The following is a 71,761-nucleotide window of genomic DNA, read 5'->3' as shown; positions in this document are numbered from 1 at the left end:
TGCACGCACCTAATTAAATGCTAAATTATGTGGTCCAATCAAATGCTGAGGAGATCCACAGATACACAAGAGACTCCAAGTGCTCGAAAAAAGTTCAAAATTCCTCCTAGAACGGGGACTGCAGGAAGGGGAGGCTTTGGATGAACAAACCAAGCGCCTTTGGGTCAGGTGAATGATTGGAGGAAAAGGCAAACAAATCACATCCAAGACAACTTTCATTTCTATTGAACTTTAAAAGTTTTCAAGGAAACATCACAGCCCTGATCTTTTTTCATGTTCCCAGCAGCCTTGAGCATTTGGCAGAAGTGAGAGTCCCACAACAAGGAAAGTGAGAACTAAGAATATCTGCTGATTTTATTTGTTCAACATGGCTTCCCCTTCCTTCTGCAACAGCATCCTAGTTTTCCCTGGGAAATTATCTCTTCTCTCAGACCAATCAGGGGTCTGACACCATCCTGAGTCCAGGAGAGACAGAACCAGGCCTGGCTTACCCCTGGATCCGGAGATGAACCTAGGTAGGTCAGTGAGAGTCGCACCCAGAACCTTTACTGGAATAGTTGAAGAAGAAAAGAAATCAGAGCCAAGAGACCATTCTTGCCCAGTGCAGTGACATACACCTGTGATCTCAGCAACTAAGGAGGATAAGGCAGGAAGATCATAAGTTCAAAGGCAGCCTCAGCAATTCAGTGAGGCCCTAAGCAACTTAGCAGGACCTGTCTCAAAAAAAAAAAAGGGGGGGGGGCTGGGGATGTGGCTCAGTGATTAAGTGCCCCTGGGTTCAATCCCTGATACAAAAAGAGAGAAAGATGGGGGGCACGGGGGGGGGGGAGAGAGAGACCATGCCTGGTAACACTGTTTAGGTATTAGATCCAGCTGTGCTTGAAGCTGGACTTATCCTCAGAATTTTCTAAGGTGAGCCATTACATTTCTTTCTTTATTGAGCCAGTTTGAATTTGTTTTCCATTATTTGCCACCAAAAGAGTCTTGACAATTTCAGAAAGTTTAAATAATCTAGTTAAGTGATTGAGAGGGGACTGGAACATAGGCCTTATATTTTTGATCCTGTGCTGTTAAATGGAGTACAACAACAGAGTGAGGCAGTGTGGAAGATGGTGAAGCTGGCCTGAAAGATGTGGCGGGGGAATTATAATAGGAAACAGGGCGTCTCAGAAGGTTCTAGAACAACTTTTTTTCCCCTGGTACTGGGGATTGAACCCAGGGGTGCTCTATGACAGAGCCACATCTTGAGGAGTCCTTTTTATTTTTTTATTTTGAGACACAGTTTCACTAAGTTTCAGAGGCTAGCTCCTGAGTTGCTGGCATTACAGGTGATTACCACCAAGTCCTGCTCGTGGACAATTTAGATGAGGCATTTAAGGAAAATAATGGGTGACTGACATGGTGGTGCATGCCTGTAATCCCAGCGACTCAGGAGGCTGAGGCAGGAGGATCAGAATTGCTACCCTCAGCAACATAGCAAGACCTAATTTCAAAATTAAAAAAAAAAATTAAAAAGGGGTTGGGATGTAGCTTAGTGGTAAAGTGCCCCTGGATTCAGTCCTCAATACCAAAAAAAAAAAAAGAAAGAAAAAGAAAAAGATGATGATGATGATGGTGATCATGATGAGTTCTGGTAATGCAGATGACCCTAATTTACAATGTTTCAAATTAAAAATTTTCAACTTTATTATGATGATGCAAAAGCAACATGCATTTAACAGGTATCATAATTCCAATTTTGAGAGCCTGATGTGGTGGTGCACACCTGGAATTTCAGTGATATAGTGATACAGTAAGCTGAGGCAGAATTGTAAGTTCAAAGCCAACCTCTGCCATTTAGTGAGAATCTCTGCCAGTTAGCAACACCCTGTCTCAAGATAATAAAAAGGACTGGGGGTGTAATTCAGTGTAAAAGTACCCCTGCATTCAATTTCCAGGTCAAATGATAATAATAGTAATTCCGATTTTGAATGGTGATCTTTTCCCAGGCTGGCAATAGGTGGTATGATCCCATCTCCTGAGGCTGGGCAGGAGCAGTGAGCTGCCACTCCTAATCAACCTCACCTTCACCAAGGAAAATGTCCTCTACAGCAAGCTGTGTTGCTAATCTAGGATGTTTCAGAACTTAAGGGTATTAAATGTATTTTCAATTCACAATCTTTTCAAATTAGGGTGAGTTTATTGGGAATATGACTGGGTCATAAGTCAAGGAGCATGAGCACTATGCTTCTTAACAGGAGAAATATTTATAGCACCCACCCTGCATTCATTCTTGTGTTTGTATACTTTCCTGGATTCATGAAATGATTCATAATTTTAAAAAATGGAAAATAGTTAACATAGATGATGATGGTTATCTGCAAAACAGGGGAGAGAAGGTCTCGAATAATAGGAAATAGGGAGTCTCAGAAGGTTCTAGAACAACTTTTTTTTCCTGGTACTGGGGATTGAACCCAGGGGTGCTCTATGACTGAGCCACATCTTGAGGAGTCCTTTTTATTTTTTATTTTGAGACACAGTCTAAGTTTCCCTGTACCAGTTGCCTTTCCATAACTGTGCTTCTAGGGCCTTTCTTTTGCGACTGAATCAGTCAGGGTCACTCCAGGTGAATTGGGCTGGTTACTAAATAACCACACAGAGACAGAAAATACCTTTTTTGGGGTTCAGTGAGCCCCTCGACCTCAGCTCCTACAAGGGAAGCCAGAAAGGCAGGCAAAAGAGAGAAAGAGCATGTCTGAAACCCTATTTATTGGGGGGAAGACATTGGAGAAAGTTCCACCCAAATAAGGCAAGGGATTGGGTTTCAGGGGTGATATCCTGTGGTCAGCAGATTGACATCTTGGAAAGCCACACCAATCTCAAGTGCTGTGTGGGGATCATAGGCAGAGCGAGAGAAAAAGACATACACGTCACAAGTCACACAGCCCAGTCAGAGCAGCAGCATCAGTCCAGTCTCTCACGTACTGAAATGCACATGCACACACACAGCCCCTGGCTGGCTTGCGACACATGGGGGCATGGGCTAAGGAACGGATGGAGTAGGCGGTGGGAATTAGGGTGCAGGGGATGGAAGGTAAGAAGAGTGAAAGAGGCTATGAGAAAAAGGCCACTCTCCAAATAATGGACATGAGAGGGACACATGGCTAAGGGTTCTTCGGGTGGGCTCTGGTTACATTTTGAGTTCTGTTCAAGTGGGAACATGCAGGCTCTGTTTCTGCAGCATCGGTCATTTGGTTGGGTTGAACCAGAAACGGACTTAAGCTCGCTGGCGGTGGGGAAATGGAAAACCAGGCGTGGGGCTCCTCCTTCTGTAACTTCAGGGCACTTGCTTCTTTCCTCCTTTCTCTCCTTCTGCTTCTTTGGCTTCCTGGTCAGGAGGGCAGAGCTGGCAGAAACTGGGGTGCCCTGGGAGTCCTACAGGGCGGGCAGGTCACTAGTGAAGCTGCTGAGCAGGGTGTACCAGCTGGACAGGTGTCACAAATGCCCAGAAGTGATGAGCTGGGTGGGTAGGACCTGCGTCGCCACAGGTCCTGGTTGGGGCAAGGTGTAGTCTCAGTGTCAAAAGAAACAAGAGAGAGATTGACTTGAGTTTGAGAAGGGGAAGCAGCAAGGTCATGATCTGAGAAAGACAATGCTCATGTGGACAAGGATGTGAGGGGGCCTGTTGGCCAGTGATTTCTCTATGGGACTGTCCCTGTCAGTCTCAAACAGGCTGTCCAATCCCCATCCCGCCTGGCCCCCCACCCCGCCTGGCCCCCCACCCCACCCTCACTTGTCCTGTTCTCCTCCCTCACTGCCTCCTGTCCTTCACTCCAAACCCTGGCTCCCTGCCTCCCCTCCCACACACAGCCGGCCGGCCCTGCCTGCACTCCTTAGACATGTTCTAGAAAGGTGATCAAGGACTCTCTTGTTGCTATATCCAGACAACAGACACTCTTCAGTTGCAGCCTTGTTTCATTCAGTCAGTCATTTATCTTACCCTTTGCTTCAGGAGCCAACTGCTCGCCCCGTGCTGGTGATACAATATTGAGCAAGACCAGTGGGCAGAGGTTTCTCTTAAGACAGTGTGTTCTTCTTCCTCCAAGCCACCACACGCTCATGCACATGCACACTGGCAGGCAGATGCCCTTGCGTTTTCTGTTGACATCCTTCCCAAAACCTCTGACTTGGGACCCAGCTGCCAGGCATGCAATCTATGGGGACATTGACACATGGGAAGGAAGTTGGGCAGGTGGCCTAAAGAAGCTGGGGAGTCAGAGGGGGCAGACAGCCTGGAGGGGGCACCCCAGGCTGTGCTCATCAGCTGCCTGGCCATTTGCTCCTGGGCCCAGGAGTGCGTAACTCTGAATGGCAAGCACCCAGTGGGGAAGGGCGCACTGCCAGGACCTCAGGCTCTGGGCCTCTGAGGCGATGCCTCTCAAAATGAGGCCAGGGGACTGGCTTCAGCCCTTCTGTAGACAAGCAGCCCCAGGCACGTGTCTGCCACTTCATACTCCTTTATCAAGTCCTGGCTTTGTCCCTGGAACTTGCTGCTCCCAGAACTGCCCCTGGTGAGGTGAGTCCCTGGGAAGGGTCCTGGATCCTGGGCAGGACACTAGCTTCCAGCAGTGTAAGGAGCCAGCTGGTCAGCGCTGCAGCTGACTGAACGTCCAAGGGTTCTGGTGATAGAAAGTCCTGAGGTTCCTTTCTTTCTCTTTCCTAGGGAATTATATAATATAAATGAAGAATAAAGAGGAGAAGGAGATGGGCTGGGGCTGTTGCTCGGTGGTAGAGCACTTGCCCTGCACGCATGAGGCACTGCATTTGATCCTCAGCACCACATAAAAATAAATTAATAAAGATATTGTGTCCATCAACAACTAAGAAAGGGCTGGGGATGTGGCTCAAATGCTCACCTGGCATGCGTGCAGCCCGGGTTCGATCCTCAGCACCACATACAAACAAAGATGTTGTGTATGCCGAAAACTAAAAAATAAATATTAAAAAATTCTCTCTCTCTTTTTTTAAAAAAAAAACAACTAAGAAAATATTTAGGAAATAAAAAGAGGAGAAGGAGAAAGAATAGGGGAAAAGGAGAAGGCAAGAGGAGAACAGAAAAGGAACGAGGAGGTGGACGAGAACATTTAAGCAAAACCACAGCCCTGATTGTATTATTTCTCTGCTTCAAATTTTGAATGACTTCCAGTTGACTTCCAGTTAGATAACCACACTCCCTTCTTACTCGTCTTTCCCTCCTTCCCTGCTGTTCCAGCCATACTGAGTTTCTGGGGTCTGCTAGGCTGTTTCCACAGGTCTTGTAGGAAATTGCCCCAGAAGGTTGCAGAAACTAAAAAAGAGGCAATATCACAGTGAGTTCATGATGAGGACCAAAGAGAACTACAAAAAGGGGGTGCGGGGGATGGGGTTGTGGCTCAGCGGTAAAGTTTGCCTAGCTCCTGTGAGGCCCTGAGTTCGGTCTTCAGCACCACATAAAACATAAATAATATAAAGGCATTGTGTCCATCTTCAACTACAAAAAATTTTTTAAAGGGGGTGGGGTTTGCTGGGTGTGGTGGTACATGCCTGTAACACCAGCTATTCAGCAGGCTGAGCAAGAGAATTGCAAGTTCGAGGCTAGCCTGGGCAACTTAGCTAGACCCAGTGTCAAATTTTTTAAAAAACGACTGGTGATGTAGCTCAGTGGTGGAGTGCCCCTGGATTTAATTCCAGGTTTGAAAAAAAAAAAAAAGAAAGAAAGAAAAAGTGGAGTAGAGGGGTTGGTATGTGGACTTTGTTTACAGATCTGTGACCACAGAACCATGGAGAATCATGTCCCCTCTCTAAGCCTCCTTCCCCTCACCTGTAGGAAAATACACAAGCATGGTGCCACATGCCTATAAACCCAGAGACTTGGGAGGCTGAGGAAAGAGGATCTCAAGTTGGAGGCCAGCCTTAACATCTTAGTGAGATGTTAAACAACTTAGCAAGATTCTATCTAAAAATAAAATGGGGATGTGGCTCAGTGGTAGAGAGCTCCTGGGTTCAATTCCCAGGCGTAAATAAATAAATTAATTAAGTAATCATCCTGCCCTGCCTATCTCCTGGGCTATTGCAAGGTTCCAGGCTCCAGTGAGATAAAGAACCCAGGAATCCTTTCTTATCAGGTACTGAACAAATACTATAGGGATTGTTCCTACTACTTAGTAAATTTCCTTGAAAAATGCTAGAGACCTGCTCCTTTCATCTCTCAGGGCCTCTCTTTCTAATAACCTTTCACGTCATTAGAGCACTTTAAGCTTTTCAAAGTACTTTTTTTTATATATTGTGTCATTTGCTCCTGACCATCTCTGCGCAGGTGGCTGGGCAGGGCTGCCCCTTGCTGGGCATATAAGGGCACAGGCTCAGGCAGGGTGAAGTCACCAGGAGGCCCAGGGTCACATTGTGACAGAGCCAGATCTGAGCTCAGGTTTCAGGACTCCAACTTGGGGCCTGCTCTCAGCTCCTGGGGCCGCTCCCTCCCAGCACGTACCAGCTGCTGTTCTGTTTAGATTCTAAACCTTCCCAGTGTACACACGGGATCTTCTCAGGGGAATTGTAACTTCCCTGTAGCAGTTAGTTGTGGCCTTTGGGTGCTGATGTGTCAGGAGGTACTTGAGCCTTTGCCAGTGGGACAAGCTTAGGTTTTGAAAATCAACCCCGTCTAATCAGGTGGGAGTGTGCACAGGCTTTTTTGCCACTTCTTTGATGGTGCTCAGTGAATCGCCAGGACTCAGGTGTTTATGTCAGACCCTTTTAGAAGACTTCTTCCAAGTATGAGTCTTTATTTATTTATTTATTTTGGTACCTGCGATTGAACCTAGGGGTGCTTAACCACTGAGTCATATCTCCACCCTTTAACATTTTATTTTGAGACAAGGTATCACTAAGTTGCTTAGGGCTTCACTAAGTTACTGAGAGGCTGGCCTTGAACTTGTGATTCTTCTGCTTCGGCCTATCTAGTCACTGAGATTACAGGTGTGAACCACTGTGCCTGGCCAATTTTGTTGTTAAGTTAAAAAAAAAAATTTTTTTTTTTTGAGAGAGAGACAGGAATCCGCTGTGTTACCGAGGCTGGTCTCTGCCTCAGCCTCTGGAGTAACTGGAAATGCAGGCGGGTGCCAGTACACCCAGTCTTCCCCCTCCCCTCCCCCCTCCCCCCCCCCCCCCCCTCTTTCCTCCTCTTCTGTTCTTTCCTTTCCTTTCTTCTTTCAATAAGGAAAAGACATTTATTTTGGCTCATGGTTCTGGTGATGTGGTGCCATACCCAGTGCTGATCTTGCTGGCAGAGACCCAGGTAAGGAATCACATGGAAATAAGACACCCTCCAGGTGTGATTTTTTTTTTCTTGTGGTACTGGGAATTATACCCAGGGCCTAACACATGCCAGCAAGCACTCTATCACTGAGCTAGATCCTTGACCCTTTTTTAATTTTTATTTTGAGAGTGGGTTTTGCTAACTGACACAGGCTAACCTCAAACTTGGTATCCTTCTGTCTCAGCCTCCCGAATAGCTGGGAGAACAGGTGCACACCAGCATGCCCAGCTTTCCAGGTAGATTCTAATCACATCATGTGGCCTAAGCACTCCACAGACACGGAGGGATGGCTGGCTCGGTGTCACAGCACTGAAAGTTATCTGGTATCCAGCATCCCTGGTTAGAGCCGGGCAAAGAAACACACATGTTCCCTGGCCCGGAGTTGAAGAAATGGCGTCAATCCTAAAAATAACAGCAAAGATGGTGAGTAAGCTCTTGGAATGAGAGATACTTTAGGTTCAGAAAGGCAGAGATCTCTGCAGGCTGGGAGGTTCTGAGGGAGCTTCCTGGCTGAGGGTATCCCTAACCTCCCAATTTCATTTCAGTGTCAGACTGAAACATTCTTGCTGTTTATGAACCACACCAGGAAACCATCCCTGAAATACCAGGATGCAAGATCCAGGATGTGTTAGTCAATTTTTCGTCACTGAGACAAAATACCTGAGAAAAACAACTTAAAGGAGGAAAGTTTTATTTTGGTTCACAGTTTCAGAAGTTTCAGCCCATGGTCAGCTGGCTCCATCGGCGAGGGCCTGTGGTGATGCAGAACATCATGGCAGAAGCTTCTTACCTCTTGGCAGCCAGGAAGCAGAGAGAGGAAGGGGCTGGAGACAAGACGTGGTCCCCAAGGCACACTTGTACAGTTTTGTCACTTCCAAAAATCTCTTCAGGTTGGGCATGATAATACACGCCTGTAATCCTCCGGCTGAGGCCGGAGGACACAAGTATAAGAGCAACCTGGGCAAGTTAGTGAGAACCTGTCTTAAAATGAAAACTAAGAAGAGCTGGAAGTGTTGCTTAATGGTTAAGCACCCTGGGTTCCATCCCCACTAAAACAAAACAAAACCCCCAAAACAAAACAAAACAAAAAATACATTCAGCTATGAATCTCTCAGTGGATGAATGCATTGATGACATGACAGCCCTCATGATCCAATCACTCCCCTAAATTCCCACTTTTGAACATTGCTGCGTTGAGGATTAAGTCTTCAACACATGAGCCTTTGGGAGACACTTCATATCCAAGCCATACCAAGACATTGGTCTGACAGCTGATTGATGGTGAGTCAGGGGGCAGGGCACTGGACAGGCAGTCAAGAGGTGCAAGACCCTGCCCTTTTCTGCACAGGAGCCAAATGAAGCAGAGATGCAGGTGCTTTTCTTGTCAAGGTCAAATGCTTCAGAGATCGGAGTTTGGCGCCAACCTAGGTCTTCTGACTTTCTGCTGTAGCTGCTCTCTCTTTCAAGTTGGTAATCATGGTTGAAATTTGGTATTATTTGAATGTTTCTGTCCCCCCCCCAATTAATATTAAAATTATAGCCCCAGGGCTGGGGCCAGAACCCAGTTGGTAGAGTGCTTGCCTTAAATGCACAAGGCCCTGGGTTCAGTCCCCAACATCACAAAAAAAAAAAAAAAAAAAAGAGAGAGAGAGAGAAAAGAAAAAGAAAAAAGAAAGAAAGAAAGAAAGGAAATTCTAGTCCCCAAGAAGTCAGGCTGGGGCTGGAGTTGTGGCTCAGAGGTAGAACGCTCCCCTAGCATGCATGAGGCACTGGGTTCAATCCTCAGCACCACATACAAATAAAGATATTGTTTCCACCTATAACTAAAAAATAAATATTAAAAAAAAGTCAGTCTGGCTGATATGGTGCATGATTGTAGTTGCAGCTACTCTGGAGACTGAGGAAGAGGATGGCTTGAGTCCAGAAATTTGAGGTCAGCATGTGCAACATAGTGATACCCTGTCTCAAAAAAAAGAAAAGAAAAGAAAAATAAAAAAGATAATTGGGGGGGCTGGGGATGTGGCTCAAGTGGTAGCGCGCTTGCCTGGCATGCGTGCGGCCCGGGTTCGATCCTCAGCACCACATACAAACAAAGATGTTGTGTCCACCGAAAAATAAATAAATATTTAAAAAAAAAAGATAATTGGGGGTGTAGCTCAGTAAAGAGCACTTGCTATCATGTTCAAGGACCTAGATTTGATCCCAGCACCAAAAGGAAGAAAAAAAAAGGAGAAAAAGGAAGGGGGCTTTAGGAAGGTGATCGCATCATGAGGTCAGGGTCTTCATGAATGGTATTAGGATCCTTAAAAGACAGTCCAAGGGAGCTTGTTTGTCCTCTCTATTATGTAAGGATGCAGTGAGAAAGTGTAGTCTGTAAGGGTAGCTGGCCCTTATTAGCCCTAGAATCTGCCAGCATCTTGATCTTGAATTTTCCAGCCTGCGGAACTGTGAGGAAATGTCTACTGTTTATAAGTTATCCAGACTTATTAAAGCAGCCCAGACTGACTAAAACAATACCCAACAGAAAGGTGTTCAATGTGCACAAGAGAATATTGCTTACAGCATCATGATTTCCAATCTGGAAACCATACATGTGTCTAGCAGGAGTAGATCATGTACAGTAAGCTCATATGAAGAAATCTTATGTAGTAATAATGATGGAGTGCAGCTCAACACAACAGCATGGAAGAATCTTTCAAAAGAAATGGGAAGGGGGGCTAGGGATGTAGCTCAGTTGGTGGAGTGCTTGCATGGCATGCATAAAGCCCTGGGTTCAATCCCCAGCACCACCATAAAAAAAAATAAAATAAAATAAAAGGAAAAAAATTGTGCACAAAGGAATGCATACTGAGTTTATATAGAATTTAAAAATAGCCAGGTGCAAGCCAGCTACAGTTGTGTATACCTATTAAAATCCCAGCCATTTGGGAGACTGAGATAGGAGGATCACAAGTTCTGGGCTAGCTTGGGCAATTTCGTGAGACCCTACAAAATATCAATTCATGTGATTCAATTTGATGTTTCACAACAAAAAATACATCAAGTTAAGTGGCCATTCAAAATGAGGGTTGTGAAGCCTGCTAATAGCTTCATCCTCCATTTATTCATTATTCATTTGTCATTCATTCCTATTTCCTGGGAGCTTATTAACCAATCATATTTCTAGGCACTGGGATACAGACTGAAATTCTCTCATGGTGTTTGCAATCTTTTTTTTTTTAAGTATTATTATTTTTAGTTTTTTATTTTTTAGGTGTAGATGGACACAACACAATGCCTTTATTTTTATGTGGTGCTGAGGATCGAACTCGTGTCCTACCCAGGCTAGGCCAGCGCTCTACCGCTGAGCCACAATCCCAGCCCCCCCTTTTTTTTTCCCTAGTACTAGAGGTTCTAGTTGAACCCAGAGGTGCTCTACCACTGAGCTACACACCTAGTCCCTTCTAAGGTGCCCCATCTGCCCTCAAACTTTGAATACTCCTGCCTCAGCCTCCTGAGTATCTGGGTTTCTAGGTGAGTGTCCCCATGGTGCTTGGAATCTAATGGGTAGATAACCCACAAACAGGTATAGAAATATCTAGATGTCATATTGTGGTTAAGTGTTGGAAGAGAAAACAAAAACAGATTTAGGATATAGTATGATGAAGGGATTAAAGTGTGGGCTCGGGATGTGGCTCAAGTGGTAGCGCGCTCCGTCTGGCATGCGTGCACCCCAGGTTCGAGCCTCATCACCATATACAAACAAAGATGTTGTGTCCGCCGAAAAACTAAAAAAAAAAAAAAAGAATCGATAAATATTTTTTAAAAAAAAAGTTTTTTTTTTTTTTTTTTAAAGAGAGATAAAAGTGTGATAGCAAGTGTGGCGATAAGAGTTTCTGTGAGGCGGTGACATCTGGAAACAGAGTGGAAAGGAGTGAGGGAAGGACGCCAGGTATAGTAATGAAGGAAAAGCTCACCGGCAGAAATAAGAGCAAGCGCCCAGGCCCCGCGCTGGAGTGTACTCCACAGGATTGAGAAACAAGGTTCCTGTCACTGGAGCAAGGTGAGGTAAGGAGAGAACATGGAGAGGTGAAATAGGAGAAGTAACCAGGGACTTGATCACAGAAGGCCTGTGTGCCCTCCCAGAAAGGACTTTGGACTTCATTTGGAGAGTTATAAGATGTCACTGGAGGACTGAGAGCAGGAAGTGGGGTGATCTGACTTATAGTTTTGAAAGAAGGCACTGGCTGTTCTGTGGCAGAGGGAGATAGGGGAGTGAGGAGGATTCCTGTTAGAATTTTCTTCCAGTGTCCAAGTGAGAGATGAAGGTGACATGGACTAAGGAAGGTAGGTGGCACAAAATACTTTGGAGTCAAGGGGCTGGGGTTGTGGCTCAGTGGTAGAGCGCTCGCCTAGCATGTGTGAGGCACTGGGTTTGATCCTCAACACCACATAAAAATAAATAAAGATGCTGTGTCCATCTACGACTAAAAAAAAAAAAAATTAAAAAATACTTTGGAGTCAAAATCAATAGATTTTGTAGGTAGAACCCAGTAGGATTTGTTGATGGGTTGTGTGCAAGCTAAGAGAAGACAATAATGTGTAGCATGCTAAAAAAAGAAAGAAAGAAATAGGCCAGGGGTGGCGGTGCACACCTGTAATCCCAGTGACTCAGGAGACTGAGGTAGGAGAATCACAAGTTTGAGGCCCTCCTTGGCAACTTAGTGAGACTCTGCCTCAATTTAAAAAAAAAAAAAAAAAGATCCAGCGATGTAGCTCAGTGATAAAGCATCCAGGGTTCAATCCCCAGTACAAATAAAATAAAATAAAATAAAATTCTATAGGCTGGCCCTAGTCCCCCTCCTCTCCAGGCCACTTCCATCCCTGGGTTCCCATTTGGCAGTGGCCCAACTGGCCAAGCCTGCTGTCTCCTCTTCACCCACTACCTGAAATCTCAATTGCCACTGCTTTCTACCTTGTTTGGAACCATTAACCCCAAAACTACAAATTTAAAAAAAAAAATCTATTTGTAGTATGATCAGCACGCTTTAAAAAAATGTTCTTAAATTATTTTGGTTATAAGAAACTTAAATGTGGCAAAGTAGAAGAAATCTTTTTTTTTTTTGGGGGGGGGGTGCTGCTGGGGATGGAACCCAGGGCTTCGTGCCTACCTCTCTACCACTGGCACAATCTGCCATAAAGGTAAGGAGAGTAGACAAGCACATTTAACTGAGGAAGCAAGAGTAGGAATGGATGATTAAAGGAAGAAGAGGGAGTTAGTCCAGGCAGCGGGTAGATTGAGAACCAAGCCTCAGGGCTCAGTCCAGGATCCTGGGGGAAAAAATGCTGCTGTCTTTGGAGTGGGAGAAACTAAGCTCAAGTTCCAGAGCCTCCACTTACCAGCTGAGTGAATGTGAAGATCAAATAAAGCATCTGAAATCCACCTGTTAGATTCACAATAAAGGGTAGCTTCTATGAACCACTCTTTTATTTTATTTTTTTAATTTATTTTTTAGTTTTCGGTGGACACAACATCTTTATTATATTTTTATGTGGTGCTGAGGCTCGAACCCAGCACCCCACGCGTGCAAGGCGAGCACACTACCGCTTGAGCCACATCCCCAGCCCTTAAAATTTTTTAAAACACTTTTTTAGATGTTGATGGATCTTTATTCATTTATTTATACGCAGTGCTGAGAATCGAACCTGGTGCCTCTCACATGCTAGGCAAGCGCTCTACCACTAAGCCACAACCCCAGCCCTGAACCACTCCTTTTTAATATTTTGATTTAGAAAAAATTTTCAGGTTTAAATTTCTTTTATGTTATTTATGTACTTATTGACGTACTGGGGATTGAACACAAGGGCACTCTACCACAGAGCTATATCCCCAACCCTTTCTTATTTTGAAATAGAGTCTTGCTAAATTACTAAGGCTGGCCTCAAACTTGCAATCCTCCTGACTCAGTCTCCTGAGTCACTGGGATTACAGATGTGCACTTTACCTGGCTTCTGTGTGTGTGTGTGTGTGTGTGTGTGTGTGTTGCTGGAGATTGAACCCACGACCTTGTGTATGCAAGGGCAAGCACTGTACCAACTAAGCTATATCCCCAGCCCTTTACCTGGATTTAAAAAAAATTTTTTTTTTGATTGACAAATTCCATTCACCAGATATTACAATAGAGATCATAGAAAATAAACTGTTCATTTCCCCAGCAACAGGTTTAATTCTCAGTACAGACAAGCAAACAAAACAAAACAAAAATCCCTAGCACCACATATATACATACATACATACACACATAATTTTAAAATATAGTCTTGGACACATTGGAAAGTCTATTATTAGATAACCTTTTAGCAATTGACAGTGTAGAAATAGAGCTCATCCAGTAATTTTGTCACATGGTCATATCTCCCTCTGGTGGCATCACTTAGTTTTGCAGGGTAAATCCAAATCCTAAATTATTAATTGCATTTGAACATCAATTTGTGGGCCCCAGGATTATTAAAGAGTGACTTCTGTCTTCCTGGGCTGGGGATGTGGCTCAAGCGGTAGTGCGCCCGCCTGGCATGTGTGCAGCCCGGGTTCAATCCCCAGCACCACATACCAACAAAGATGTTGTATCCGCCGATAACTAGAAAATAGATATTGAAATTCTCTCTCTCTCTCTCAAAAAAAAAAAAAAAAAATTAAAAAAAATTCTGTCTTCCTGGTAGAATTGTATAGTCATACTCTGGCTGTCACGGGGACCAAGAGATGCTGGTATGGGAATCCCATTGGAGGAAAAAGAAATTTGTTATCAAAGAAAATGAAGCAAAGGTTCTTCCTCCTCCCACTGAGTCAAGGATGGGCCTGTGCCCCAGGAAGCTACCAGTCAAACCAGGACTAAGAAGCAACTGAACTGGAACTTGCCCCCTCAGTGAGTTTACCCCATAGAAAGACTACCAGGTTGGAGTCCTAATAGCTGGGTTTTCTTCCCTAGTCACTTCATCAATCTGAAGAGATATTCATATTTTCCCTTTTTTGGAGATTAATATGAGGGCCAAGTAGATAATAAAAACAATGATACTTTATGAACTACAGATCATTCTGTGCACTTAAGGGCCTATTATTGTCACTGTTTGGTCTCATTTCATCATTTTCTTGCTCCAGATTTCTTTGACCATCCATTCGCTTGTTTAATACCCAATATTGATTACCTAAAGTATATACAATCATGAACAGTGTGTAGCTACATGTTGGGTATGGGGAAAGAAGACACAAATACCAAATTCACAGCCCCTGTCTGCAGAGGGCATACATTATGGTGATGGAGACAGAATCAGTTAACCACAGTATAGGTCTAACTATAGTGACTATAATACTAGTTAGAAGACCTGGGTTTGGTCTCTAGCACTGGAAAAAAAGGCAAAGCTATAGAATCATAAGGTGAGGAAAGATTAATTCTGATGGTAGAGTCAGGAGTGTCAAAGGAATCTCTCAGAAGAGTGATGGTCATACAAGGCTTTAATTTATTTTAAAAATACTCATTGAGGACTGGGGTTGTGGCTCAGTTGTTGAGCACTTGCCTTAAATGTATGAGGCACTGTGTTCAATTCTCAGCACCACATAAAAAATAAATAATTAAAATAAAGATATTGTGTCCATCTACAACTTTTTTTTTTTTTAAATACTCATTGAGCCAGGTGTGGTGGTGCACATCTGTAATCCCAGAAACTTGGGAGGCTGAGGCAGGAGGATTGCAAGTTCAAAGCTATTCTCAGCAATTTAGCCAGGCTCTGAAGAAATTAGCGAGATCCTGTATCTAAATAAAATGTAAAAAAAAGGGGGTGGGGATGTGGCTCAGTGGTTAAGTGCTCGGGTTCAATCCCTGGTACCAAAAAACAAAACAGACATGCTACATCTTTATTGTTTTCATTGAGCAACAGGGAGGTGGACAAGTAATTAATGATAATTATGCTTAGTTCTTCGAAGGAAAGAACAGGGAAGGATGAGAACAAGAATTCCTTTAGAAAGTGACATTCAGGTGGAGACCTGAAGCACGAAGAGGAGGAATTTGAATACAGATGGTGAAGATAAGTATCCCAGTAGCAGAAACAGAGCATATGAAAGCCTTGTGGCAGTAAGTAGGTGGCGCTGCGGGCTGCATTAATGATTTGGACCTTACCTTAAGAGCTATGAGGACAGGCATGGTGGCTCATGCCTGTAATCCCAGTGACTCAGGAGGCTGAAGCAAGAGGATGGAAAGTTCAAGACCAGTCTCAGCAACTGAGTGAGGCCATAAGCAATTAGCTATACCCTGCCTCAAAATAAAGGGCTAGGAGGGCTGGGGCTATATGGTTGAGTGCTTGCCTCATATGTGTGAGGCACTGGATTCGATCCTCAGCACCATATAAAAATAAATAAATAAAGATATTGTGTCCATCTATAAATAAAAAAATATAAATAAATAAATAAATAAATAGTGCTAGGGATGTGGCACCCCTGAGTTCAATTCCCAATACCAAAAAAAAAAAAAAAGCAATGAAAAGCTTTGGAAGGTTTTCCACCTAGAGTGACATGATCAGACATATGTCTATAAAAGATTAATTTGTAGAGAATAGATGAGTAGGGATCAAGGGAGACCAGATTGGAAGATAATGTGGGAGACCAGACCAGAGAAGATGATGGGTTGGCCATGATAATGGCTATGGAAGTTGGAGAAGAAGTCGATGGATTTGAGAAATACTTAGGAAGTTGAGTTGACAGTATTTGGGGTTTGAATGGATACATTAGGGGTGAGGGATGTGCTGTTTATAGGGCTAACGACCATATTTAGAGGAGCTAGTTTAGAGGGAAAAATGATGAATTCAATGTCAACAATAGAATTTCAAGCTCTTGGAGAACCAATCAAGTGGCTTTATCCATTAGAGAAATGGGTAGATAGGTCTGGAACTCAGAAGGGAAGTCTGGACTGGTTTCAATCTTCCATATAGAAGGATATGGCTGGTGCCTTGCCAGGTGGTAACATCAGGTGGTGAGAACAGGGTGAGGATCCATTTTACTAAAAAAAAAAAAAACACAACAAACAAACAAACAAACAAACCCAACCATGGAATGTTTAGGGGACCTCAAGCAAGTCAGAGTGGCTAGAGACTCAAGAATATAAGAGGGAGGAAGAATGGTTGAAACCAGTACTGAAAGGGAAACTCATAACATGAATAGCTTTGAATGCAAAGGACAAACGGAAAGAAAACTATGATTTCTTGAGTTCTTTTTATAGCCTTCAAGTTTTTACATATGTTATCTGACTTAATTTTATGTAAGCCCTGTGAGTAAGGTAAGCATTCTTATCTTTACTTATCCCACTGAGAAAATAATTGTTCAGAGAAGTTAAATAATTTCCTGGGGGGTCACACATCTTGTAAGCAAAGGCGTTTCAATCTTCCATACAGAAGGATCTGGGTTGGTGCCTTGCCAGGTGGTAACATCAGGTGGTGAGAACAGGGTAAAGATCCATTTTATCCAGCACTTTAGTGGCAGATGTGTTAGCCAAAATAGAGAAAGGGTGTTCAAAAACCAAAGCCAAGGGGCTGGGGATGTGGCTCAAGGGGTAGCGCGCTCGCCTGGCATGCGTGTAGCCCGGGTTCGATCCTCAGCACTACATACAAACAAAGATGTTGTGCCGTCCGAAAACTAAAAAATAAATATTAAAAAAAAATTAAAAAAAAAAACCAAAGCCAAGTTAAACAAGAATATAGTTTAAGAAACAAATGGTGCATCCAAAAGTCTGTTGCTTGAGCCAAGAGATGTTAGTTTATAAGGTCAAAATCTCACCCAGTAATTGACCCCAAAGCCAAGATCATCACAAGCAGTGGAGCTTAATCATGAGAAGGGAGAGGAAGGCCCAGAAACTTCAGAAGTGTGCAAACCAAGCCTCTATCCTAGTTGACATTCAAGTCCTAGAGACTTTGAAATGGGGAAGAAGTCAGGAGATAAGTTCTTCAGATTTGAAGAACTCAACAATTTGGCATCTACAGAATAGCATTATTGCAAATGGAAGAAGGACTTTGAAGTTTCAGGTAATAGCCTATCCTTCATCTGAATCTCATATGGAGAAAAATAAGGACAGCTCAGTCCATGATTCACCTCCCCTTGCAGAGTGGAACATTGATCCGTGGACTTGTGGAACTACACTAATTACACTTCCTTTGTATTCTAGAGGCATAAAATATGAAGACCTCAAAGAGGAACACCAAGCACCCACTTGGTCTATCTAGGAGACTCAAGGAAGAAGATACTGTCAGACAATTGAAGCCAGACCATGTACCCATATTAAGGGTTTCTCATTGGTAAGATACCTCATGATCCATTGTTTCATTTGAGTATTCCATCCACTCTGGGATACAGATATTATTTCTCTCCATCTCCAATTCTTTTGAGCAGATGAGGAAACTTTGAGCAAAGTAAGTAATTGCTCAAAGGCACACTGTTGGATGGAGATCAGATTGGAACTGGAATCAGGTTTTGCTTTATGCAAATTCTCTCTTTCAGGGGAGGGGGGAACTGGTTAGGGAAGGCTTCATGAAGGAGGAAGTACTCCTTCTGCCCAAGTGGCACGGAACCACGTGCAGAAGAGTGATTGGATCTCTGGGTAAAGGTACAAGGGTGCAACAAAGAGCCAGTTAAGGAAACAAAACATGGTTCCTAGAATCTGTGCTCCTTGAGGATGAGAATAACGCAGCTCCTCCAATGGGCCGGTGCTCAGCAAGTGCTAGATAAAATGTTTGGAGGCAGATACTCCAGAGGAGAGTATTGGAGATGAGGCTGGGAGGTCAGAAGAGGGATAGGCTCTTGTAGCATGTGGAAAGAGTTGGAGGAGTTGCAGAAGGAGCTAGGGTGCCTTCGTGGACCTGAGGTGAGGAATCATCGGTTCCAGCAGAGATAAAAGGAAGGCCAGAAGTAAACCAGGTTAGAGAGCGGAAAGGATAACTTCCAGAAACATTTAGGAGTTAGGCTCCTTGAGGCCTGGCGACACCCAGAAGGGAAACTGGTGGCATGTACCCATCTGCGGACAGAAAGGCAGGAGCAGCGGGAGACGCAGGGAGGTACCTGCGGAGGGAACAAGCGTGGATGGTGCAACCTCAGCAGTCACTCGAGGTTTTCACGCGGCAAAGGGAGGGGCTCCGGGACTGGAGGACTGGAGAAGACATTAGCAACCTGCCAGAACCCGGTTAACAAAGGCAGGACTACATCTCCCAGCATGCTCGAGCTCGGTGGGGTGACGGCGGGCGGTGGCTGCGCTGCATCCGACTGGTGGGCTCAGGACCTGGATCGGCACCCGAGCTTGTCATCCGGGAGGGGTCGGCGGGGTGCAGGCGGCAATGCACCCGGGTCCCCCGCCTACGGGCCGCGCCCAGCTTGCGGCCCCCGCCCCACGGCCCCGCCCCTTGCCCCACCCCAGCCGGGAGACTTAGCTGGGGCCGCAGCGCGGCGGCGGCAACATCACTCTCGCCGCCGCTGCTCCGCCCCATCCCCTTCTGTTTTTCTCTCATTCTCTGGTGGCGGCGGTGGGGAAGGCGGAGGCAGAGGCAGCAGCAGCCGCGCTGGCTGCAATGAATGATCCCCCAGCTGGGGGGCAGGACTCCAGGTGAGCCTCTGCCCTCGGGAGGGCCGGGACCCCCGGCCGCCCCGCACGGCAGCCCCCGCCATGGATCCCTAGAGGGAGGAGGAGGAGGAGGCGAAGACAGCCCTGCCACCCACCCCCATCCCATTTTCCTCTTCCTTTATCTCATTGTTGCCGGAGCTGTTTACAGCAGCGCTCCCTCTGCCCCAGCATGGGGCGGGCTCCCGGCACTGCCCTTCGGCAGGCGCTGCTCCCGCGGCTGCCCGGAGATTCTGCCTAATTCTACCTCCCCGGCCGGTACACCGAGGATCTGAAAGCAGTGGAGGCCCGGACTGCAGCAGCGGCGGGGCCACTTCCCAGCATCCCCACCCTAGGAGGCTGCATGCGGATTGAAGAGCGGCGCCTGGGGGCTGGGCCGGCCCCGCCGATCCCGACCTAAGGAACAGGACAGCAGGACCGCCAAGGCTGCCGAGGGGAGCAGAGGAAAGGACAGAGCAGCAAGATGGCCAGTAAGACCAAGACCAGTGAGGCCCTGAAGGTGGTGGCCCGGTGCCGCCCCCTCAGCAGGAAGGAGGAGGCAGCTGGTCACGAGCAGATCCTGACCATGGACGTGAAACTGGGCCAGGTGACCCTGCGGAACCCCCGTGCAGCCCCTGGAGAGCTGCCCAAGACCTTCACTTTTGACGCCGTGTACGATGCCAGCTCCAAGCAGGCAGACCTGTATGATGAAACCGTGAGGCCCCTGATAGACTCAGTGCTTCAGGGTTTCAATGGCACAGTGTTTGCCTATGGCCAGACGGGCACTGGCAAGACCTACACGATGCAGGGAACCTGGGTGGAGCCTGAGCTGCGCGGGGTCATCCCCAACGCCTTTGAACACATCTTCACCCACATCTCCCGCTCCCAGAACCAGCAGTACCTAGTCCGAGCCTCTTACTTGGAGATCTACCAGGAGGAGATTCGAGACCTTCTCTCCAAGGAGCCAGGCAAGAGGCTAGAGCTGAAGGAAAATCCTGAGACAGGGGTCTACATCAAGGACCTTTCTTCCTTTGTCACCAAGAATGTCAAAGAGATCGAACATGTGATGAACCTGGGGAACCAGACTCGTGCGGTGGGCAGCACCCACATGAATGAGGTCAGCTCCCGCTCCCACGCAATCTTCGTGATCACTGTGGAGTGCAGTGAGCGTGGCTCTGATGGCCAGGACCACATCCGTGTGGGGAAGCTCAATCTGGTGGACCTGGCTGGCAGTGAGAGGCAGAACAAGGCAGGCCCTAACACCGCTGGAGGGACAGCCACACAGTCTACGGGTGGTGGTGGCGGTGGCAATGGAGGTGGTGGTGGCAGCGGTGGAGAGAGACCTAAGGAAGCCTCCAAAATCAACCTCTCTCTGTCTGCCCTGGGTAATGTGATTGCTGCTCTGGCCGGTAACAGGAGCACCCATATCCCCTACCGGGACTCTAAGCTGACCCGGCTGCTCCAGGACTCTCTGGGCGGGAATGCCAAGACCATCATGGTGGCCACACTGGGGCCAGCTTCTCACAGCTATGATGAGAGCCTCTCCACCCTTCGCTTTGCCAATCGAGCCAAGAACATCAAGAACAAGCCTCGGGTGAATGAGGATCCCAAGGACACGCTGCTGCGGGAATTCCAGGAGGAGATTGCCCGCCTGAAGGCCCAGCTGGAGAAGAGGGGGATGCTGGGGAAGAGGCCCCGGAGGAAGAGTAGCCGCAGGAAGAAGGCTGTATCGGCCCCAGCTGGGTACCCTGAAGGGCCAGTGATTGAGGCCTGGGTGGCTGAAGAGGAGGATGACAACAACAACAACCACCGCCCGCCCCAGCCCATCCTGGAGTCAGCCTTGGAGAAGAACATGGAGAATTACCTTCAGGAACAGAAGGAACGGCTGGAGGAAGAGAAGGCGGCCATTCAGGATGACCGCAGCCTGGTGAGTGAGGAGAAGCAGAAGCTGCTGGAGGAGAAGGAGAAGATGCTGGAGGACCTGCGGCGGGAGCAGCAGGCCACAGAGCTGCTTGCAGCCAAGTACAAGGTAAGGGCCCCAGAGGAGCCCCAGCATGAGAGAAGTCCCTGCAAGGGTCTTGGCTGCCCAGCTCTTCTCTGAGGGTCTGTGAGCTGGCCCAAAGTGGGGTATCCTTCCTCAGCACCATGCCCCACCCACTGCCCCGGAGCAGCCAGGCAAATCGCTGCAATTGACAGTTGGGCACATGCATGCACACGAAGCAAAGTGGCTGGGGTTGTCAAGACAGTGAACTTGGGGCAGTTTGACCTGTGAGTGTTAGTCTCTTCTGGTGGCTCCAGGATCAGTCAGGTCTGTGGATGGCCATACAGGGCCCCACCCCATGGGAGTGTGGTTTTTTGCTCCTGCACAGCCTCTCCCACACCATGCTTTTCCCCTCTGCAGCATCTTCAGACCTCTCACATCATATTATCTCTACCATTCAGATAGTAATTCACAGTTTACAAAATGCCTCACACATGATCTTACTTGATCCTTAATACTAGCCAGCCCTCCTCCCTTTTTTTTAATGGTGCTGAGGACCAAACCTAGGGCCTTGCACATGCTAGACAAATGCTCTACTATTGAGTTACACCCCTAACCTTTAAATCCCCATTTTCTAGATGAGGAACTCAGGCTCAGAGAAGTGAAAGGACCAAGATTTTATCCTACAAAGTGGCAAAACTGAGCTGGAACCCATGGACCTTATGCTTTTTATTTCTTCAATGTCAAGGCAGGAACCTGAGTGGATTCTGTTCCCTATGAAAATTGTCCATTAGGCCATGCAGTGCTAGGTCCATTTAGTGCCAGGCCCCTTGTTTGGTGTCATTAAGAAGAAGATTCAGGGAATCAAGCAGGATGTATGGTGGGCTGTATACCAGAGCCTTAGAGTCTAGGCCTAGCTCTTCTCCAGCCCATTGAATAACCTTGTGTACATTGTTTTCCCCTTTCTTCATGCCTCAGTTTCTCTTTTTTTTTTGTAAAATATAACATTAGCCTGGTGATCTCTGAGGTTCTACCAATCTGACAATTCTGTGACCTGTATTAATCTAAGGAAAAAAACCAAATAGCCTGCACACCCAGGCTTCATCTTAGTAGTCTCCAATTTCCCATTGCCCTGAGAGATATCAGGACCTCAGTGTCCTTCCTGAGCTGTTCCCTTCCCATGGGAGCCTCCAGCTCCTAAGTGAGGCTGAGCTATGAGGCCCCTGCCTAGCCAGTCACAAACCTGTTAAATTTCAATGCTGCAGATGCCGCAACTCAGTGTTCTAGGCATCTCTAGCTCCTTGAAGCTTTCAGTACTGGGGGTTGGAGGAAGGACACAGGGAACATTGAGCTTGCTGAGAAGAGCAAAACATTGCCATTTCTTCTTCCTTCTTAGGAGTGTGGGCTGGGAGCAGGAAAGGCCAGCCCACAGCCACTGGAAGAATGATAGCCAAGCTATAGGCATTGTCTGTGTGCTGGAAATGTGCTGCTGCTCGAGGGGCTCTGGCCTTATGTGTTTAATATTTAATTCACCTCTGAGAGCTCAGCCAGGGTTATGCTGAGCTGCTTCCTCAGAAGAAGGATCAGAGCCTTTGCACCCTTTGGGCTATCCTGGATAGGATATTAAGGATATTAAGTTGGGGCAGTTAGCCAAGTCCTCCCTAACAGGGAGGGAATCTAGGCAAGTTGGTGTTTTCAACTGGGAAATCTTACCTGGTCCTTTTTTTTTTTTTTTTTTTTTTAGTTGTTGATAGACCTTTTATTTCATTTATTTATTTTTATTTTATTTTTTATTTTTGGTGTTGGGGATAGAACCCAGGGCCTTGTGCATGCAAGGCAAGCACTCTACCAACTGAGCTATATACCCAGTCCTTATTTTATGTATTTATATGTGGTGCTGAGAATCGAACCCAGTGCCTCACACATGCCAGGCAAGTGCGCTAGTGCTGAGCCATAACAAATAACGTTTGTTATTTGTTACACTACAAAAGAAATCTCCCACCCCATCAAAATTGGGAGGCAATGGGAGAAACAAAGACTAAGAAGGGAGGAGAGTGCAGACACTCAAGTTGCCTGAGGAAGTAGGTAGAAGGGATAGAGCAAAGGTTCTTATTACATAGAACTGACTCCCTTCCCTCAATAAAATTCTTGGATCTAAGGCAACATGAGCTACAGATAAAAGAGAGATCAGGGTGTAGCTGGGCAGGATGGCATATACCTGTAGTCCCAACTATTTGAAAGGCTGAGGCAGGAGGATTGCTTGAGCCTGGTAATTAATGGTCAGCCTTGTCTTAGGAAACAGAGGGGATGAAGGGGAAGGGGGAGTGGGAGAAAGAGAGAGACAGAGAGAAAGAGGGAAAAAAAAAAAGAAACAGAAAGAGAGAGCATGCTATCAGGGTGGCCAGTGCTGGAATTCTTTCACTAGAGATATAGCTCATGTAACACCACAGTTTTATAGCTGGTGGGGGCCTTGAGAAACTTGAGGCCTGGAACTTGCCCAGGGCCACACAGGTGAACTGAGCAGAGCCCAGAATTTTCATACTTGGTCCAGAACTTTCCATTGTTCCAAGGTCATCAGGTTACCTGTGCTCCTTGACAATCAGTAATTTGTTTTTACATAACACTTTGCCATCTTAATCTCATTTAATCCTCCTAACAAGCACAAGAGATGGGTGTTGCTGTTTCCACTTGACAGTTATGAAAAGCAAGGCTGTGGAAATGGAGCCTGGTCAGTGACCTTGGCTGTTGGTGGCAAAGCCAGTAGTGGAACCCAGGTTTTCTGATGCCCCCAAATCTGCACTTGCTCCAGTCAGATTCCTCCTTGTTTGTTCATGGTGTGACTCAGGGCAAAGGACTCTGCCTCTCTAGGCCTTGAATTTTCATTTGCCTAATGAGGAGGAGAAGGCTGACATAGCTCCCTGGGGAGTGGGTGAAATGGTCATTATGTGCTGGCTTTCAGATCTAAGCAAGGGGAAATTCCAGGAGGAGAATGATTCCACATCCTGTGACTTCTTGTCACATCCAGTCCAGGAAAATCAGTAGGGAGCAAGCCCAGAATGGGCCCAGCCTCCCTGGTGGCAGCCCCTAAGGCACCAGCTGGTCCAGCATGGTATGTTTCTGGGATGGTGGAAACACTTTGAGGGTTCCTAAGGGAGTGCAGTGGAGATGGTTGTGCTGAAGATTAAATGAGATCAAGCACCAAATAAATGGAGGGCATTAGCAGCCACAGGGTGGCTTCTGGCTGCCAAGCAGGGGTCCAGTGATCTCAAGCACTGACATCTTTGTTGTCTGCTTAACTCCTTCCTTACCCTGCCATCCCAGCTGCCTTGCCATAACCCTGCCAAGGCAGGGAGCAGAGCCAAGCAGAAGAGATCTCAGAGACCTCCGAAATCAGAGCAAGGGTCCCGCCTAGAAATTAGCCAAGCTTTTGCTTCCCATCTTCAACTCACTCCTGGCCCCACATTTTGAGTTATGGCATCATCTCCAGTTCTCATCACCCCCCAGTCCCTTCCTCCAGTTCATACCACTCTCTGGGGGCAGCTAAGCCACAGTTGAGGCGACCCAGTGCCCTCATTCACTCTCTGACTCATTTCATCGTCTGTCTCGCCTGCTTCCCTGCCTGCCACCTCCAAGGCTCCCAGTTCTCTTTGTTCTCCCCTTGCTGTGTACAAGCACCAGGGCTGTCTCCTTGGAATCTCCTTTCATCTCTCTTATTTGCTATATTTACTGTAAGCTGTTTTTGCATTTACCATATTTACTATGTTTATACTGTGGGCCTCAGAGGGATGTTAGTGTGGACAGAGGTGTGAGAGTTTGTGATTGCTATCAGTGTTCTGTTTCCCATTAATCAATAGTGATCCATACTTAGATTGTGGATCTCTAGAGAGTTGGGAGACTTAATAGCAGTCAAGGCTTATGAAATAGAAATAAGTAACATCACAGACCCACAATGCAGAGAAAACTCAAATGTTTTTGCACAATGCACATACTGACATGATGACTGATGAATTTGTGTAGATTGGTTGGGGAAAGTCCCACTTTACTCAATTTAGTTATGCATATTTATTTATTTATGTATGTATTTATAGTGCTTGAGATCAAGCCCAGGGCCTCTCACATGCTAGGCAAGTGCTGTACCACTGAGCTACATCCCCAGCCCAATATTTTTTTTTTAAATAACTGCTTTAATTTTGAAATTAAAATTTTTGAGGGGCTAGACGAGGTGATTTCTAAAACTTTGATTCTAGCTACTCAGAGGAAAAGAAGAGTGTTTTGGGGGAGACATAGACTGCAGAGGACACCAAACACAGGCTCAAATTGAAGAGAGGTTGAAACAACAGCATTAGGATGTGATCACAGTAAGTAGGTCTGCAGGGAGAAAGCTGGGGTCTTGGCCAGAGCCCAGCTCTGTCATGGCGAATGTAAAGAAGAAACCCTGCAGAAGGAGACTCCAAAGCCAGAGGGATGCTATCACCACAGGGAGCACAAACTACACTGAAATTTTACTATCCCTTTGTCGATTGCTTTTCTTTCTCCTACCTTTATGCATGGGGGTAACCATAGATGGGGGTATAAGAGAGGGAGTTTTAGGCCTGAGAAATAACAGTAATGGCAGTAATAATGAAGTTTACTAAACACTTCACTTCTGCCAATTGCTATATCATATACAAATCATCTTACTTAACCTATGCAAGCACCCTCCAAGAAAAATGTTGTATGGAGCAGAATTATTCAAACTCAGGTTTGTTTGACATAATTTTTTTTTTTTTTTGGTACCAGGGATTGAACTCAGCGGCACTCACCACTGAACCACATTTGCAGCCTTTTTTTTTTTTTTTTTGTATTTTATTTAGAGACAGGGTCTCACTGAGTTGCTTAGTGCCTTGCTATTACTGAGGCTGGCTTTGAACTCAGAATCCTCCTGCCTCAGCCTCCTGAGCCACTGGAATTACAGACACTGGATTATAGCCACTGCACCCAGCTTGACATAAAATTTGATGCCCTTTTCTGTTTAAAGAATTAGTATTTATCAGGTATTAGTATTTATATTGGTTGCAGGGAAGGTGTTAAAAATGATAGTAGCTATTGTAGATGTTTCAGATTTGAGGTGGCAGAAACAAGTGGGCTGCTGGGGATGGTTAGAAGCTAGCACAAGTCTAGGAATGGAGATTGGGGGGGCTCATCTTTAGAAGAAGACTCAGATGAGACCCCCAGCTCTCTGTTCTTGACCCTCCCAGACTGAGGTCTTCTGATTTGGCCTCTCTGGTGTTCTGATGCTACAGATTGCTGGGTTCAGGATCTGGGCATCAGAATCAGACAATTCTGGGTTTAGTGACTTACTAGTTCTGAGACCTCTGAGGTCCAGTTTCCTCATCTTTAAAACGGGGTAATAATAATAATAGCTATGTTATAGTGCTACTAATAGAATTAAATGAGATAATCCGTGTAAAGCTCTTTGAACAATTCCTGGCACATGAATGTAAGTAATTATCTCCAACAGCTGAATGGAGGTTTTCACTTGGCCAACTTCCTGACATATCAAGCATATCATGTTTTAGCAATGGCAAAGCCGAACAGTCTAACTGTAATGTTTCTTTTCAATCTTGCTGCCTATGCAAGTTATCCAATAGGAGACTTCACAACTGGCTGGTCTACCCCATCCTTTCACCCCAACATGTCCTCCCTGTCCTGCTGGTTACACTGTTTTTGTAACCTGGATTGTCCCTGGTAACCAGGGAGAGGGAATTATGGAATCACATTAAGCTCAATATAAAGAATTTTTTAAGAGTTAAAATTGGGTTGCTTCAATGGGCTGGGGTTGAGGCTCAGAGGTAGAGTGCTTGCCTGGCACGTGTAATGTACGAGGTTCAATCCCTAGCACCACATAAAAATAAATAAATAAAGTAAAGGTATTGTGTCCATTGGGTTGCTTTAAGAAGTAATGAGTAGCCTTGGTGAAGATTTCATGAGTGTATAATTATCCCCAAACTCCTGGAGCTGAATCCATTAAATATGTACAACTTGTACAACTTTTTACATGTCAATCATGCTTCAATCAAGTATGGGTCTCCATTCCTGTGAATGTTCAAGGAGAGACTGAATGTCAGTCTAAGGGATTAGATGTAGTGCTCTAAGGAACTGATGGATCAGAAAAACCATAGAACTACATGATCTTTAAAATGTCCTTCTTGTCTATAATCCCAGTGGCTCGGGAGGCTGAGGCAGGAGGATCACAAGTTCAAAGCCATCCTCAGCCACTTAGCAAAACCCTCAGCAATTTAGCCAGACCCTGTCTCAAAATTTTAAAAAAGTGGGGGATGAGGCTGGGGATGTGGCTCAGTAGTTGAGTGCCCCTGGTACCAAATAAGTAAATAAATAAATCCCCTTCTCTTAAGAGTTCTTAATTGTTTCAAATAGCATCTTTTTTAAAAAAAACAACACATATTTATTATTATTCAGTTGTTATGGATCAGGAGTCTACTCATGGCTTCTTGAGGACCTTTCTAAGATGACAATCAAGATGCTGGCCAGGGCTGAGTTCTCATCTGGAGACTTGAGTGAGGAAGACTGTATTTTCAAACTCTTTGGTTGTTGACAGCACTCATGCCCTTGCAGTTATATAATTCATGGCAGTCTGCTTCTTCAAAGGCTGTGACAGAGGCAGAGGCTCTGGCAAGAGAGGTGTCATACTCCATCTTGATCCTGTACGTGCAATCCTCTCTTGGTGAGAAGTTAAGTCACAGGTCTTGCTCAGGAACAAGGGGAGGGGTTACACAAGGTGTGATAGTGAGGAGGTGGGGTCACAGGACCTGCTTACATCTGTCCTCAAATAGCATCTTTTATAGCAAAATACAAAAGGTTCAGTTCATTTTTTTTTTCATTTTTTTTAAAAAATTAAAAGAGGGCTTAAAGTTTAAATTGCATGGATTCAACTAATAATAAAAGATAATTTTCAGTTCTCTATCATGATGAGTTAAAGAATCAAGGACAATGAGAAGAAGAGAGGAAGAAAGAAAATGGGGGAGACAAGAGAGAACTAGAGGGGGACAATGAAGAGGGGAGAGAGAAATAGGGTCACAGAGGCAAGGAGAAAGAAGAAAGTGGGTGGTGGGGTGGACAACAGGGTTTTTGGGGAATAGCAACTTCAACTGGGAGATGAAGTTCTGTAGACAGTTGAATCCTCGGTATCATTCCACTGTCCTGACCTTGGTGTTAATCTCCAAATAGGGGTGGTCACCTTCTTTAAGGACTGCCCAATAACCTAGGAGCATCTTCTTTCCCATCTTGTTTCATCTGCATGTCCCCAAGGGGGCACCAGCCCCATGTATATACTTGGAGATTTTTGGGCTGGGTGACCAAGGGACTTTGGACACCCCCACCTCCATCACAGGTGAGTCCTCCACCATCAAACCCTTGAGAGAAGACTGGAGATGACATGTGACACACATTCCAGGCTGAGTCTGGCATCTAGGTCAAAGCCCAAGGCCTCTTGGTATCAGAGGGAGCAGTACCCATGTTCCTATATTTCTTTCCATCCCTGATAGCTGTGGTCAGTTAACAGAATGGTCCTGTGCCAGGGGCATTTGTAACATAAAGACTTGATCAGTGGGAAGCATATAAGGTTAATGCATTTCTGAGTCCTGGGCTTCAGATTTTGGTGAGGCTCAGCACCTTTTTGTCAGTGTTGGGTTTCTCATTCTGTTTATCAGCTAGAGGATTGTGTTATCATATTGCCCTTAGTCATTCCCAGCCCCTGGTTGGGAGAGGATTGGATGAAGTGGCTGGCTGACATAATGTTCTCATTGTGCCCTGAGGACCAGGAAGAAAGGCCAGAACTTCAGATCAAGAAGGACACCTTTTTCCTATGGGCTTGCTAGCCCTGTACCTAGCCAGTCTGAGCAAGACATCTTTCCAGAAGCTGCTGAACCAGATGGCATGTCTAAGAGGAGAAGAAAATGGTCCCTCTTCCCACAGATCCAGCTCTGTGGCTGTGGAAACTGTACAAGGCAGACCTCTGTGCCTAGCTTCTAGGTTACCTGCACTTATTGTTTGGTATATCTTGAATTTTTACTCATTTTTTGTTCATCTTTTGATGCTGGAGCTCAGCCAGGGGACTTGCACATACTAAGCACATGCTCTACCACACAGCTGTACTCCTGGCCCCTAGAATTTTTAACATCTTGAAAACTCCTAGGCATTACCTTTTTTTTTTTTTTTTAAAGTACATTTATTTTTATTTTTATTTATTTATTTTTTTTAATTTATTTTTTAGTTTTCGGCAGACACAACATCTTTGTTTGTATGTGGTGCTGACCGCTTGAGCCACATCCCCAGCCCCGAATATTTTTATTTTATTTTTATGTGGTGCTGAGGATCGAACCCAGGGCCTCACACATGCTAGGCAAGTGCTCTACCACTGAGCCACACCCCCAGCCGCATTACCTCTTGATTAGACTCAGAGTTACTTTGTTTTCTTTTTTCTTTCTTTTTTTTTTTTAATGTAGATGGACATAGTACCTTTATTTTATTTATTTATTTTTATGTGGCGCTGAGTCTGGAACCAGTGCCTCACACATGCTAGGCAAATGCTCTACCACTGAGCCACAATCGCAGCCCCTCAGAGTTACTTTCTGTCTCTCTTTCCTCCCAGGTAACGACTACCAGCTGAGTGTAGTGGTGCATACCTGTAATCCCAGCAACTGGGAGGCAGGCAGGATCTGAAGCAGGCAGATCACAAATTTGAGGCCTGCCTGGGTAACTTAGCGATATGCTGACTCAAAATAAAAAGGGCTGGGGATGTAGCTCAGTGGTAGAGTGCCCCTGGGTTCAATTGCCAGTACTGTAAGAAAAAAAAAAAAATCCCTGTGACAAATAATGATATTAAGGCACATTAAGGAATGAAGAACCCAAGGTCATACCCCTAGGATGTGGTAGGGCCAGAATTATGAACCTCGTCTGCCTGACTCCAAAGCTCCTGATCTTCCACATTGCAACACCAGATCAGAAAGGAAGGATTTGTGCCAGATCCCTGGCTAATAGGCCCCAGTGGGAACTCTTATCTCCTGGGATACTTAACTCATCTCTGTCCTTCCGTATGATGCAAATACTCAGCCTCTGACCTCAACCCAGCACCACTCATTCATATAATCAACAAATCTTTTATGTACCATGGCCAAGAACATAGGTCAGTGGATATAGGTAACTTCATCTTTAAATTCTTTAAATTTCTGGAAGGAATCACAAAAGAAGTCACTGGTGTTGGGATCATATTTAGGGATTATAATATGGAAGGGGACTTTTATTTTTTAGTTCATACCTTTTTTAAATTTTATTTTTACAATAAGCATTTTTTTATTTAAACAAAAACTAATGTAATTTTTGTGTGTGTGTGTGTGTTTCTGGGGATTGAACCCAGGGCTTTATGCATGCAAGGCAAGCACTGTACTAACTGAACTATATCCCCAGTCCTAATGTAAAATTTTTAAAGAAAAAAAACTTTGTTGGGGTTCTGTGATTTAAAAAATAAACAAATAAAAGATTAATCCCCAGGACTGGGGCTATATAGCTCAGTGGCAGAGTGCTTGCCTCATATGTGTCAGGCACCACATTAAAAAAAAAAATTAAAATAAAGGCATATTGTCCATCTATAACTACAAAAATATTTTTTTTTAAAAAAAGCAGGAACAAGCCAACTGTGGTGCATGCCTATAATCCCAGCTGAGGTATAAGCAAGAGGCTGAGGCAGGAGGATCACAAATTCAAGGCCAGCCTCAGCAATTTAGCAAGACCTTATTTCAAAAAATACAAAGGGCGGGAATGTCGCTCATTAGTAAAGTGCCTCTGGATTTAATTCACAGTACCCCCCCCCCCGCCCCCGCCCAAAAAAAAAAAATGCTCAAGAGTGATATTGGCCAACTTATTTTGTTATATTGTATGCATGTATGGGATATGTAACAACAAATTATTACAACTGTAATATACCAATTTAAAAATGTGGAAAAAATGAAAAGGGAAAAAAATAGAAGAGGTGTTAATATCCATTTGGAAGACTGGCTTAACGTGAGTCAATAATTGAGAGAAATCTCGGGTTGATAATAGTATTAAGTTGTACCCAGTTATTGATAATCCTGCAACTTAGGGACAAGTCACTTCTGCTTCCAGGGGTTTTAAGAAATCATCAGTAGACAATTCCTTGCTTCATGCGCCATTTGCAGATTCCCCTTGGAAGCAGAAGATGAGGAGCCCAGGAACAGAGACATTCTGAATGAGTGGCAGCAAGGGATGGAGAGGAGTGACTGAGATTTGACTGAGATCCTGGAGGCTACATGACCCAGGGTGAACCACCTAACCTCTCTGGGCCCTGAACCTCATGTGTCAATACACTGAAGGTCTCATCTGGTTCTGACACTGTAGCATATTGCTAGCTGGGATTGTATCCTGGATGCTGAAGAGATACCTTCTAGAAAACACAAATACATGAGGAAGAGTGGAGAAACACACAGTGAGGTGAGCCTAGGTGTTCACAGTTACTTATGCAGTAGAAGGGCTTATTTTCCCTTCTGCATTCCTCCAAGGTGGTCTGTGCACTCTGACCTTGTCTCCCTGTGAAGCTGGGACTAGCTTACCTCACTTTCTGGCCAATATTTCTCCTGATCTCTTAATTGTTCTTTTTTCTGATGAGAGAATTCCTAGCACTTGAAACATCAGATATTTTTGTTATGTTTTGAGCCATCCAAGGAGGAAACTCAGAGCAATGTCCTGATTTACATCCCCAGGGTAGAGAATCACTGAAAATAGCACTATTCATCTGAAAATAGCCCTATTCGTCCCCTCCCCTTGGTCTCTCATTTCTTCTTCCTTTACTGCTGATTCCTGAAGACCTGCAGTCAGGGAACCAGAAAAGGAGAAAGAGGTCTGAGACTGACAGTAGACTGTGTAGCTGTATTTTCTAAGAGGTAAAAGCAGGATCTGTTGAGCTATCTGTTGTATTTTGCTCTTTGTGGTGAGTGGGGGACACCTACCAATGAGGCACTGAATCTGTGGGTAACCACTGACTTTTGGTTGTACCTGCCCATTTACCAAGCACCTTTGCCTCCATCATTTAACTCACCCTTCTTACCCAAAGCCTGCAAGGAATCAGAGGGTGGCAGAATATAGGAAGACTGGGGTGCTCTGATTCACATGCCCAGCATTCTTGGTGGCCCTTCCCATGAGCATTGCAGGTTTTGGCCTCTCTGGGACTCTAGTGATACTGACAACCTTCCTCCAGCACATGGGTAAGAGCTCTTACTGACTTATTACAGAGGCCCCCGTGAAAGCCACACATGGGCAGAATCATCTTCAGCAGAGCCCTGCCTGTTCTGTATGGAAGAGAAAGCATGGTGCTCTGAGCTTTCCCGACTTGGGAAAGGTACAAATACCAAACGCTTCTTCTCTCTAAGGCACATTTCTACCTGTAGAAAGCTGTGGAACAGCCAAAGAACACTGGACCTAGAGTTAGGGGCTGGTGTTCAAATATTATCCTGGTCAATGGGCCTGGTGGTGCACAACTGGAATCCCAGCCACTCAGGGAGAATAAAGCAAGAGGACTGCAAGTTCGAGGCCAACCTTGGCAACTTAATGAGCTTCTGTCTCAAAAATAAAATAAAGAGGACTGGGGATGTAGCTTTGTGGTAGAGCACCACTGGATTCAGCCCCTGTTCTGCACTCCCCCCAACACACACACACACACACACACACACACACACACACACACATTACCCTGGCTGTTCCTGGCTCCACAACCTTGAGCAAGTCACTTTACCTGTCTGACCTTTAGTTTTCTTTAAATTTTTTTTTCTTGCCTTAGTTTTATGTCCAATGTAAATTAAAATCCTTATTACATAAGGCTCTGTGCTCATTAAATAAGATGGTTAAGGTACAAGGAAACTTGCCCAGCTACAGGTATATGGCAGTTTATACCTGAGACTCCTGTTGCCTGCAGAATGTCACAGATAGGCTAGCAGAGGCACGGCAGAGCCTGTTCAGCTCCTCTGTCATTGGAAAATCACACTTGATGGCTGGTATTTTCCCCAAAGAGTGGCTGGCACTGCCTGCTATCTCCATCCTGGCTTTCCAGGTCAGCACTTAATGACATCTGGGGCCTCCTTTCTCCTCCCTCTGGTTTTGTGTTCTATCTACTCCTGGGATAGGGAAAGATGAGCCTCTGAAGCTTTCAACTGTAGGCACAAGCTGACACAGTCACTGTGTTGGTCCTGACTATTAATTGTGACAGCAGCTGACCTGCCTGACACCTGGAACCAGGGCCCTGATCAAACTGGTAAATTATTTGGAAAATATAGAGTCAATAAAAGAAGATACACACAAATAAGTCCTTCATGGGAGACTCTAGGCTTAGAGGGCTCCATTTCGGGGCCTGGTTCCTCATCTGTAAAGCTTAGGGTTTGGGGTTGATAATTCCCAAGGTCCCATTGGCTACTCTGAGAGTCAGTGCTGGTGTCCTGGAGCACCCAATCTGGTCTCCTCCACCCCCCACAGCCTCTGCTGGCCTTTTAGTCACACTGGACTTATTTAGAACCAGCAGGACCAAATGAAGTCCTGTCCACAGGCACCACCCACCTATACTCTTTAGCCCTGAAAGATCACAAAGGAAGCATTGACTGGAGGGGCTGAGAGCTCCAGGGAACTTTTCCTCGGGGGCAGAACTCCACATTCCCAGGCCCTCGGCTTTATGTACCCCAACCGAAATTGGGCTGAGAGTGTAGGCATCCCTGTCTTTCACAGCCCCCTGTAAGTGATGGTTAAGGATACAGACCTCTGAGGCAAAGGAAGAGATGACCCCTGCTATCCTCAGAAAGATGGGGGAAATAAAAAGCAAAACAACCCAAACCTGTTTCCAAGCAAATAAAGGAAGCTGGTATGTGATATATTGCAGAGTGTGGGGTGAAAAAGCATGGGTTGAGACTGGGGAGAAGGAGGGGACTGAGACCTTGCACCTGGACTGAGGCCCTCGCCACAGATTTCATGCCAGAGCCAGCCCCCTCTCACAGCATAAGACTGGTCCTGTCCTCCCGGCTTGATGATAGCGTGGGCTTGGGTAAGTGGGCCAGACTTGGCAAGGAAGCAATAAGGCAAAATCAGTTTTCATTCAGTTCACGTCTGTGCTGGGCCTGGCGAGATTGGCAGAGAAGCAAAGGGGCACTGCACAAATGGAATCGGGGATAATGGGCAGTTAGTCATCATCCAGGAGTTTTCTTCATGGAGCTCTGGGCCCAGACAGCAGGAAAGGTCTCGAAGCAGAGTTCTAGATCCAAGGACATTTAATAGGAAGCAGAGCAGGTCATCAGGAACCAGCACTGAGAATCATGTCATGGGAATGAAGGTGGAAGGATGGCTGGGATGTGGGGTCCCTGCAGTCTTGGCTGATGCATAAGATGGCAGGCCCATGGGCCCCTCAAATTCTGCCCAGTGATGCCCAGATGGATTAGAGAACTGGGTAAAGCTGGCTCCAGGGCACTTCCTTGTAGCCCCAGTGACTTGGGAGGCTGAGGCAGGGGAATCACAAGTTCAAGGCAGCAACATAGCAAGACTGTCTCAAAATAAAAAATAAAAAGGACTAGGGATGGCCAGGTGCGGTGGCGTATGCCTGTAATCCCAGCAGCTCAGGAGGCGGAGGCAGGAGGATGGTAAGTTGAAAGCCAGCCTCAGTAAAAAGCGAGGTGCTAAGCAACTCAGTGAGATCCTGTCTCTAAATAAAATACAAAATAGGGCTGAGGATGTGGCTTAGTGGTCAAGTGCCCCGAGTTCAATCCCTGGTACCAAAAAAAAAAAAAAGAACTGGGTATATAGCTCAGTGGTAAAGTACCCCTGAGTTCAATACCTCGGTACACACACAAAAAAAAATTGTATGTAAAAAGGTGTTTATAATTAAACATATTCTAATTTATACATTATTATGTAATAATAAAATTATAATCAGAAATGTTATGGAAGTAAGAAAATGCTTGGCATATTCCTAGCTTGTATTTTTAGCATGTCTACAGGAGTGAAAAAATGATCTGTGGATAAGGAAAAATCTGGGGGGAACAAAAACAAGAAAAATGAAAGTAACTGATCAGCCATGGTAGGAAAAAAACAGTTTTTCATTTTGTTTTATTTCTGGGGTTATTTTGATGTTTGTGTAATTTTTTTTTCTGAAAGGAGAGCAAAACAATAAATGATTAAAAATATGTCCCTAGAATCTCTGAATAAACTGTTGAGTATTTATTCTAGTACCAACTCCTGAGATAACAAATTTTGTACATTCGTTGCCTTCAACAAACAGTAAAACTTCCCTTTATTTCTTCTAATAACTGCTGCTTTCAAAACTCAAAGTATTAAGTTTTTATTCTGTGCACTAAAACTGATTGGAAAACTCTGGAACTTTCCTTCTCACACCCATTTTGATGTGTGATTTTCCAGGCCTGTCCTCTTAACCTTTCTTTGTCTTTTCGGGCTGCAGAGTTCTGTTTTTTAGTCTCTTATAATAGCCCTGGGAGAACCTCGCTGCCCTTCTCTGGATCTTCTCTCTAGAGAGGCAGTAAGGGACTATACACAGTGCTCCAGATTCAGCTGTATCATTGTTCTCTATAAGGGAATAATGTTTTTTGTCTTGTCACAGAAAAGCCTTCATGATGACACCTGGCCTGGTGCTACTGGGTCTTCACTGTGGCAGCATATTAAGCCAGGGTCTGGCAACAGCAGAGAATCACTCCCTCCTTCTCACCCTGCCCCCCTTTTTTCTGTCTCATTGTGCACAGTTATCATTTAATGAGTACAGTTAGGATCTTTTTCCCCCAAAAATGTAAAACTGTAACTGAAGCTCACCTGTCCTTTTTTATAATTTTTTTATTATTTATTTTTTAGTTATTGGCGGACACAACATCTTTGTTTGTATGTGGTGCTGAGGATCGAACTCCGGCCGCACGCATGCTAGGCGAGCGCGCTACCACCTGAGCCACATCCCCAGCCCTCCTTTTTATTTATATTTATTTATTTATTTAGGTCAGCTCACGTGGTCTGGAAATTCTCTGGTAGTTTACCAAATCATCTGTGGTGTTGGGTGCACTCTCTTGCACAATTTCCGACAGATCTGTCCTATCCTCTAACACTTGAGCATTTTTCCGTCTAGAGAAATGCTTGTTTATTTCTGTTTATTTTCCCTGATCCACGGTCCCTTTATGAAGAAGCACTTTCCTTTATTGGTCTCCTCACTCCCTATGTAACTTAGCCTCTGAATACAACCTTGCCAGGAGCATTTTAACATCCAGAGTTCTGGTCACTGGCTTTCTATGTGCTGTAATAAACTATTTTGTCCCAGTTTGAAAGAACAGTTTTCCGAGATCATTAGTCAGATGTGATTTTTCTCTTTGCTGGAAGCATGTTGATTTTCCTTCAGCTGGTCCTGCTTCTTCAGGCACTCGACAAATGACCGTCATAGGAATGACTTGGGCTTTGGAGTCAGGCGGGCCTGTGACTGGATTCTCTGTTCAAGGTTAATGGCATGATGTGACCTTGGATGGGTTACTTAACTTCTTTGAGCTTTCATTGGAAAAATAGTAATAGTATGCCTCTTGCTGGGTGCTGTGGTGCCTGCCTGTAATCCCAGCAACTGGGAGTTGAGGCAAGAGGATTGCAAATTTAAGATCAGTCTGGGCAACTTTGTGGGACTGTCTCAAAATAAAATAAGAAGAACTGGGGATGTAGCTCAGTGGTAGACCATCCCTGGGTTCAACCTCCAGTGTCCTCCTCCCACAAAATAGTATGCCCCTTAAAGTAGACCTTGCCAAAAATTAATGTACTAATAGTCACCTGGTGATCTAGGTATAAGGCATGTTCTGATTCTCTAGGTCTGGATGGTTTAAAAGCTTCCCAGGTGATTACACTATGCAGCAAAATTTGAAAACTAATGTCTTTTTTTTTTTTTTGGTACCAGGAATTGAACTAGGGGCAGTCAATCAATGAGTCACATCCCCAGCCCTATTTTGTAGTTTCATACAGAGACAGGGTCTTATTGAGTTGTTTAGCATCTCCCCATTGCTGAGGCTGGCTTTGAACTTGCAATCCTCCTATCTCAGCCTCCCAAGCCACTGGCTAAGGTCTTTTTATTAGGTAGCAAAGAGTAAAGAATGATAGAGTCACATAATATGCTGAGGAAAGTGCAAGAACCCAGGCTAAACTGGACACATGTGTCCCCAATTTGGAGATCAGACCACAAACCAGGCCCCTAAGGAATCCATTTCCCTGTAGTTAGAGCAGTTACCCATGGTCCTCAGTATGTAGGGGACTTACTCTGTGTAGTTCCTCTCCTTTATCTCACCCCTACACAACCCCACCCCTCCTGCCAGGTTTCCCGGATGCTCAGAGCCTGTGATAGGGAATATAGGTTGATCGATCACAGGAGCAGCTGGGATATAGCCCCTGTCTGTTCTCAATAAGTCAAAAGAAGAAAGAGAAAAAGAGGACCTGGAACCCATCTGAGTCCCCATGGAGGATTCCATTCAGTTCATCAAATGCCTATTGAGTACTTGCCATGTGCCAATCTGTGATAAGACCCAGGGACCTTGAGGAATGAGTGATACATGATTCCTGTCTTGAAGGAATCACAGCAGAGACAAGATGTAGACACATAATGGTTCTCTTGTGGGAAAATAGTAGGAACATGTCCTGGTTATTGAGGAGGCCTAAAGGAACAGCTTTGAGGGGATCAAGGAAAGTTTCCCGGGATGCTCAAGCTGAGTCTTGCAGGACAAGTGGCAGTTTTCCAGGTGGATATGGAGTGGGAGGAAGAACCTTGTGAAATTTGGGGGAAGCCACAGCATATCGCAGGAGCTAGAATTCTTCGGCAAACCGGAGCGCAGAGCCTCCGTGGTCAGCGGAGAGTAAGAAGCTGAGCCAACACCTGGGGCCTGTGGCAGCTACAGACCTTGATGCCCTCCTCTAGGGAATGAAGACCCACGGAGTCGTTTGAAGCAGAAGAGCATCCGTTCAGACTTGTGTTTTCGGAGGATTCCAGAGGGTATCATGTGAGGCTGGACGGAAAGGGAAACTGAGGCAGTGGGGAGCCCATAGCAGTGGTCTAGGTGAATCAGAAGGGTTGCAAGGAAGTCAGCAGGTGTTATGAGGACAAAAGGAAGGAGTCGCATGGGCTACACCAAGAAACAGATCTGATGGTGTTTAACGACTGGCCAGATGATGGGGATGAGATGCACAGTGGGGATTAGCTGAGGGAGGTAAACTGCCAAAGGTGCCGAATTTCAGGAGTCACTCTCAGGGTCGTGTAAATGCAACCCTGAACAAGAAGGAGTCAAGAAACCAGGCATTGGTGGTGCATGACTGTAATCCTAGTGACTTAGGAGGCTGAGCCAGGAGGATTGCCAAGTTTCAGGCCAGCCTCAACAACTTAGACCCTGTCTCAAAAAAATAAAATAAAAAAGGACTGGGAGGCTGGGGTTGTAGCTCAGTGGTAGAGTGCTTGCCTAGCACGTGTGACACATTTGATTTGATCCTCAACACTGCATAAAAATAAATAAATAAAGGTATTATGTCCATCTATAACTAAAATAAAAAAATTATTAAAAAAAAGGACTGGGAATATAGCTCAGTAGTAGAGCATTCCTGGGTTCAATTCCTAGTACTACAAACAAACAAAAAGAAGGCATCAAGGGCTAGGGTTGTGGCTTAGAGGTAGAGCACTTGCCTAGCATGCGTGAAGCACTGGGTTCAATCCTCAGCACCACATAAAGTAAAATAAAGACAACGTGTCCACCTATGACAAATAAATAAATAAATAAGGCATCAAGATGAGTTATGTCAGTGATGTGGTGATGGGTAGATGGTGAGACCATTAACCAGGGGCACAGGTGGCTGTGGTGTGGCAGTAAGGACAGCTGGCATTCGAGAGCCCCTTCCTTTCTCCTTGGCCTCAGAGAATATGCAGGCTGGTGTCCTCGTGCTTCTCTGACTGGCCCAGTTCAAGTGTCTGACCTTCCCAAAGCATCCCTTAACCCGTCTTCTGCTCTGTCCTCAGGGATGGGGCTCTCACAGGTGGCTGCCTACTTCCTCAGTCTGACAGCAACCTCTGCTTTGAGAGCCCTCAGGAGGTCAGCTGGTTCCACTGGGAAAAATTCCAGTGGGTAGACAGCCAGTTTCTTCTGGTGGCTCAAGGTGATTTCAACCTTCCGGAAGGCCTGCGATGAAATCAGAGGACAGCTGGCTGCTCTGGGACAGCACCCTCTTATTGGCAGTAGTGACAGAGCATTTTATGGAGTCATGATTTATACAAATCCATTATTAATTCAGCTTCCAGTTCCAGAAATACCTCCTGTAGGCCTGTGCCAAGCACTCGTTGGGACCTTTTGCTCTCAGTGAGGCTGGGATTGTGGGTTCAAATCTCACCTGCGTTACCTCAGGCTGGTTGTTCTCAACATCTTCACTTGTTAAATAAGTAGAGGAATAGTCAGTCCCCTTAGAAGATGATGGAGATCTCGGCTGTTGAGGGCTTAGTTCAGAACCTACCAAATAGTGCTTTCCTTACATCTGAGCCATTCTGGAATGAATGTGGCGTGGTTCCAACACTATAGACAGGAACTCAGTAGAGTAACTCGCCCATGGCTTCCAGCCTCGTGGGTAGAGCCCAAGTCTTTCAAGCTGTCTCCAAAGTGCTCCCTGCCTCTGGGGCCCCATTTTTCTGCCTGTTGCTGCAGAATCTCTCCCTGGGATTTTGCTTCTACTTTCCACATCAAAGATGAGACCCTTTCTTCCTGTCCACGGAGAGAGCTGTCTTTCTGAGTCAGGAGCCATTTAGTGCAAGGGCTGGGCTGCCCAGTGACTCGCTTTTATCTCCCCCTCCTGAATACCATGTGGGGCCTGGTTGCTACCCACCCTCCTTGCAGGCTCTGTGAACCAACCTTCATTCTGTATCCAAAGCAAATAGATCAGGTGCCCTGTATTCCCTGAGGGGCTTCCTCTCTTTGCCTCCCTAATGGTCTTGTCAACAATGGGAGCCTTGTGCTAGGGCTCAAGAAGCCGGAGGGGAAAACTCTATTCTCATTGAGGTCCACAAGGCCCTATCTTGGACACATCTTGTGTTCACTCCTAGAAGGATTACATAGCAGGGAAGAATAATGTCTGAGCTGAGGATGCTGTGGCCCCCTGCAAAGCCTATCTCTGAACCCTCTCTGTGTCCTCAGGCCATGGAGAGCAAGCTGCTGATCGGTGGCAGAAACATTATGGATCACACCAATGAGCAGCAGAAGATGTTGGAACTGAAGAGGCAGGAGATTGCTGAACAGGTAGGGTGACCCGTCTTCAGGGCCCCTTGGGGTACATGTCCTTGAGGTAATGCCTGGGGTTTGGAGGTGAGTTCATAAACTGTAATGCTCTAAGGTCCCTGGAAAACATAGTGCTGAGAATCTAAGACATGCCACTCTGGGTCTCATGGGTCTGCCAGCCAGAGGTCTTCAGGGCACTGCTAGCTGGTAGATGAGAAGTGGAGGACTCTATGATGTCAGCCTCCACAAGGAACTTGGAAGGAACTCCTGGACCTTCCACAAGGCTGTGAATTCATTGCCAACTGTGTACCATTTCCTACGTCCTCAAGAAGCACAATTTGTTGATTACCAATCAATAGTGACACTATGTAGGACAAGTGAGAGATGGCTTGGAAGTCAGTGTGACGGGCATCTGTGTATGTGGGTAATACCCCTGGAGTAGGCCAGCTGTTAAGGCTGGGGTCTCCATCCACTGGGGGCAGTGCTTGCAAAGGCATGGCCATGGCAGCTGAGGAGACCTCGAGGTCCACTGCTCCATGGGTGGGAACAGTGGACATGGGTCGTAGAATGTCCCCTTTTCCCTCCTGGCACTCGGGGTTATGGTGAAGTCAGTTTCCATGACAGAATGAGCCAGTCCCCTGAGCTTCCTTGGCCCTTGCCCAGTACATGCTGTCCCATTGAAGTCCCCTTGCCCTTCCTTGGCCTAGAAACGTCGTGAACGCGAAATGCAGCAGGAGATGATGCTCCGAGATGAGGAGACCATGGAGCTCCGGGGTACTTACACCTCCCTGCAGCAGGAGGTGGAGGTCAAAACCAAGAAACTCAAGAAGGTGAGATGCTGTAGCAGGATGGGATCAAGATGTGCTGAGAGGGCTGGGACTGTAGCTCAGTGGTAGAATGCCTGCCTTGCACGTGTGAGGAACTAGGTTCGATCCTCAGCACCACATAATAATAAGTAAATAAATAAAGATATTATGTCCATCTACAACTAAAAAACTATTAAAAAAAAAAGTGCTGTGGGCCCAAGAGCCTCTGCCCAAGACAGTCACCTGCCCAAGGGGTGGTACTTCAAGGAGTCCTCCCACTTTTACATGAACTACTGAACCCTGAGCTGTATAGCCTGGGCCAGTGGAGTGAGGAGCAGGGAGGAGACAGGAGTCTGGCGTGGGGTGGAATAGATACTTTTCTCCTGGACCAAGTTGTTGGGCAGGGTTCATAGGCTGTAAGCTGTCACTTTTAGTCTCCAGTGTGCCATACTCAGAGTCCTTGGTAACATCCTCCCTTACAATGTCATCGGTGAATCAGTTTGGATAGCTGGATCTGGAGAAGGACTAGAGAGCGTAAAGAGACCTGAGAAAGAATTAAGCCTGTGGAAGCCTAGAAAGGGAGCCAAGGCCCTTTATACCATGTCAAGTGATAAGAATCTCTGGTCACCAGGATCTTTCAAAGTTCATGGCAGGGGAAAGATGTGTACATAAGATGGAGGTCTAGGGCAAGAAGTAGCAAACTCCCACTTGGATTCTGGGAAGCACTTGGGAGCTCCCAGGGTTTTTGATGTGGCTGTCCCAGAGCTGGCCAGGAGAGGCCTAGCCACACCACTACCTGGGAAGTTGTCATGGACATGCTCAGTGGCTTAGGAATGGAACATGAGGGCCAATGCCAACCTCCACATCCTGCTGCAACTTTTGGGGACCCCTGGAAAGTGGGAACCAGTCACCTTCCCAACTTGCTCAGCTTCCAACCCAACCCTGGTTCTCCAATGAGATGGGGTCCTAGCTCTTCCATTGAATAATTGTGTGACCTTTTTGCTAGTCTGTGCCTCAGCTTCCTCCTCCATTCAAAAGAGGTTGTTAGACCAAAAGGTCCCTCAGGTTTCCAATGTGAACATTCCATGATGCTTAAAGCGGCTAAGAAAGAGCAGGTAATCACGGCAGGCCTCAGCAAAGGGAACACAAAGGCCCTTTAAATAGCCCGTCTGATTCACGGGAATGAGGCAGCACCGGGAAGTTCAGGCCAGGATCCCAGCCTCACTGCCAGCTGAGCAGGTGGGTCCTGAGCCAGCAGCCCTCAGGGCCAGGCTGGGTGACTGGGGCCTCACTGCCACACTGGGCAGCTTCTGAACTGTACCTGTCCCCAACCAGCTCTACGCCAAGCTGCAGGCGGTGAAGGCGGAGATCCAGGACCAACATGATGAGTACATCCGCGTGCGGCAGGACCTGGAGGAGGCGCAGAACGAGCAGACCCGGGAACTCAAGCTCAAGTAGGGCCGGGTCCTTTTCTGCCCCCAGGTCTCCACAGCCACGCTCATCCTCAGGGTCTCCCTGACTCTTCTTCCCTAAGGCCTAGTCTGACTGTCTGCTCACCCATGATTCCATGTCTCAGGAATAGACCGTGTTTGACGCAGGACAGGCCTAATAATTCTGGAGTTTTCTTCTACTTCCTCAGTTTGATTTTTTTGGGAGGTGGGGGTGGGGAGCCCTGTTACCATTGAGCTATATCCCTAGCCCTTTTTTAAAATTTTTATTTTGAGACAGGGTCTCCCTGAATTTCCCAGGTTAACCTTGAACTTGTGATCCTCCTGCCTCCATCTCCCTCGTAGTTGGGGTTACAGGCGTGCATGCCAGGACTCAGTTTGAATTTGAGGACACCCCCCACCCTGCAGCCGTGTGGCATGCTAGTGTTGGTTAAGAGTAACCCTAAAGTCTCTGGGCCCACAGTCTTTGTATTAGAAGCGGTAGTTTTCAAGCTTCATTTTATTCTGGGGGGATTGGAGGGATCCCTATTCCCCCACCTTGGGTTTTGCGCGTGTGCACACATGCGCACACACACCGCAGTTCCCTCTGCCTCTTGATTTATTGTTTCTAATCCTTCAGCCTTTCCAGCACCACGGGCACTCTCCCTGACCCCATTTCTCATCTCTTCCTTACTCCCACTCCCAGGTACCTAATAATCGAGAACTTCATTCCCCCTGAGGAAAAGAACAAGATCATGAACCGGCTCTTCCTGGACTGTGAGGAGGAACAGTGGAAGTTCCAGCCGCTGGTGCCAGCTGGAGTGTGAGTCTCCAGCCCGTTGTCTGGGCCCAAGGCCTTGCAAGCTCTTTCTAGGTTGTGGGTGGTGAGAGGCTTGAAGCCCCACCTGCTGGTGACAGATGTTCTAGGACTTGGGAAGGGATAAGTGGGATGCAGAGGGACCATGGATTTCTTACAACCTGATTTATTGGGGTCTCCCTCCATGAAGGAAGGGTATTAAAAAAAAAGTCTTATTAGCCATGAGCCTGGCCTGAGATGCAAAAATGCAAAAGCAACCTGCAAGAGGCCTGGCAGGGAGGGGAGAGGGACCTCTGGCTTCTTGAGAGTCCCAGTGAGGCTAACTAACATCTGTTCACTTATGGTGAATACTCATTTGTCAGGTGCCAGAAATAGCAACAACAGTTAATATTTGCCCAGCCCTGCTGTGTCCTGCACCTGCAAGACTGCAGACAGAAGATAAATCAGACACAGTCTGAGCTCATAGTCCAGTGGGAAATATAGAGAAGTAATCAGATCATGACATGATAAAGGCATGATTCAGTCTTCACAGCCTCACTCAGCTGGGTGATTCAGCATTTCCACCTGTTTCCATCTCCTAGTGCTTAGGTGCAGCTGCGTCCATTAGCTGGGTATGTAGCGCCCTCTGCTGGTATCCTGGAAGAACAAGGCTGAATATCAAAGCCTAACAGGGTGACCAAGCTGGACTGCCCTCCCTTCCTTGCAAATCTGTGTAAAGCAATGAAGGGACAGCACTTCCCTGTATTTGCTCTCTCTATCCTAGGAATATTACTTCCAGGAAGGGCAGGAGTCTCCCTAAGAGCTGGGTGGGAAGTTAGCAAATGTCTGTAGCTTCTCACTGGAGCATCTGATGTCTACTTGATCTCTCTGCTTTCTGAAGGGCTGGTCCAACTTGTGTAGTTGTAAATGCCAAAGTCATGAGTGGGTTGCTAAGTAGATCATGTACCCCTCTAATACAGAGGCTCTCGACCTGGCCACAGATAGAAATATGTGTGAGTTGGGCTCCAAAGAGTTTAATTTAAAGGATCATAGTAGATCACAGAACACCTCCAGCCCCCCGCCTTTAAAGTTTCCAGGTGATGCTACAATGAAGCCAGGTTCAAAAATTACATTACTCTAGGACTATTTTCTGGAGGCAGATGCTGGTGAGGCTTCTGCTTTATAAGGTTATTTTGTACTTAGAGAAGTTCTTGAGTCGAAGGTTTGCAGATGGAAGGTTTTTTTTTTGTTTTTATTTTTGTTCTGGTATCAGGGATTCAACTCAAGGGCATTTAACCACTGAGCCACATCCCCAGCCCTTTTGATTTTTTGAGACAGGGTCTCACTAAGTTACTTAGGCAACTTGCTAAGTTGCTGAGCTGGCCTTAAATTTGTAATCCTCCTGCCTCAGCCTCACTGGGATTACAAATTGTACCATCATGTCCAGCAAGAATTTCTTAATATTTTGATGTAGTCATGTTATCAAAGTTCTCAACTACAGATGGGGTGAGAGAAGCTTTGAAAACGCAATTTTTTTAAATGTATATATTTTTTTCTAGTTATAGATGGACACAATATCTTTATTTATTTATTTTTATGTAGTGCTGAAGATCAAACCCAGTACCTCACATGTGCGGGGCAAGTGCTCTACCACTAGGCCACAACCCAAGCCCTAGAAGGCATGTTTTTTAACTTCTTATTCTGGAACATAAGAATTGGAAGAAGAGTGCCAAGAATTCCCTTATACTGTGCACCAAATTTTTAACACTTTGACATATCTTATTTTAATTCCCTCTGTCTCCCCCGACCCTAGTCATTTGTGATTTAGTTGCAAACATTCTAACCCTTTACTTGTATTTTCTAAGAACAAGGACATTCTCTTACATAACCAAAGTACAATCACCAATTTCAGGTTTTCCTCCATCTCCACCTGAGATTATGTATTTTGTTTAATTATTATGCCTTGTTAGTTTCTGTTAATCTGGAACTGAGGGTTTTGATTTGAGGTTTTTTTTTTTTTTTTAAGAGAGTGAGAGAGAGAATTTTTTTTTTTTTAATATTTATTTTTTAGTTTTTCGGCGGACACAACATCTTTGTTTGTATGTGGTGCTGAGGATCGAGCCCGGCCGCACGCATGCCAGGCGAGTGCGATACAGCTTGAGCCACATCCCCAGCCCCTTGATTTGAGTTTTATGGTTTCTTGCTTCAGAGAAGTTGTTCCTCCTCCTCTTCCTCCTCCTCCTTCTCCTCCTCCTCCTCCTCCACCTCCTCCTCCTTCTCCTCCTCCTCCTCCTTCTCCTCCTCCCCCCCCCCCCAGGGTGCTTAACCACAGAGCTATATCCCAGCCTTTTTTTTTTTTTTCAAGAGAGAGAGAGAGAGAGAGAGGAGAGAGAATTTTTTTTAATATTTATTTTTCAGTTTTCGGTGGACACAACATCTTTATTTTATTTTTATGTGGTGCTGAGGATCGGATCGAACCCAGTGCCCCGCGCATGCCAGGCGAGTGCGTTACCACTTGAGCTGTATCCCCAGCCCTACATCCCAGCCTTTTTTATTTTTTATTTTGAGACAGGGTCTTGCTATATTGATTAGGACCTTGATAAGTTGCTGAAGCTGGCCTTGAACTTGCAATGCTCCCAAGTTGCTGGAATTATAGGTGTGCACCCAGCACCTGGCAAGAAAGGAGTTTTCTTTGCTATTGGGAAACCTGCAAATTCTGGTCTTTCCTCAAAAACTTCTTTCTTTAGTTCACCTCTGTAGTGTTTTCCAGTACCAAACAGACGCCCTTTAATTTAAATCTGCATATCTCCCCAGTCTATATTTATAGGTTTGTGCTGGCAACTCTTCTAGATGAATCCCAATTGGACTGTGTTCCTGGAAAATTTTGTATTGATAATTTAAAGATATAATTATACAATTTTTCATAATTCTGGATAAGTATATTCACAATCTAACCATGCTATTTTGTATAGAACAAATATATACTGGCTCAGAATAGACAGTATATGTTTTGTACAGAAAACATACGAAATATATCTGGGTAAGGATAAAATATATAAAAGCAGTGTTCTCTACTGCAGCTAAATAAATGAATAGTTATTACAGATTACTTTAAAAAAGAACTTCAAGAAATAAATTACTTTGAAAACATTTATCAAGCTGGGCTTGGTGGTGCATGCCTATAATCCCAGTGAATTAGGAGGCTGAGACAGGAAGATCACAAGTTTGAAGCCAGCCTCAGCGACTTAGACCCTTTCTCAAAAAAAAAAAAAAAGGCCTGGGGATGTGGCTCAGTGGTAAAGTGTCCTTGGGTTCATTCCCCAGTACCAAAAATATGAAATCAAAAGGCAAATAAAAATGGAGCTAGGAATTTTTATATGAAACAAGTTTTTTAAATGACTCTTTTTTTTAAAGCAGTGGTGGTTAGAATAAAGTAAAAACAATTCATCATAATTGCAATCCCACTGAGATTGTGACTCAGCAGAGGGGCGGAGGGGCAGCCTGGGATGGAGCAGGGAGTTGGTAGCCTGGTTCTCTAAGACTATCTGCCTCAAGTCCCTCATTTCCCAGTGGAAGGTTGAAGATAGAGAAGGTCCTTGAATATGGCTTTCCTCATTTCTGGGAGCTCTGGGATCTGAGTACATCCCCTTCCAGAGAAAAAGATGCTTTCTTTCAGTGTTGGCTCCCACCATTTGCAACATAACTAAATCAGGGCTCAAAAAAAAAAAAAAAAAAAACTAACAGAAAAGCTCTTTCTCCCCAAGCATATTTAACTAATCAGGGCATTGTTCCATTCACTCAATAAGTGTGGGATATTTTGCTTTCCTGGGGCCTATGCTATTCCAGGGATGAGAACACCAAATCTGCTTGAACTGAGAAGAAAAGACATTGTTTGAAAGAAATTACCTAAGGTTGTATTGTCCCTTTAGAAAGCTTTTGTTGGAAAAGCATTTTCCCTCCTCCTCCTGGAGCCACAAGCATGGACTCCACCCATGTCTTGGGAACAGGGAGTCAATGTTAGGCAACCCTTGAGACACGCCCATGTCTACTTATTTTGGAAGTCAATCCATTTCTCCTTTTTCTCCACTATCTCTCTGTAGCCATTGGTTGATAACATAATCACAGGTGAGGTACCTTGCACAATCACAATTTTGTATTAAAGTTGCCTTCAAAAAGCATTTTTGCAACCAACTCCAGCAATAGCTATTTTACAAATATGATCTTTTATTTTTATTTTCTCATAATTGCCTTTATTTTGAATTGAATTTATATAAAGTTCTCCTCTAAGAGTTATATATTTGATTGATAATGTCCATAGCCCATGATTTAGGGTTCACAAAATTTTATTGTAACTTGAGTATTTTGGCCTCGGTATCCAAATCCACCCGAGATTCTGGGTTTTGTTTTTGTTTTTGTGCTGGGTGCTGAACCCAGGGCCTCATGCATGACAGACAAGCACTCTACCACTGAGCTGCACCCCCAGCCCCCAGCCTAGGTTCTTTACAAATCCACCATGGTACAGGATGGGACTGGACTTTGGATTTGGAACATTCTGAATTCTAGTCCCTGCTCTGCCACTTAGGGCCTTAAGAAAGTGTTTAAGGCTGAGTATGTGACACCTGCCTGTAATCCCAACAACTCAGGAGACTGAGACAGGAGGATATCCAGTATGAGGCCAGTCTGGGCAATTTATTGAAACTGTCTCAAAATTTAAAAAGGGCTGGAGGTATTAGCTTAGTGATAGGGTGCTTGCCTAGCATGTACTAAGCCCTGAATTCAATCCCCAGTATTAAACACACACACATACATACACAAAGTTTTTTTTTAAATATTATTTTTAGTTGTAGTTGGACACAATACCTTTATTTTATTTATTTATATTTTTTTAAATAGAGAATTTTTTAATATTTATTTTTTAGTTTTCGGCAGACACAACATCTTTTATTTTATTTTTATGTGGTGCTGAGGATCAAACCCAGGGCTTCTCATGTGCTAGGTGAGCACTCTACTGTTCAACCCCAATCCCAGCCCATAGGATTCTATTTTTTTTTTTTTAAAGTGATGAGTGAATGATGACTGATGCTATTATTAATGATGTCATTAATAATACTGATGATCTTAAGTTATATATATAATTATGATTCTCAACCTATTTTAATGCACCTGTGTCACATTTCATTGACATATTCACAGACTTGAAAACTTGGAACTTAATGGGTTAAAGAGAGAACAGTCCTTATTCTCAACAGAAGGGAAGAAAGTCAAACTGGTTTCATCACAGAGGCAACATTTGCCCTAGTAAGAACATTCTTAGCTCTGCGTGGAGTCTCCTAGACTTCTGGGAGAACTGAAGGGAATCTGAAACAGGGGAAGTCACCTGTCCCTGGCAGGGCTGGCACAGTGAGCAGAAGGGGAAAGAGGAGACTGAGAGTTCGGACTCACAGGGCACTGCAGCAAGGTGGACAGGTAAGCTGCAGGGACGGAGTGACCAGATCACAGAAAACCAAATTTGCTGTGTTGGGTGCACAGGGAGGACCTACAAGAGAAAACACCCAATGATGTTGGACGCTTGTTTTCTGAACAGGGGAGAAAAGGTGATCAGACAGAGTCAGCAAAATGAAATAGAGCTGAGATTTGATGGTTGTTTTTTTTTTTTTAATATTAAAGGAAAAAAATTGTGATCGCAGGGCCATGAAGAGGGGTCCTATGAGAACTCTTGGGATCAGCCACGCAGGTGATAACTGTTGTGGGTCTCTGTTGGGAAATGCAGTGTCAGGCCCCTAGCTCTGGGCTGTCAGCCACAACCCTCCTACTAGAGGGATCAATCATGAAAGCAGGCCTGGGGCAGAAGAGGGAGTAGATGGGAAATTTGGTGTCCCAATTACGGAATCCCTTCCCCCAACTCTTCCTTCCTTGCGTGCCACCCAGAATAGCCCTGGCATGTTTATTAGGTCAGACTGCCAATTCCCACTGACCCAATGTTTGCTCAGCTCTGCCCCTCTGTCCTGTTCCCAGAGCCTGGGCTTGCAAAGGCCCTCTTTGGCCCCAGACTGTCCTGAATGCACTCCGGAAAGACAGTACACCATCATAAAAAGGGTACTTCAGCAGGTTCAGATTCCTAGGGTCCTTAATTATATGACCTTGGACACAAAACACTGTCTTTTTGAGCCTGTCTCACTGCCTGCCCTACGCACACTGAGGAACTTGTTGTAAAGCTCAGTTGAGATGAATAGACGCACCTGGGGTTGTGGTTCAGCAGTAGAGTGTTCACCTAGCACATGCGAAGCCCTGGGTTTGATCCTCAGCACCACATAAAAATAGATAAATAAAATAAAGGTATTGTGTCCAACTACAACTAAAAATAATATTAAAAAAAAAACTTTGTGTGTGTGTGTGTGTGTGTGTGTGTGAGTGAGAGAGAGATACTGGAGATTGAATTCAGGGCTTAGTACATGCTAGGCAAGCACCCTATCACTAAGCTAATACCTCTAGCCCTTTTTATTTTGAGACAGACAAAATTATTTTCCGGACTTTCCCACTCTCTTCCTCATGGAGTCAGTGCTGCTTACTTACCACCTGCACCCATCACAAAACTGTCTTCTTGCTGCCACTGTCACTGATGCTGCCTCTGTCCACATGCCTAGCCTCTGCACATCCTGTAGCCTCCCAGCAGCAAAGTGAAGTGGGGCTTCTAGAACCTTGCCTTACCTGTTTTTTTTTTTTAATTTTTTTGGAGGTTGTAGATGGACACAATACCTTCATCTTATTTATTTATTTTTATATGGTGCTGAGGATCGAACCCAGGGCCTCCCACGTGCCAGCCAAGTGCTCTACCACTGAGCTACAACCCCAGCCCCCTTACCTGGTTTTTATCTATAAAGAAGGTCAGCAGGGACTCCTAAGTGGGGTCCAGCACTCTTATAAATGGAACCACAAGAATGCTACTTCTTGGGCTGGGGTTGTGGCTCAGTGGTGGAGCACTTGCCCAGCATGTGTGAGGCATTGGGTTCGATCTTCAGCACCACATAAAAATAAATGAAGGTTTCCATCTATTACTGAAAAAAAAAAAAAAAAAAAGAAGAAGAATGCTGCTTTTTGCCCCTGTGCAGAAGGGAGGCACTGTTCTGTAGCCTCTCTGCACAGCTTGTTTTATGCAAGGACAGAATGTCCTATCTAAATTGCTCTGCCCATCTGCTCTCCTGCCTCCCAATTGGTAGTCTTTTGAATTTTTTTTTTTTTTTGGTACTGAATGTTGAACTTGGGGGCTCACGACCACTGAGCCCCATCCCCAGCCCTATGTTGTATTTTATTTAAGGACAGGGTCTCACTGAGTTGCTTAGCGCCTCGCTTTTGCTGACGCTGGCTTTGAACTTGCGATCTACCTGTCTCAGCCTCCTGAACTGCTGGGATTATAGATGTGTGTCACCACACCCAGCTGCCTTTTGAATTTTTTATTACTCATTTCATTTCATTTGTATCCCTACTTGAAATTAGCAAGTGGAATTGAGAATTAATAACAGTCACAGACACCATGTGTGTGTTGCCCTTAAACTGTGCTAAGTGCTTGTTTAATCTCAGCAATTCTGTATGATGAGGATGACATATCAGAGACTCAGAGATCATAAGCCACTTTCTACACTTTCCACGGTGACAGAGCTTTATGTGGCAGAGCCAGCATTTAAACCCTTGTCTGTCTTATTCCAAAACCTGTGTTTTAAAATTTATTTATTTATTATTATTATTTTTTTTTGGTACCAGGGATTGAACTTGGGCACTCAGCTACTGAGCCACATCCCATCCTCAGCCCTATTTTTTTTTTTTTTTTTGTGGTGCTGGGGATTGAACCCTGGGCCTTCTTCAAGGCAAGCATTCTACCCACTGAGCTATATCCCCAGCCCTACTAGCCCTATTTTGTATTTTATTTAGAGACACGGACTCACAGAGTTGCTTAGTGCCTCGCTGTTGCTGAAGCTGGCTTTGAACTCACAATCCTCCTGTCTCAGCTTCCTGAGCTGCTTGGGGTTACAGGCATGCACTGGCTATCTATTTTATTTTTGAGACAGGGTCTTGCTTTATTGCCCAGACTGACCTCAGACTCGAGATTCCCTGCCTCAGCTTTCTAAGTAGCTGGGATTATAGGCGTGTGCCATTGCACTTGGCTCCTTTCTTTTTAAAAAAGGAAATAAATGACTTTCTTGTTTTTTTTTTTTTTGTGTGTGTTTGTTTGCTTGGGATAATTAAAAGTAATACATGAGCCTTGGGTGTAGCATGGTGGCATACACCTTTAATTCCAGTTACTTAGGACACTGAGGCAGGAGGGCTGCAAATTCAAGGCCAGCCTGGGCAACTTAACAAGACCCTGCCTGAAAAGGGGTAGAGCACTCCTGGTTCAATCCCTAGCACTCCCCACCCCCCAAAAAAGTAATACATTATACTCATCATATTGCTGAAAGTAAAATACCTGACATACCCTTACTTGGTTAGAATATAGAGTAATGGAAAGTTTTATAGGCATAACAACTTGAAAAGCAATTTGGCAATATCTAGTAAAATTGAAAATGCACATATTCTACAATGCAACAACTCCATTCCTGGGTATATGTCCCAGGGAAGATGTTGACTGTGTACATGGAGCACAGTGTTTAAGCCATATTTAATAGCTGAAAAAAAATCAACCTCAGTGCCCATCAACAAGAGTTGGTGCACACACACATATGTGCCCACACAAGATGCTATACTGAAACTTTAATGCACAATATAGCATTGTGGTTAAAGTGATAATCTAGAGCTGCACACTGAGAACAAATGAGGTGCAGTTCATACACCAGACAGCTCAAGATTTAGAAATAGGCATACAAGTAACACATTGTGTATGAATACTTACATATAAAAATAAGTGTAAAACCATGCATGACCATGATAAGCACCCAGCTCAAGAGAGTGATAACTCTGGGGAAGGCGGGGAAATGGGAAGCTTAAAAACTGTATTTTAAGCTGGGTGCAGTTGCTCATATCTGTGATTTCAGTAGCTAGGGAGGATTCTGAATTTAAATCCAGCCTCACCAATTTAGTGAGGCCCCAAGCAACTCAGTGAGACCCTGTCTCTAAATATATTTTAAAAAGGGGGGGGGGGGCTGGGGATGTGGCTCAGTGGTTAAGTACCCTGGGTTCAATCCTTAGTACCAAAATAAATAAATAGCTGTATTTTATTTCTCTAAAAGAGATTTGATATAATGAATGTTAAGATTGGACAAAGCTGGATAGTAGGCATACAGATATCTACTATTTCCTATATTTTTCTAAATGTTTGAAATAATTTATTTGATATAAAGTTATACATATTCATTGCAAAGTTTTTCAAGTATGCCAAAGGGCATAACGAAGGTGTTAGCAGTATAGCTCACTAGTAGCTCTGAGTTTGATTCCCCAGAACAGCAAAGGAAAAAAGCCATGAAGAAAATAAAAATCACCCATAACAACACAATCCAAAGATAATGTACGTTAACATTCTATTAAATATTCCCTAAGCATAAAACAAAAACTTAATCTTTTTTACTTAACATATTGTAGAAATTTTTTTTTTTTGTGTGTGTGTGTGTGTAGTATTGGGGTTTGAACTCAGGGCCTTGCACATGTTAGGTAAATTGAGCTATTTTTTTTTCCTGCTTTGCAATAGGTCTCAATAAATTGTCCAGGCTGGCCTTTGACTCGCCATCCTCAGCCACCTGACGCATGACATTACAGGCATATACCACCACACCAGGCTACACACAAAAAATTTAAAGACTATATAATATTCCTTCATATAGCTGAATAATAAACCCTACATACAAATTTTTGCCCCTATTCCTGATTATTTCCTTAGGGAAATTCCTAGGAGTGGGAATTTGGGTAGAAGAAAGTATACTTTTTAAAAGTATAAAAGCTTAAAAACTGTAAGTCTGTTTTGTTTTGCTTTTAAACAAATGCTTTGTATAGTTCATGCATCATAAAAATAACCATTTTAAAGTATATAGTTAGGTCAGGAATGTAGCTTAGTTGGTAGAGTGCTTGTCTCTCATGCACAAGGCCCTGGGTTCAGTCCCCAGCATCACAAAATAATAATAATAAGTAAAGTATACATTTGATCCCAGTGTAGTGGCACATGCCTATAATCCTGGAAATTCAGAAGACTAAAGTAGGAGGTTCAAGGCCAGCCTGAGCAACTTAGGAAGACCCTGTCTCAAAATTAAAAACAAAATTTTTTAAAGGGCTGGGGATTTAACTCAGTGTTAGAGCACCCCTGGGTTCAATTACCAATATCAAATAAATAAATAAAAATGCAATTGAGTGGATTTTTGTATATTCAGAATTGTACAATTCTCACCACTATCTAATTATAGAACATTTTCATCACTCCAAAAAGAAACCCCAGACCCATTAGCAGTCACTCATTCTATGTAGCCTTCCCAGTCCTAGTAAACTACTAATCCACCTTCTGTCTCTATGGATATGCCTATTCCAGATGTGGAACTGTATGATATGTGGTCTTTGACTGGTGTCTTTCACTTGGCAAAGTGTTTTCTTCAAGTTTTGTCCATGTCCTACCATGTATCGGTACTTTGTTCCTTTTTTACCAATGAGTAATATAGCATTCTATGGGCATGCCATATTTTGTTTGTCCATTCATTAGTTGATGTGTATTTGGGTTATTTCTGCTTTGCGTATTTATTTTTGTTGTCCTGGGGACTGAATGCAGGCACGCTCTATCACTGAACGACATTCCCGACCCTATTTATTTACTTAAGACATGGTCTCACTAAGTTGCCCAGGCTGGCCTCAAACTTGCTAGGTCTCCTGCATCAGCCTCCCAAGTCACTGGGATTACAGGTATGCACCACTGTGCCAAACTTACTTTTGGACTATTAGAAATAATGCTGCTATGATCATTTGTGTACATGTTTTTTGGGGGAGGGGGAGGGCTAGGGATTGAACTCTCAGGAGCACTCAACCACTAAGCCCTATTTTGTATTTTGTTTGGAGACAGGGTCTCACTGAGTTGCTTAGTATCTCACCATTGCTGAGGCTGGCTTTGAACCCACCATCCTCCTGTCTCAGCTTCCTGAGCTGCTGGGATCATAGGCGTGTGGCACGGCGCCCAACTACATGTTTTCAGTTCTTTGGAGTATATGCTTAGTAGTGGAAGTTCTAGATTATGTGTTTAACTTTTTTTTTTTTTTTTTTTGGTATTGGGATTGAACCCAAGAGTGCTAAACCACTGAGCTACCTCCCCAGCCCTTTTTAAATTTGAGACACATCCTCACTAAGTTGCTTAGGGCCTTGCTAAATTGCTGAGGCTGGCCTCAAATTTTTGCTCCTCCCACATCACTGGGATTATTTGTGCTACTGCACCCAGCACATGTTTTAACTTTTTGAGGAACTACCAAACTGTTAAATTTCCACCAACACATGTTATTGTCTCTTTTTAAATTATAGTCATCCTCATAGCATCTCATGTGGTTTTGATTTATATTTTGCTAGTGACTAATGATGTTGAACTTCTTTTCATGTGCTCATCATATATTTGTGTGTGTGTGTGTGTGTGTGTGTTTTGGTGGTGGTACTAGGACTTGAACCCAGGGCCTCCAACATGCTAGGCAAGTGTTCTACCCACAAAGCCACACCCCAGCCCTTTTTTATTTTATTTTGAGGCAGAGTTTCACTAAATTGCCCAGTCTGGCCTTGAGTGTGCATTCTCCTGCCTCAGCCTCACAAGTAGCTGGGATTATAGGTGTGTACTACCCAGCTGGCTAGTTTTTAACCATTTTATTATATATATCCTGTGAAGGAAAATGAAAGCAGAGCTATCAGTCATCAACAATTTTGTGTAGTGTATGAAATTAGTGTATAAATCTGAAAACTAAAATGAGACTGGATTTTCCTCTTCATTCCAGCCCTCAACCTTTTTTTTTTTTTTTTTGCTGCAGTACTGGGGATTGAACTCAGGGTTGCTCTACCACTGAGCTACATCCCCAGTTCCTTCTTTTTTTACAGAATATTTTTAGTTGTAGATGGACAGAATACTTTATTTTATTTATTTAGTTTTATGTGGTGCTGAGGATCGAACCCAGTGCCTCACATGTACAAGGCAAGCTCTCTACCACTGAGCTACAACCCAGCTCCTCAGTCCCTTCTTATTTTTTATTTTGAGACAGGGTCTTGCGAAGTTGCCAAGGCTTGTACCACTGCACCTGGATAGCCCTTTTTACTGTGGAAAAAAAATTAGAGCAACAATATTGAAGAAATATGTGCTTGTGTATACCAGGTATGGTGGCACACTCCTGTATTTCCACTTACTCAGGAGGCTGAAGCAGGAGGATCCCAGTGCGTAGCTAGCCTCAGCAACTTAGTGAGAACCTGTCTCAAAATAAAAAATAAAATGGCCTGAGGATGTGGTTCAGTGGTAAATGCCTCTGGGTTCTAACCACAGTAACAGTAACCACAGTAACCACTCACTCACCCACCCCACCAAAAAAAAATTATAATAATTGTAAGTTATCAGGTTGTATTAAAAGTAGGAGCAGAATATTCCAAAACCTGCAACTGCAGGGTCTCTTGGCTACCAAGAATGATAATTAGTTCCTCATGATATTTGCCCTTTGTGTTAAAAGGAAATTCATTCTGATATCGCCTCTTCCCTACAGGAATAACAGCCAAATGAAGAAGCGGCCAACATCTGCAGTGGGCTACAAGAGGCCTATCAGCCAGTATGCTCGGGTTGCCATGGCAATGGGGTCCCACCCCAGGTATAGGGTAAGAAGCTGGGAAACAGAAATGGGGGGTGTGGGGGAGAACCCAAGGAGAGGGGATGCTGACCACCTCTACTCCCTTAAAGTACCCATCACTCTTGCAATACTCAAGATTGACTAAGTGCTGGTCACTGAGGCTGTTGTTCTCATCTGACATGATTCACCACAGGCTGAAAACATCATGTTTTTGGAGTTGGACGTGTCCCCTCCAGCCGTCTTTGAGATGGAATTCTCTAATGACCAAGAACAAGACCCTCGTGCACTACACATGGAGAGGCTCATGAGGCTGGACAGCTTTCTAGAAAGACCTTCCACATCTAAAGTCCGAAAGTCCCGATCCTGGTCAGTACCACCATGGTCAGACTGAGCACTGGACTTGGGAGGCAGGGGAACTGCATGGGCTGGTTGAGGCTGAAGAGGGTTTTGTTTGCACTCTAATGGGTTGAGGGAAGGAAAGGAAAGGCCTCGCTGTTCCATCTCCTGTGTCCCTAACCTCCCACTCTGCCTGTCTCATTCCCACCCCTGCAGGTGCCAGAGTCCTCAGCGGCCTCCACCTTCCACCGCACATGCCTCCCTGGCCTCTGCTTCTCTGCACCCTGCGACAGTGGTTGACCATGAGTGACAGCCTTCACAGTCAGACTGCCCATCCAACAGACTTTTAGGATGGGGCAGCCAACCTGGGCTCATCTCATCTGCCGCTTGGTGTGTGTGTGTGTAAGTGTGCGTGCATGTGCGTGTGTGTATGTGTGAAGGGGTGAGGATCTGGCAGATGCTGCCTCTGCCTGCTATTCTGCGCCTCCTTTATTTAATTCATGTTATTTATTCGTGGAGCTCAGTTATGTGGGGGAGGTGCCCTCGCCTGAGCAGCTTGGGCCTGTGGCCATCACTGCATAGTCTCCTTTTCTTCTGCCTGGAGACCCCTGGTCAGACCTCAAGCTCCTCCCTGTGTCTCCCACCCTCAGAGAGGAAGATGGCTAGTGCCTGAGAAGACAGTACTTTTTCTACCCACCTCATTCCATAATCTCCATCTCCTCCTACCCTGATGGTGAGCAGTCCCTAAGCACTTTCTGGGACTAGAAAACTACAGGGTGTCCACTGAGGACAAGAGACATCCTAACAGTGTTGGGCCTGTGTTCCTGGTGGACAGAGCCTGCTCTCCACTTTCTGGGCCTCTGACAACCTCTTCTGGCCTCTTGGGCTCTTTTTCAAAGACTTAAACGACTTCACCAAAACTCAGCCTGTGCTCTTCGGCTTTGTCAAGAACTCACAGCTTCCCAAACTCTGCTTCCTGACCACCTTCCCAGCCCTTGGATGGGAATTATGAACCAACCAGTTGTAGCCAACTCAGGACCTGCTGGAAATGGAACAGTATTGAGACATCGTGGACTGTCATCAAGGGAAGTTCCTCCTCTGAGTCCCTTTGTTTCTCTCCCTCTAGAAGTTCCTATGATTGAGGAACTCTCCAACCAACTCCCCGCCTTTTTCTTGTTTGTAGTCAGTACTGGGGATTGAGCCCAGGGACACTCCACCAGTGTGCCACACACCCAGTCCGTTTATTTATTTATTTATTTTAATTTTAAGACAGGGTCTAATTTGCCTGGGCTGACCTCGATCTTGCAATCCTGCCTCACCCTCTGGAATCACTGGATTATAGGTGTGCACCATTGTGCCTGGTGCAACTACCATGGCTTCTTCCTGCTTCCATCATTTTTCCCTGCCCCATCTCAGTTCATAGTGGGAGGGATCTGCTCCTGGCTAAATGAAGGTATCCAAATCTGTGGTTTTCCTCCTGTATTTGGCCCAGGAGATGGAGACCCAGGCGCAATCATTGCTAGCTTTGCCTAATACTTCTGTTTCTCAGTCATATTTTGATGGCACGATTTTGTTGAAAACTGATCTGTCCATTACCGTGTGTGCAAGTTGGTCCCTCCTCAGGAATCTTCCATTGTGACAGCCCAAAATGACCCCAGGTATCACAAGTGATAACTAAATTTCTACACCTACCCCCCCCAAAAGTGAGTTAATTTTTATTGACTTTTTTAAATCATATAAAACTTTCATTATTTTTTAAAAAGTCCTTGCACATACTCAATATCACAAAATTGTATAGAGTTACTTTTTTTTTTTTCTTTTCTTTTCTTTTTGTTTTTGGTACTGGGGTTTGAACTCAGGGGCACTCGACCACTGAGCCACATACCCAGCCCTATTTTGTATTTTACTTAAAGACAGGGTCTCACTGAGTTGCTTAGACCTCGCTTTTGCTGAGGCTGGCTTTGAATTCCTCCTGTCTCAGCCTCCCCAGCTGCTGGGATTAAAGGCGTTTGCCACCATGCCCTGCTTGCATAAAGTTATTTTACATGAGAAATTACATTTGAGTTAAAATTGCAAAGTTCTACTCCATAACGGTCACTGGATTCCCTATGCTTCCCTAATATGCCTCTAGGAATATGTCCATGATCCTATGTCTATCTTTTTCCAAGCCTTGGATCTACTCAAAAGATGCTGATAAATGCAAAGATTTCTTAGAGAAGAAATTGTAATTTTTCTGTAAACATTTAATAGTTTATTATTTAATTATATGTTGGTTTAAAATAGAAAATTCTCTAATACTAAGGATCATAACACAAGTACATTGACTTTTTTTTATAGACAGGGTCTCACTGAGTTACTTAGCGCCTTGCCATTGCTGAGGCTGGCTTTGAACTCATGATCCTCCTGTCTCAGCCTCCCTAGCTGCTGGGATTACAGGCGTGCACTGTCACGCCTGGCTACCATTGATTTATCTTTGAAGTTGGTATATTGGTGGAAGGGTGACGAGGAAATCATGAGAGCAGACAAGTAACTTAAGATTTCAGACAGTCTTGCAGTGCGAGTCTCCTGTCTCTTGACCATCACTGGAGTCAAGTGTGAGGCTGACAGATGTGCTGCGGCAGGTGGCAGTGGGGACTATTCTCTTCCCTTCAGGAAGTAAGCCCTTCTTGTGCCATTTAAGTTCTCTGAATGATGATTTGGTTTGATTTAACTCAATTGTTGTCTTTTCTGCTGTATTTACTGGACTAGATGGTTGAGCCACTCAATTACCATTTGTTCCTGTCCTTCAAGGAAATCACAATTTCATCAGAGCCCAAGATGATTTGAGACTCAGGATTCAGATCAGAGATCTGGCTATGGCTGGGACAGAAGCTATGTGTAGATATCCCCAGGTGGCCTGCGCAACGAGGGACTTCCAGGGGACCTCCCCCACTGACCTCTTTCTTGTTTGTGGATGAAACAGCACGTGTCACCCCATTCATCATTTGGACACACTGACTCTACATTGTCTGGTCACTTGTCCCTCACAGTCTTATAGCACAATTTACCCACTCACCACCCCCAGTCTGTGGGCTGGGCCCAAGGTGTAGTCGGAGGAGGAGCTCCTGCCTGCAGTTTTGTGTACGTGTGTATGTGTGTGTTTGTGTGTGTATGTGTGTGTGTGTGTTGTACAGGAGACTACACTCAACGTAAGATACGCTGGGAACAGGGCCACTGGGGTGGCTATATCTCAGTCTCAGTCTCTCTCTTTCTCCTTTTCCTTTTGATGTATCAAACATTTGATTGACAAAGTAAGGGACTTGATTAGGACCAAATTTCCATGTCTGTTGCTATGGTCTTTATTTAGGACAACAGTTAATGCAGTGACCAATTCTGTCACTCTATACATATGACTATATGGGACATATGTAATATATAAATATATATATAAAACATTACCCTCTGTCCCCTTGGCTCAGGATGGAGGCCTCTTGGTTGAGCAGAAATGCACTGCAGCTTGGTGCTGCCAGCAGCCTGCAGGTCCCAGCCCTGTTCAAATCAACAGTTGACAATAAAGGAATGAGTATCGTTGCGGAAATGCCTGCCTGCTTCTCTTTCCTTTTTTTTTTTTCTTTTAATCCTTGTTCATTTCCTTCCTTCCCTCTCTTCCTGTGAGTGTTGAAGAGTATTTGGAACCCAGCTGCAGTTATCAGCATCTTGGAAGAGCACTGACTACTAAATGAGGGGACATCTGGCCTGGTGCATTGGCACATCTGTAATCCCAGTGACTTGGAAGGTGATGCCTGCAGGAGGATCACAAGTTTGAGGCCAGCCCCAACAACTTAGTGAGACCCTATTCCCCAAAATAAAAGAGACTGGGGATGTAACTCAGTGATAAAGCATTCCTGGGTTCAATCCCCAGTATCAAAAAAAAAAAAAAAAGATAACTTTCTGCCCAGTAGAGCTGAGGGGATGCCAGGCTCTCATGGGAAGTCTGTACCAGGGCTGTGGCAGCAGCCATTCACGTTCTAGCAGTCCCTAACCAGTTAATTTTGAATTATTAGCAGATTTCAGAACTACCTAGGTATTGTCCAGTTTAGCTGTTAATGTCATCTCCCCCTGCTCCTCTGTTTGTCAGCCAAGAGGGATTAAAGCAGGAAATACACAGGTTTGCCTGGCTTATTATGGTAGATGCTGAATTCAAATAACTTAAAAGTCTAGGTTGAGGGTGTAGCTCAGTGGTAGAGCCCTTACTTTCCATGTGTGAGACCCTGAGTTCCATCTGTAGCCTGTAAAACAAAAAACTAAAATAAGTGGCTCCCTGTAATAGTTTGGTCTTATAGGAAATGAAAAATAGTTGCTGCTAAAAAACAAACCCAAAGCCTTGATCCCTGACTCCCAGGGGAGCATGGAGGTTCACCTGGTGCAAAACACAAAACAGTGAGCCTGTTGTTTTGCTCTGATGCTTTCTTGGAGGGACTTCCTGCCTCTGACCAGGCGGGAGCCCAAGCTGTAACAGTTCCAGGACTGGGGCAATTCTGCTGCTTAGGAGGCATCTGCCAGGTATTTTGTGTTTGGTGCTTGACACACACAGCTCATTTAATCCTCCCAGGTGGGAATTATAGTCACTAGTTACCAGCAAAGAATTAAGGAAACCAACAAATTTGGCTAAAGACACAGTGATGAAGCTAGACTTCTGGACCCCAGAGTCCATATTTTTTGCTTTGTGTCATACTACTTCTGTAGCCCATAAGTACCTCAGGAAAACTGATTGTCCCCCTACATGTTTCACAAGTAGTAAAAGCCAGGGACAGAGTCATCTGTCTCCATAGACATGGTTGAGAATAAGACCAGATCTCCAGACCCTTAATTTATGGGCCTTTCCTTCCCCCCACCCCCCACACACCCATCTTCCTTCCCTCTTTTTTCTTTTTGTAGTGCTGGGGATCAAACTCAGAGCCCCAGTCCTATTTTATCTTATTTTATTTTGGATTTAACCCAGAGGCACTTATCCCCAGCCCTTTATTTTTTATTCTGAGACAGGGTCTCCCTAGTTGCTTAGGGCCTTGCTACATTGCTGAGGCTGGCTTTGAACTTTCCATCCTCCCAGATCACTGGGATTACAGGCGTGCACCACTGCACTTGGCTCCGGTCCTATTTTAAAACCACTCATTTCTGCAGTTAGCAGTGGGGTCACTGGTGTGGGTGTGCCCCATGCCGGGCAGGTGGGGGTGCATGTGCGCAGTTTTAAAGTTCTCATTAAAAATTTGAAGTTGATCAAGAAGGAAGTGGACAATGTAGATATCTGGAGGAAAAACAGAGAAAAAAAACAAATGCAAACTAAGGGATGGGAGTGTGTCGGGCTTGTTAGAGAAGCAGCAGCCGAGTCACAACCTTGAGGAAACAACACAGGGTGTAAAGGTTATATGGCTCAAGCGGTAGCGTGCTTGCCTGGCATGCGTGCGGCCCGGGTTCGATCCTCAGCACCACATACAAACAAAGATGTTGTGTCTGCCGAAATCTAAAAATAAATATGAAAAAAGTTCTCCCTCTCTTTTAAAAAAAAAGGAATTAATTTATCTTTAAAAAAAAAATAGTGTGTAAGGGCAAGGACGCTCAGCTCCCTAAAGGGGTTTGCACTCCTACATCAGCCTGGGTCTGTCTACCTTTTCTCTCTCTCTCTCTCTCTTTTTTTTTTTTTTTGGTAGTTGGGATTGAACCTAGGAGTGCTCTACCACTGTTCTACATCCCTAGTGCTTTTTATTTTATTTTATTGGTACTGGTGATTGAACCTTGGAGGCGCTTAACCACTGAGCCACCTCCCCAGTCTTTTTTTATTTTTTGAGACAGGGTCTTGCTAAGTTGCTGAGAGCCTCATTATTAATAATCGCTAAGGCTGGCCTCGAACTTGCAATCTTTCTGCCTCAGTCTCCTGAGTGTATCACTGGGTGTACTAGATTTCTAATGGATCCTGAGAAACCCCTACAGGTTTAAATCAGTGTTAGAGGCATTTGCCAGAAATCTACATTTTAAATAAGCACCTTCAGGTGATCACAATGAACAGTCACTGAACTCTGAGAATTTCAGTTCCAGTCCTATGTTATTTAGAGTGACTCACAGTGAGCCTACCCTTCATCAAGCACCAGAACTGGGGCCATCTGCCCATGTAAATACAAAGATTGCATTCAGAGATGATAGGGACCAAGGGCACAAAGCTACTCTAGCATATCTTCAGAGGGAAGGGGCCCCTGCTATCATGTTTGGACAAAATTCACTCCCCACTCCCATGGTACTGGGGATTGAATGCAGAATTGCTTTACCATTGAGCTGCATCCCAGCCCTTTTTATCTTTATTTGGAGACAACTGTGATCCTCCTGCCTCAGCCTCCAAAGTAACTGGGATTGCAGGTGTGCACCACCACACCCAGATATAAAGCTACTCTTATTTTGGGGAGTACTGGGATCGAACCCAAGGATGCTTGACCACTGAGTTACATCCCCAGTCCTTTTTGTTTTGAGATAGGGTCTCGCTAAATTACCCAGGCGGGCCTTGAACTTGTGATCCTCCTGCCTCAGCCTCCTGAGTCACTGTGATTACAGGTAGGTGCCATCATACCGACATATCCACATGCCATTTGTATTGATATTTATCTATACCTATATCTAGCCAAATACAAAATTAGCCAAATTGGCTACACGTGGTGAGGCCAGAGGCAAGAAGATGAAAGTTCGAGGTCAGTCTATGCAATTTAGGAAGCCCTATCCAAAAAGGTCAAAATAAATAAATACATATAGATATAGGTTTATGAAAGAGAGAGGGAAATGAGTTTGCAAACACAAGATAAAGAAAGATGTGAGAAAGCTACGCAAGGACATCACATAGTGTGGCATTGAGAAAGGGCAATGTGCAGAGAAATTAAGTGGCTTGAGCCTGAGAAGCAGCTCAGCAGGAGGCACCATGTTCTCAAGTGCCACACTTCAGACCTCAAGGGCCCTAGCAGACAAAGCAGGTTAAAACTGACCTTTGAATCCTCTTGGCTGGTGCAAGAACTTCAATATCATCTCTGCAAAGAAAAACAGGTTTTCTGCTTTTAAAATGCTAAATGTTTTGCTGGCCTTCTAAGAAATGAGTTGTGTTTCAGATATCTTCTTCCACAGCTAACAAGCACTGTCAGTTGAACAGTGTGACAGTTCCCTTTGATGTACAAGAACAGGCTGCTGGGCTCATCTTTGTTATTGCAGACATCAGGGCTGTTGTCTGCTCACAGTTTTGACAGTTTACAATTGTTCATGGCCCTTTGTCCTTGTCAATTAAATCCATATGTTGATTGCACTTTGTTCCAGGAGAGATGAAATAACAATGAAAATAAGTCAGTGCAACAGACCAAAAGAAAGAAATTGATTATGGTCCTCAGTGCTCCAGGAAAGAGATGCTCACCACTCAGAACACATACCTCTCCCAGCAACCAGAGTCCCTGGAGACCAACCAACCCCTGACATCTCCTGAGAGACTGCAAGCTCTCAGGCCGCCCCCGCTCCATTTGCTTTACAAAGGAAAAAAAAAATCATTCTTAGGGATCTGCTGAAAATCTGCATTCCAAGTGTGTGTGTGTGTGTGTTGGGGGGAAAGGCAGGGGATAGGAGTGCAATATTTAAAAGTGAACTAGTGAGTGGAGGGCGATATGATATCCAAAAAAATTCAAGCGACGCACGCACATCCACCCACACACACTTCTATAAAACCCCTGTTACCAACTAAAAATTGAAATCCAGTTTGGGGAATAATGTAAAATAATCTTCACTTCAGTAAAGTGAAGGAGTATAATCATGACATTTGAGAAAGGTAGAGAATAGGTGTAAGGCATTATATTTGCTAGGTATTGCTCTCCACAGCAAGCCCTATCGTTTCTTACCATTTTCACTGCCAATTTCCCTTTCCCTATTAAATCTTGTCAAAGACACTGCAAGAACCTCCTAACTGGTGTCTCAGACTCTACAGTTGCTTTCACACAAATCCTGTGTCCCTGATCCCACGTCCCCTGCCTCCACTCTGTGTCCCACAACTATCACATAGTAACCAAAGGATATTTCATAGCAAATAATTTGTATTTAAAATATAAAATAATCCTTGGGCATGGTGGCTCAGCAAGAGGCACTTTGTGCTCAAGTGCCACACTCCAGACCTGGAAGCTAAGGCATGAGGATCACAAGTTCAAGGCCTTGCCTAAGAACCTGCCTAAAAATAAATTTTTATTTTATTTTATTTCAGTACTGGAGATTGAACCCAGGGACACTTTGTCACTGAGCTACATCCCCAACTCTTTTTTTATTTTTTATTTTGAGACAGGGCCTCAATAAGTCATTGAGGATGGCCTCGAATTTGTAATCCTCCTTGCTCATCCTCCTGAGTCGCTGGGATTACAGGTGCGCGCTGCTTCCTTTCTAAGTGTTTGAAAATCTTTTGTCACTTTTCCCACTTCAAAATGCTCTGCAGATATACTGGCACTTTGAATGTCCTATTTTGTTCCTCAGATAAGCTATGCTTGTTCCCTACTCAGTTTGTACTTGCTATGTCATTTTCTTGGAAAGCCCTCCTCCTGGTTTTCAGATGACTGGTTCTTATTTATCATCAAGGGCTCAGATCAAATGGCATCCTCAGCCGGATATGGTGGTACACCCTTGTAATCCTGGTGACTCCGAAGGTTGAGAAGGGAGGATCTCAAGTTTGAGGCCAGTCTCAGAAAATCAGCAAGATCCTAAACAAAAGAAAAAGGGCTGGGGATGAAGGTCAGTGGTAAAGCACCCCTGGGTTCAGTCCCCAGTACCAAAAAACAAACAAACAAAAAAAAAACTGGGTGTGGTCCTGGACAGCAGTATTAGCATCCACTAGGAACTTGTTATAACTGCATGTTCTTGAGCCCCAGTCTAGATCTACTGAATCAGAAATTCTGGGCAGGAGGCATATTTTAATAAACCCTTTAGATGATTCTGATAAAAATTAAAGTTTGAGCATCACTGACTTTCCATGATGATTGCCTCTCTCCATGGTCCCTGCCCTAGAACATAAACTGAGGGAATGAAGTTTAGGAGTCTTGTTCAGCACAGCATACCCAGCACCAAACACAGCAGGCATTCGATAAATGCTGAATGGTGGGAGATGATTGAGTGAATGATGAATGACTGATCACCTGCCCTGATTTTGTGTCCCAGGGGCCATGTGGGAGAGATCTAGCACACAGCCCAACAGAACTGGGCCTCAGGGACCTGTCTGTCACCTTTCCACCAGAACTTTTCTCTGTGTAGCATATTGATTTTCTGGGCTAGATAAACCTGAAAAAAGGATTCAGAGGTAAAAGAAAAAGCTTGATACTATGGTTCAAATTGCTATTAATTATAGTTTGGAAACTGCAAGTGTGGTACAAGGTCTTCCTCAGAAAACTATGAGATTTGTGGATTGTCTCCAATTAGAGGATGAGGATAATATCCTTTTCTTTTAAATTCTGTACAGCTCTTTCTACATTAATCCCAAAGTGACTGCTGATTGACAAAGCAGCTTTCTCTTCCTCTTTCTACTTTATATAAATCCTGGAATCTTAAAAAAAAAGAACAAGACCCAAAACTCAAAACCAATTAATCCCGCCCCCAGTGGTTTCAGAAAGCTTTCAGATGGGAAGCCTTTAGTCAACCCCCATCTCTCATGGGGGAAGTATGGGGAGGATGCTGTCTTTGCAAAGGACACTGAACTTTAGAAAAGGTTAGATCAACACTAAGAACAATGGAAGAGGCCTTGGGGAACCCCTCCTTAGAAAAAATACAGAGGCTTGAAGCAAATAGTGGGCCAGACTAATGACCTACCTCTTCATACTATCTTATCAGTGTTTAAATCACAACATATAAATTTTAAACCACAGCATTCTTCCAGGACCCCAAAAATTCATGTCCTTATCACATACAAAATATATTAATTTCATTCCAGTAAATTATTAGCTCAAGTTCATACTTTTTTCAGATCCTTAGATCTTACCTAATTCCCCTTTTCTACTTCAAGATCCCATCCAGAACACTACTTAATATTTTTTTCTTCTCTCAATTCAGCATCAAATTTAAAGTCTAGCCAGATGTGGTGGTGCATGCCTATAATCCTAGAGACGCTGGAGGCTAAGCAGAAAGATCACACGTTCTAGGCCAGCCTCAACAACTTAGCAAAAATAAAAAGGGCCAGGAATGGAGATCAGTGAAAAAGCAGTTGTCTAAAATATGTGAGGCCCTGCAAAAAGAATAAATAAATTAAATTAATTAAATAAAAAGGGATGGGAATGTAGCTCAGTGGTAGAGCACCCTTAGAATATCAATCTCCAGGACTGGGGATGTGGCTCAAGCGGTAGCACGCTCGCCTGGCATGCGTGCCGCCCGGGTTTGATCCTCAGCACCACATACAAACAAAGATGTTGTGTCTGCCAATAACTAAAAAATAAATATTAAAAAATTCTCTCTCTCTCTTTAAAAAAAAAAAAAGAAGATCAATCTCCAGTGTAGCAAAAAAAAAGAAGAAAAAACCCAAAACAATAGTGTAACATTCCCAAAAGGCAAACAACATTAAATCTTGAGGTTTGAAAGTAATTTGAACCTTATGTCCCACCTTCCAGGCACACTGAGGCAGAAGTTGGGTCCTCAAGGCCCCAGGCAGTCCCACCAACAGCATGGGGCAGACTAGCAGCAGCTCCTAGGACTTAAAAGTACAGAAAGGTGGCTCTAGAATTCTGGATCTTAACTGCAGCTCTAAGCATTGGCTTCACTAAGCATTGCCCTGCTAGTAGCAACTCTGCAGACTCACTGACTTCACAACTTTGCCAGGCATTGCCCTAGTAAGGGCTCTCTGTGGTAACCCCACCTCTGTGATAGTTTTCTACCTGTACCCTAATCCCTGAGGCTCTTTCTGAGTTATCTTTTTTTGTTTGCAGTGCTGAGGATTGAACCCAGGACCTCACCCATGCCAGGCAAACACTCGACCACAGAGGAGCCACATCCCCAGCACTCCTCCCTCCCTCCCTCCCTCCTTTCCTTCCTTCCTCTCCTCCTCCTCCTCCTCCTCCTCCTCCTCCTCCTCCTTCTTTTTTGTTTGTTTTGTGGTACTAGGGATTGAATCCAGGACCTCTCTACCACTGAGCTACATTCTTGGCTCTTTTAATTTTTCATTTTGAGACAGGGTGTTTCTTGTTAGGTTGCTGAGGTTGGTCTGGAACTTGTGACCCTCTTGCCTCAGCCTCCTGAGTTACTGTATTATAGCTGTGTGCCACCACGTGCAACCCCATTCAACCCTTTTTAAAGGTATTTAATCTAATCATGAGGACTTTGCCCTGATTTGATTACCTCTTAAAAGCTCTACCTCTTAGAGCTATCACTTTGCTTACCACGGGCCTCTGCCTGTGGCCAGCTTAGACATCCTCTGGCATGGTGGTTGTAGATGAGTTGAGCTTTTAACATAGCAACAAGCTTCCAAGAATGAAAGTACAGAGCCAGGCGCAGTGGGGCACACATATAGTCTCAATGGCTCTGGAAGTTGTGACAGGAGGATCAAAAATTTCAGGGCAGTCTTCTTACTGAGACCCTGTCCCAAACTTAAAACAAGGGCTGGGAATGTAGTTCCGCAGTAGAGAGCTTACCTAGCAAGCAGTGGAGTGGGGGTAAAGACCTGAGTGCTCAGAGGTCTCAGAACATCAATTTCACCTTATTTTATTATCAAGTCAACAGACAATATCAGCCCAGACTCAGCCCAGGAGAGAGGAAGTTGACTGTCTCCTGATGGGAGGAATGCCAGATACCAAGGCATATAGTTCATTGGAAGTCCCTCCCTCTCACCTCCCTCTCTTTCTTTCTTCAGTGCTCGAGATTGAACCCAGGGCCTCATTGAGTTTTTTTTTTTTTTTTTTTTTTTTTTTTTAAGAGAGAGGAGAGAGAGAGACAGAGAGAGAGAGAATTTTTTAATATTTATTTTTTAGTTTTTGGCGGACACAACATCTTTGTTTGTATGTGGTGCTGAGGATCGAACCTGGGCCGCACGCATGCCAGGCGAGCGTTCTACTGCTTGAGCCACATCCCCAGCCCCAAGTCTTTCTTTTTAAAAAATTAAACTAATTTTTAGAATTATGGAGAACATTTGTATATGGAGAGTGCTCATATACCCCACACCCAGTTCACTTATATTAGTTTCTAACATTAGTATGGTATATTTGTTACAATGAATAAACCAGTATTGATAGATTAGCTAAAAGTTCATAACTTTATTCTGATCCTTAGATTTTACCTAAATGTGCTTTTTCTGCTTCAGGGTCCCATCCAGAAACTACTTCACTTTTTTTTTTTTTTTAAGTTTTTTTGGTACCAAGGATTGAACCCAGAGGGGCTTAACCTCTGAGCCACATTCCCAACCCTTTTTATTTTTTGAGACTGAGTCTTGGTAAGTTGCTTAGAGCCTTGCTAAATTGCTGAGGCTGGTCTTGAACTTGTTATTCTCCTGCCTCAGGCTCCCTAATCACTGGGTTTAGGGGTGTTGCCACCATGCCTGGCTACTCCTTCACATTTAGTTGGCATGTTTCCTTAGACTTCTTTTGGCTGTAACATTTTCTTAAGACTTTTCTTGTTTTTGATGATATTGACAATTTTTTTTTGTTGTTGTTGTTCATGGTACTGGGGATTGAATAAAAGATGGTTCTATTTTTGAGCTATATCTCCAGTCCTTTCTTCCCTTCTCTCTCCCTCTTTCTTTTTTTCCCTTGGTGCTAGGGATTGAGCCCAGAGGTGCTCTACCATTGAGCTGCACCCTCAGCCCTTGTATTGTTTTTATTTTGAGACAGAGTCTCACTAAATTGCCCAAGCTGGCTTCAAACTTGGGATTCTTCTGCCTCTAAAATAGCTGGGCTCATAGGTGTGCACCACTGTGCCTGGCAATCTTGACACCACATCTTTTTTTTTTTTTTTTTTTTTGGTGGGGGGGTACTGGGGATTGAACTCAGGGGCACTGAGTTGCTTAGTGCCTTGCTATTACTGGGGCTGGCTTTGAACTCTGGATCCTCTTGCCTCACCCTCCCAAGCCACTGGGATTACAGGTGTGCGCCAGAGTGCCCAGCTCAATCTTGACACTTTTGAGAGGTACTATTCAGGTATTTTGTTAAATGGTCAAATGGTCTTACTACTGAGCTTTGCTTATATTTTCCTCATCATTACATTTTGGATTTTGGGGAGGAAGATCACAGAAGTAAAGTGCCATTTTTATCATACCATATACTTATCCCTGTTGCTTTGACTTTAATCACCTGGCACAGGTAGTGTTTTTCACTGTCAAGTTTTTTCACTATCAATTTTTTACCCTTTTTCCATACTGTGCTCTTTGGAGGGAAGTCACTATGAGATACTACGCTTAAATAGTGGGAATTATGTTCCTCATCCTTGAGGGCAAAATATCACCTACACAAATTATTGGAATTCTTCTCCATAGGAATAATTTGTCTCTTCTCCTCAATTTATATTTTGTAACCATTATTATATCAATATGGGTTCATGGACCTTTTTTATACTTTGGGTTATTTATTTTGTTGCTCACATTACTGGGAGCTATTTTTAATAATATATATCACTATGCAAAAGAAACAGAATAGAAGGGTTGGGGATGTAGCTCAGTGGTCAAATACTTGCCTAACATGTTCAAGGTCCTAGGTTTAATCTCCAGCACTGGGGGTAAAAAATAGGTAGGATTATTTAACTTTTAAATATATATATAGGGCTGGGATTGTGGCTCAGTGATAAAGCGCTTGCCTCACAAGTGTAAGGCCCTGGGTTTGATCCTCAGCACCACATAAAAATAAATAAAATAAAGGTATTGTGTCCAACTACAAGTAAAAAAAAAATATATATATATATATATATATATATATATATATATATATATATATATATATATATAAAATGGCTGGACATGGTAGCACATGCCTGTAATACTAGGGACTCAGGAGGCTGGGGCAGGGGAGAATCATAATTAGTTCAAGGCCACCTGGGCAACTTAATGAGATCCTGTCTCAGAATAAAAAATAGAAAAGTGGGTCTGGGGTTATAGCTCAGTGGTATAGAACTTGCCTAACATGTGAGGCACTGGTTTCAATCTTCAGCACCACATAAATATAAATAAATAAAGGTATTGTGTCATCTACAACTAAAAGTATTAAAAAAAAAATAAAAAAGGCTGGGGGTGCAGCTCAGTGGGAGAGTACCCCTGGGTTCAATCTCTAGTACTGCAAGATAAAATAAAACTAAAATAAAAAACCATAGAGGTGGGGCTATCAAAGCCTCTGAGACCGGAGGCTGTCTTAGTTCTTTTCAACCTCTCTACCAGCTTAATTCTCAAGCGTGTGGCCTGCTGTCAGACTCTGTACCTAGAATCCATTCTATATACTCCTGGAGTCCTTGCCATTATTGTTGGCTGTACCCTTGGTTTACTTACTCATCCCTTGCTGGACTCCTCACTAGCTTCCTGCCAAGAATAACAAGTTGTTCTTCTCACTTCTTAGCATCTATCTGTATCACTAGCCACTGTCCTTAAGTAAGGTCCCCCAATAGTAATATGTCCTGTCCTCAAACCTGTGTCCAGGTCTTCTGTTCAAATCTAGTTCATTTTTCTGCTCCATATAAAATGTTCTTCTGATACCAGGACTTCTGAATCTGAAGGATATGTCTAGAAAGATCTCATCAGTGAGATGAAATTACAGGAAATCTCAGGTGTGCTTTTCTCTGTTACTGTATTATCAGGGATACTGTATTCAAAGCTTCAACAGGTATGATATCCTAGGCTGCAGAACTGTTCTCAGATACCAAATGTTGTGAATTAATATTTCAGAACATCATGGAAGGTTACCAGAAGATATGTTTGTGAGCACTCAAAAAGATAAAGGGGTTCTGGGGATATAGCTCAGTTGGTAGAGTGCTTGCCTCAGATGCACAAGGTTCTGGGTTCAATCCCCAGCACCACACATACACACACACAAAAAAAAAAGATAAAGGGAAGCAAATTTTGTATATATACTAAGATGAGTCGAGTTCCTGTATTTTGAATATAAGGAAATGGTTCTACAGGGACTGAACAAGTACATTTACTTCCAGTTAATATATTAAGACCAAAAAGCAAGCTCGGCCGGGTGGTACACATTTATAATCCCAGAAGCTTGGGAGGCTGAGGCAAGAGGATCAAAAATTCAAGGCTGGCCTCAGCAATTTAGTGAGACCTCAATAATTTAGCTAGACCCCGTCTCAAAAAAAAAAAAGGGCTGGGATGTAGCTCAATAGTAGAGTGCACCTGGGTTCTATCTCCATTACCACAAAACAGATAAACAAAAACAAAAAAACAACAAAAACATACTGTATGCCCAAAAACAT

General features: G+C 44.5%; 1 protein-coding gene across 1 annotated transcript; it reads left to right on the top strand.

Moving 5' to 3' along the window:
• The first annotated feature begins 18,761 nt into the window (after positions 1-18,761).
• Positions 18,762-59,940, top strand: Kif3c (kinesin family member 3C). Its single transcript, XM_046441412.2, has 8 exons — positions 18,762-20,968; positions 40,150-40,251; positions 40,938-41,060; positions 42,372-42,490; positions 43,170-43,286; positions 55,943-56,051; positions 56,217-56,389; positions 56,576-59,940. Exons 1-8 carry the CDS (start codon positions 19,424-19,426, stop codon positions 56,667-56,669), a joined length of 2,382 nt encoding a protein of 793 aa, XP_046297368.1. The 5' UTR covers positions 18,762-19,423; the 3' UTR covers positions 56,670-59,940.
• Positions 59,941-71,761: the final 11,821 nt, after the last annotated feature.

The sequence above is a fragment of the Marmota monax genome, unplaced genomic scaffold (genome assembly GCF_021218885.2).
Source record: "Marmota monax isolate L192 unplaced genomic scaffold, Marmota_monax_Labrador192_F-V1.1 WCK01_AAM20220418_F8-fsc00010, whole genome shotgun sequence".
NCBI classification, from domain to species: domain Eukaryota; kingdom Metazoa; phylum Chordata; class Mammalia; order Rodentia; family Sciuridae; genus Marmota; species Marmota monax.
The sequence above is the reverse complement of the archived record's forward strand: the minus strand, read 5'-3'. Positions and strand labels throughout refer to the sequence as shown.

Excerpts from the sequence above, each read along its gene's own strand:
- Kif3c (XM_046441412.2), top strand. The coding sequence starts at position 19,424 with ATGGCCAGTAAGACCAAGACCAGTGAGGCCCTGAAGGTGGTGGCCCGG. Across the intron at positions 40,252-40,937 it reads GGCAGGAGATTGCTGAACAG|AAACGTCGTGAACGCGAAAT; the intron begins GTAGGGTGACCC and ends TCCTTGGCCTAG. Across the intron at positions 41,061-42,371 it reads AAACCAAGAAACTCAAGAAG|CTCTACGCCAAGCTGCAGGC; the intron begins GTGAGATGCTGT and ends GTCCCCAACCAG.